Source organism: Triticum urartu, chromosome 3A (assembly GCF_056163025.1).
Source record: "Triticum urartu cultivar PI428250 chromosome 3A, HENAU_Tu73, whole genome shotgun sequence".
Lineage (NCBI taxonomy): Eukaryota > Viridiplantae > Streptophyta > Magnoliopsida > Poales > Poaceae > Triticum > Triticum urartu.
In genome coordinates this window covers 534595665-534667753 of record NC_141875.1, presented here as the reverse complement: position 1 = coordinate 534667753, position 72089 = coordinate 534595665, and the positions used below count along the sequence as shown (strand labels likewise).

General features: G+C 43.4%; 1 protein-coding gene, 1 non-coding gene and 1 pseudogene across 6 annotated transcripts; 2 read left to right on the top strand and 1 right to left on the bottom strand.

Annotated features, from left to right (window-relative positions):
• Positions 1-33373: 33373 nt before the first annotated feature.
• LOC125548666 (uncharacterized) lies at positions 33374-35764 on the top strand (annotated as a pseudogene). The gene is made up of 3 exons (XR_015599790.1): positions 33374-33617; positions 33711-33793; positions 34517-35764. The product of XR_015599790.1 is annotated as an uncharacterized LOC125548666 (transcript).
• Positions 35765-55431: 19667 nt separating this feature from the next.
• Positions 55432-65189, top strand: MEE22 (maternal effect embryo arrest 22). 4 transcript variants are annotated; one of them, XM_087547618.1, is made up of 9 exons: positions 55509-55659; positions 55761-55875; positions 56243-56302; positions 56540-57576; positions 58922-60501; positions 60622-60737; positions 61452-62245; positions 62665-62777; positions 64025-65189. In XM_087547618.1, coding segments are annotated over exons 3-9 (3927 nt in total). In that variant the 5' UTR covers positions 55509-55659; positions 55761-55875; positions 56243-56301; the 3' UTR covers positions 64311-65189. The 4 variants fall into 4 exon arrangements, with proteins under 4 accessions (XP_087403742.1, XP_087403741.1, XP_087403744.1 ...); XM_087547617.1 differs by having other exon boundaries at positions 55642-55659; positions 56246-56302; XM_087547616.1 differs by lacking the exon at positions 56243-56302 and having other exon boundaries at positions 55432-55659; positions 60622-60725.
• Positions 65190-70294: 5105 nt separating this feature from the next.
• Positions 70295-70367, bottom strand: TRNAR-CCG (transfer RNA arginine (anticodon CCG)). The gene has a single exon. It is a non-coding gene; the product is annotated as a tRNA-Arg (tRNA).
• Positions 70368-72089: the final 1722 nt, after the last annotated feature.

Genomic DNA, 72089 nt, shown 5'->3' with positions numbered 1-72089 from the left:
TGGAGACGTACGACTACATCAACCAAACGCTTCCGTTGTCGATCTACAAGGGTACGTAGATCATACTCTCCCCTCTCGTTGCTATGCATCACCATGATCTTGCGTGTGCGTAGGAAATTTTTTGAAATTACTACGAAACCCAACAGTGGCATCCGAGCCTAGGTTTTATATGTTGATGTTATATGCACGAGTAGAACACAAGTGAGTTGTGGGTGATATAAGTCATACTGCTTACCAGCATGTCATACTTTGGTTCGGCGGTATTGTTGGACGAAGCGGCCCGGACCGACATTACGCGTACGCTTACGCGAGACCGGTTCTCCCGACGTGCTTTGCACATAGGTGGCTTGCGGGTGACAGTTTCTCCAACTTTAGTTGAACCGAGTGTGGCTACGCCCGGTCCTTGCGAAGGTTAAAACAGCACCAACTTGACAAACTATCGTTGTGGTTTTGATGCGTAGGTAAGATTGGTTCTTGCTTAAGCCCGTAGCAGCCACGTAAAACTTGCAACAACAAAGTAGAGGACGTCTAACTTGTTTTTGCAGGGCATGTTGTGATGTGATATGGTCAAGACATGATGCTAAATTTTATTGTATGAGATGATCATGTTTTGTAACCGAGTTATCGGCAACTGGCAGGAGCCATATGGTTGTCGCTTTATTGAATGCAATGCAATCGCCCTGTAATGCTTTACTTTATCACTAAGCGGTAGCGATAGTCGTAGAAGCATAAGATTGGCGAGACGACAACGATGCTACGATGGAGATCAAGGTGTCACGCCGATGACGATGGTGATCACGACGGTGCTTCGAGGATGGAGATCACAAGCACAAGATGATGATGGCCATATCATATCACTTATATTGATTGCATGTGATGTTTATCTTTTATGCATCTTATCTTGCTTTGATTGACGGTAGCATTATAAGATGATCTCTCACTAAATTTCAAGATAAAAGTGTTCTCCCTGAGTATGCACCGTTGCCAAAGTTCGTCGTGCCCAGACACCACGTGATGATCGGGTGTGATAAGCTCTACGTCCATCTACAACGGGTGCAAGCCAGTTTTGCACACGCAGAATACTCAGGTTAAACTTGACGAGCCTAGCATATGCAGATATGGCCTCGGAACACTGAGATTGAAAGATCGAGCGTGAATCATATAGTAGATATGATCAACATAGCGATGTTCACCATTAAAAACTACTCCATTTCACGTGATGATCGGTTATGGTTTAGTTGATTTGGATCACGTAATCACTTAGAGGATTAGAGGGATGTCTATCTAAGTGGGAGTTCTTAAGTAATATGATTAAATTGAACTTAAATTTATCATGAACTTAGTCCTGGTAGTATTTTGCAAATTACGTTATAGATCAATAGCTCGCGTTGTTGCTTCCCTGTGTTTATTTTGATATGTTCCTAGAGAAAATTGTGTTGAAAGATGTTAGTAGCAATGATGCGGATTGGATCCGTGATCTGAGGTTTATCCTCATTGCTGCACAGAAGAATTATGTCCTTGATGCACCGCTAGGTGACAGACCTATTGCAAGAGCAGATGCAGACGTTATGAACGTTTGGCTAGCTCAATATGATGACTACTTGATAGTTTAGTGCACCATACTTAAATGGCTTAGAATTGGGACTTCAAAGACGTTTTGAACGTCATGGACCATATGAGATGTTCCAGGAGTTGAAGTTAATATTTCAAGCAAATACCCGAGTTGAGAGATATGAAGTCTCCAACGAGTTCTATAGCTAAAAGATGGAGGAGAATCGCTCAACTAGTGAGCATGTGCTCAGATTGTCTGGGTACTACAATCGCTTGAATCAAGTGGGAGTTAATCTTCCAGATAAGATAGTGATTGACAGAATTCTCTAGTCACCATCACCAAGTTAGTAGAACTTCGTGATGAACTATGATATGCAAGGGATAACGGAAACGATTCCCAAGCTCTTCGTAATGCGGAAATTGACGAAGGTAGAAATCGAGAAAAACATCAAGTGTTGATGGTAGACAAGACCACTAGTTTCAAGAAAAGGGCAGAGGGAAGAAGGGGAACTTCAAGAAGAACAGCAAGCAAGTTGCTGCTCAAGTGAAGAAGCCCAAGTCTGGTCCTAAGCCTGAGACTAAGTGTTTCTACTGCAAAGGGACTGGTCACTGGAAATGGAACTACCCCAAGTGATTGGCAGATAAGAAGGATGGCAAAGTGAACATAAGTATATTTGATATACATATTATTGATGTGTACTTTACTAGTGTTTATAGCAACCCCTCAGTATTTGATACTAGTTCAGTTGCTAAAATTAGTAACTCGAAACGGGAGTTGCAGAATAAACAGAGACTAGTTAAGGGTGAAGTGACGATGTGTGTTGGAAGTGGTTCCAAGATTGATATGATCATCATCGCACACTCCCTATACTTTCGAGATTAGTGTTGAACCTAAATAAGTGTTATTTGGTGTTTTCGTTGAGCATGAATATGATTTTATCATGTTTATTGCAATATGGTTATTCATTCAAGTTAGAGAACAATTGTTGTTCTGTTTACATGAATAAAACCTTCTATGGTCATACACACCAACGAAAATGGTTTGTTGGATCTCGATTGTAGTGATACACATATTCATAATATTGAAGCCAAAAGATGCAAAGTTAATAATGATAGTGCAACTTATTTGTAGCACTGCCGTTTCGGTCATATTGGTGTAAAGCGCATGAAGAAACTCCATCCTGATGGGATTTTGGAATCACTTGATTATGAATCACTTGATGCTTGCGAACCATGCCTCATGGGCAAGATGACTGAGACTCCGTTCTCCGGAGCGAGCAACTGACTTATTGGAAATAATACATACTGATGTATGCGGTTCGATGAGTCTTAAAGATCACGGCAAGTATCGTTATTTTTTGAACTTCACAGATGATTTGAGCAGATATGGGTATATCTACTTGATGAGACATAAGTCTGAAACATTTGAAAAGTTCAAAGAATTTCAGAGTGAAGTGGAAAATCATCATGACAAGAAAATAAAGTTTCTACGATCTGATCGCGGAGACAAATATTTGAGTTACGAGTTTGGTCTTCAATTAAAACAATGTGGAATAGTTTCACAAACTCATGCCACATGGAACACCTCAGCATAATGGTGTGTCCGAACGTCATAACCGTACTTTATTGGATATAGTGCAATCTATGATGTCTCTTACCGATCTACCACTATCGTTTTGGGGTTATGCATTAGAGACAGTTGCATTCACGTTAAAAGGGCACCATCTAAATCTGTTGAGACGACACCGTATGAACTGTGGTTTGGCAAGAAACCAAAGTTGTCGTTTCTTAAAGTTTGAGGTTGCAATGCTTATGTGAAAAAGTTTCAACCTGATAAGCTCAAACCCAAATCGGAGAAGTATGTCTTCATAGGATACCCAAAGGAGACTGTTGGGTACACCTTCTATCACAAATCCGAAGGCATGACTTTTTTTGCTAAATTCGGAGGTTTTCTAGAGAAGGAGTTTCTCTCGAAAGAAGTGAGTGGGAGGAAAGTAGAACTTGATGAGGTAACTGTACCTGCTCCCTTATTCGAAAGTAGTTCATTACAGAAATCTGTTCCTGTGACTACTACACCAATTAGTGAGGAAGCTAATGATGATGATCATGTAACTTCAGATCAAGTTACTACCAAATCTCGTAGGTAAACCAGAGTGAGATCCGCACCAGAGTGGTACGGAAATCCTGTTCTGGAAGTCATGTTACTAGACCATGACGAACTTGCGAACTATGAGGAAGCAATGATGAGCCCAGATTCCGCGAAATGGTTTGAGGCCATGAAATCTGAGATAGGATCCATGTATGAGAACAAAGTGTGGACTTTGGTGGACTTCCCTGATGATCGGCAAGCCATTGATAATAAATGGATCTTCAAGAGGAAGACGGACACTGATAGTAGTGTTACTATCTACAAAGCTAGAATTGTCGCAAAAGTTTTCGACAAGTTCAAGGTGTTGACTACGATGAGAGTTTCTCACTCGTATCTATGCTTAAGTCTGTCCGAATCATGTTAGCAATTGCCGCATTTTATGAAATCTGGCAAATGGATAAACAAAACTGCATTCCTTAATGGATTTATTAAAGAAGAGTTGTATGTGATGCAACAAGAAGGTTTTTTCAATCCTAAAAGTGCTAACAAAATATGCAAGCTCCAGCGATCCATTTATGGACTGGTGCAAGCATCTCGGAGTTGGAATATACGCTTTGATAAGTTGATCAAAGCATATAGTTTTATACATACTTGCGGTGAAGCCTGTATTTACTAGAAAGTGAGTGGGAGCACTACAACATTTCTGATAAGTATATGTGAATGACATATTGTTGATCAGAGATAATGTAGAATTATTCTGCAAAGCATAAAGGAGTGTTTGAAAGGAGTTTTTCAAAGAAAGACCTCAGTGAAGCTGCTTACATATTGAGCATCAAGATCTATAGAGATAGATCAAGACGCTTGATAAGTTTTTTCAATAAGTACAAACCTTGACAAGATTTTGAAGTAGTTCAAAATGGAACAGTCAAAGAAAGAGTTCTTGCCTGTGTTACGAGGTGTGAAATTGAGTAAGACTCAAAGCTCGACCACGGCAGAAGATAGAAATAGAATGAAAGTCATTCCCTATGCCTCAGCCATAGGTTCTATAAAGTATGCCATGCTATGTACCAGATCTATTGTATACCCTACACTATGTTAAGCAAGGGAGTACGATAGTGATCTAAGAGTAGATCACTGGACAGCGGTTAAAATTATCCTTAGTGGAATAAGGAAATATTTCTCAATTATGGAGGTGACAAAAAGGTTCATCGTAAAAGGTTACGTCGATGCAAGTTTTGACACAGATCTGGATGACTCTAAGTCTCGATCTAGATACATATTGAAAGTGGGAGCAATAAGCTAGAGTAGCTCCGTGCAGAGCATTGTAGACATAGAATTCGCAAAATACTTACGGATCTGTATGTGACAGACCAGTTGATTAAAATTATCTCACAAGCAAAACATGATCACACCTTAGTACTCTTTGGGTGTTAATCACATAAATAATGTGAACTAGATTATTGACTCTAGTAAACCCTTTGGGTATAGGTCACATGACGATGTGAACTATGGGTGTTAATCACATGGTGATGTGAACTCTTAGTGTTGAATCACATGGCGATGTGAACTAGATTATTGACTCTAGTGCAAGTGGGAGACTGAAGGAAATATGCCCTAGAGGCAATAATAAAGTTATTATTTATTTCCTTATATCATGATAAATGTTTATTATTCATGCTTGAATTGTATTAACCGGAAACATAATACATGTGTGAATACATAGACAAACAGAGTGTCACTAGTATGTCTCTACTTGACTAGCTCGTTAATCAAATATGGTTGTGTTTCCTGACCATGGACAAAGAGTTGTTATTTGAATAACGGGATCACATCATTAGGTGAATGATCTGATTGACATGACCCATTCCATTAGCTTAGCACCCGATCGTTTAGTATGTTGCTATTGCTTTCTTCATGACTTATACATGTTCCTATGACTATGAGATTATGCAACTCCCGTTTGCCGGAGGAACACTTTGTGTGCTACCAAACGTCACAACGTAACTGGGTGATTATAAAGGAGCTCTACAGGTGTCTCCAAAGGTACATGTTGGGTTGGCGTATTTCGAGATTAGGATTTGTCACTCCGATTGTCGGAGAGGTATCTCTGGGCCCTCTCGGTAATGCACATCACTTAAGCCTTGCAAGCATTGCAACTAATGAGTTAGTTGCGGGATGATGTATTACGGAACGAGTAAAGAGACTTGCCGGTAACGAGATTGAACTAGGTATGGGATACCGACGATCGAATCTCGGGCAAGTAACATACCGATGACAAAGGGAACAACGTATGTTGTTATGCGGTCTGACCGATAAAAGATCTTCGTAGAATATGTAGGAGCCAATATGAGCATCCAAGTTCCGCTATTGGTTATTGACCAGAGACGTGTCTCGGTCATGTCTACATTGTTCTCGAACCCGTAGGGTCTGCACGCTTAAGGTTACGATGACAGTTATATTATGAGTTTATGCATTTCGATGTACCGAAGGTTGTTCGGAGTCCCGGATGTGATCACGGACATGACGAGGAGTCTCGAAATGGTCAAGACATAAAGATTGATATATTGGAAGCCTATGTTTGGATATCGGAAGTGTTCCGGGTGAAATCGGGATTTTACCGAAGTACCGGGAGGTTACCGGAACCCCCCAGGAGGTATATGGGCCTTAGTGGGCCTTAGTGGAAGAGAGGAGAGGTGGCCAGAGATGGGCCGCGTGCCCCTCCCCCCCTTTGGTCCGAATAGGACAAGGAGAGGGGGCCGGCCCCCCTTCCTCCTCTCTCTCCTCTTTTCCCCCCTCCGCGAATCCTATTCCAACTAGGAAAGGGGGGGAGTCCTACTCCCGGAAGGAGTAGGACTCCTCCTGGCGCGCCACCTCTTGGCCGGCCAGCCCCCCCCCCCTTTGAGCCTTTATATACGGAGGCACGGGGCACCCCTAGAGACACAAGTTGATCCACGTGATCATATTCTTAGCCGTGTGTGGTGCCCCCTTCCATCATAGTCCTCGATAATATTGTAGCGGTGCTTAGGCGAAGCCCTGCGACGATAGTACATCAAGATCGTCACCACGCCGTCGTGCTGACGGAACTCTTCCCCGACACTTTGCTGGATCGGAGTCCGGGGATCGTCATCGAGTTGAACGTGTGCTAGAACTCGGAGGTGCAGTAGTTTCGGTGTTTGATCGGTCGGGCCGTGGAGACGTACGACTACATCAACCAAACGCTTCCGTTGTCGATCTACAAGGGTACGTAGATCATACTCTCCCCTCTCGTTGCTATGCATCACCATGATCTTGCGTGTGCGTAGGAAATTTTTTGAAATTACTACGAAACCCAACAGTCGCGAGTCGACTCGTCAGGACCTTGCACGCACAAGGAGAGCTGACGAGGCTTGAGAGGATGCTTGTACGTGCTGGTGAAGTTGCGGACGAACGCTTCAGTGAAGTCGACCCAGCTGTTCATGCTGCGGGGCTTTAGGCTGTTCAGCCACGTCCGGGCCGTGCCCTGGAGCATGAGCGGAACGTACTTTACGGCGACACGCTTGTTGCCGTTTGCTATGCTGACAGTCGTGGAGTGATCGACTAGCCAGTCTTCCGGCTTCACGGAGCCGGTATACTTGGGCGTGTCTCTTGGGAGCGTGAACCCTCTGGGAAAGGGCTCGTCCCGAATGCGGGGCCCGAAACAAGGCGGACCCAGCTCGTCTTCTTCTTCCAGCGCCAGGGACCGGTGAAGTCGGTCGATCCGGTGGCGGGTGTCATTCTCTCCAACTCCCTCTCGGCGGCCAAGGCGGTCACCGAGAGTCGGATGGTCAACAGGCGGCGGGGAGACTCGCCTCTCCTTGCGGGGAGGGGGAGGCGGACAGTCGTCCCGTCGTTCCACTGCTCTCGGGCGGCCATCTCGGTCGCGCTCTATGGTAATGCGAGTCCGACTATGGCTGACAACCGGCTCCTTGTCCTTTCTTCCTCGGGCGCCGCCAGTCCGCGTCCGAGACGTCGCGCCTTGATCTCGGTGCGGGTCGTCGTTTGGCCGCTGTGGCACCTCCGTGCGGCAGCCGGCCTCGTTCTACGCAGCGGCTGCGTCGAGGAGCCGCTGGACTCGCTCCATCATGAGGCGGCGTTCTTCGCCCTCGAAATTGTCCAGCTCATCCGCCGCAGCCTGGGCGGCTCGGATGTTCTCCGCCGGTGTAGCGTACACGGGGCGGCTAGCCCCAAACAGGCTGGCGATGGTTACGCCGCGCTGCTGGACCGCGCCAAGGCGGCTGGGCCCTGCCGGGGCCGGCGAGCTGCCAACGGCGCAATCCATCTCCCACCGGTAAGCTTCTGACAAGCGTCTCATGCTGGCCAGCTTCTTCGCGCCTTCAACGAGCTGAAGGCAGCGCGCTTCTAACGTCTCCGCGTCAGCGTCTTCCGGAATGGGCGCAGTCATGTCTTGCAGCGCTGCGCCGAGTGAGTCGGGCGCCCCTCCGCCAGGGAACTCGTCATGACTGATGACTAGCACCTCAGTGATGGTGCTTCCGTCGCTCTCTGCGTGGGGGAGAGGTTCGTCGTAGACCACCACGTTGGTGGGGAACGCGTCGATCGACGCGGTGTCGGAGTCGACCAGCATCGGGTCGGTGGAGCCTACAGACTCCAAGTCTACGGCAGGCTCGCCGGAAACGTGGAGTCGATCGAGGAGGCCCGCGAGGAGGTTTTCGGGGAGGCCCACGCCTGCGTCGGACGCAGGTTCATCGGAGAGGCGGACCTCGCCGACAAGCTCGGCCAAGGGGCTGGCTGCGCAGGCGATCTCAACGCCGCGCAGCGCGTCGATGCAAACTTCGCCTGGCGTGCCTGGCTGGCTGCGCTCGCCAGGGAGGAAAAGGGTTCTCGTCCAGAACAGATCTTCGAACGGCGGTGCACCAGGCCCCACGGTGGGCGCCAAATGTCGGGGGTTTGGTGCGACATATGCCAACGGATGGCTTATCGTGGTGGGGGCGAGTAGAACGTCGCTGGTGCCTGGAAACGGGATGAGGCGAAGGCATGCACGCCGGCGAATCTTACCCAGCTTCGGGGCTCTCCGGGGAGATAATACCCCTACTGCTGCTCTACGGGGTCTCCGCATGATCACTATGGCCAAGTGTTTACACGGTTGCTCCTTGAGCTGTTTCTGGTGGTAGAAGAGGGCAAGGCTAGCTCTCTCCTTCTATCTGGTATGGTCTAGAATTACTGGTATCCAACCCCCTTGCATGGGTGCCCTGGGGGTTTATATAGGCCTACCCCCCAGGGGTACAATGGTAATTCTGTTGGGTTTCATAGTAATTTCAAAAAAATTCCTACGCACACGCAAGATCATGTGATGCATAGCAACGAGAGGGGAGAGTGTTGTCTACGTACCCACGAGAGGGGAGAGCATTGACACAACGTAGAGGAAGTAGTCGTACGTCTTCACGATCCAACCGATCAAGCACCGAAACTACGGCACCTCTGAGTTCGAGCACACGTTCAGCTCGATGACGATCCCCGGACTCCGATCTAGCAAAGTGTCGGGGAAGAGTTCCGTCAGCACGACGGCGTGGTGACGATCTTGATGCACTACAGCAGCAGGGCTTCGCCTAAACTCCGCTACAGTATTATCGAGGAATATGGTGGCTGGGGGCACCGCACACGGCTAAGGAATAGATCACGTGGATCAACTTGTGTGTTCTAGGGTGCCTCTGCCTCAGTATATAAAGGACTAGAGGGGGGAGGCTGGCCGGCCAAGGTGTGGCGCGCCAGGAGAGTCCTACTCCCTCTGGGAGTAGGATTCCCCCCCCCCCCCCCCAATCCTAGTTGGAATAGGATTCGCGGAGGGGGAAAAGAGAGAGAGGGGGCCGGCCACCTTTCCTAGTCCTAATAGGACTAGGGGAAGGGGGAGGCGCGCAGCCCATGTAGGGCTGCCTCTTCTCTTTTCCACTAAGGCCCATCATGGCCCATTTAGCTCCCGGGGGGTTCCGGTAACCTTCCCGGTACTCCGGTAAAATCCCGATTTCACCCGGAACACTTCCGATATCCAAACATAGGCTTCCAATATATCAATCTTTACGTCTCGACCATTTCGAGACTCCTCGTCATGTCCGTGATCACATCCGAGACTCCGAAAAACCTTCGGTACATCAAAATGCATAAACTCATAATACAACTGTCATCGTAACCTTAAGCGTGCGGACCCTACGGGTTCGAGAACAATGTAGACATGACCGAGACACGTCTCCGGTCAATAACCAATAGCGGGACCTGGATGCCCATATTGGCTCCTACATATTCTACGAAGATCTTTATCGGTCAGACCGCATAACAACATACGTTGTTCCCTTTGTCATCGGTATGTTACTTGCCCGAGATTCGATCGTCGGTATCCAATACCTAGTTCAATCTCGTTACCGGCAAGTCTCTTTACTCGTTCTGTAATACATCATCCCGCAACTAACTCATTAGTTGCAATGCTTGCAAGGCTTATGTGATGTGCATTACCGAGAGGGCCCAGAGATACCTCTCCGACAATCGGAGTGAAAAAACCTAATCTCGAAATACGCCAACCCAACATGTACCTTTGGAGACACCTGTAGTACTCCTTTATAATCACCCAGTTATGTTGTGACGTTTGGTAGTACCCAAAGTGTTCCTCTGGTAAACGGGAGTTGCATAATCTCATAGTTACAGGAACATGTATAAGTCATGAAGAAAGCAATAGCAACATACTAAACGATCGGGTGCTAAGCTAATGGAATGGGTCATGTCAATCAGATCATTCTCTTAATGATGTGATCCCGTTAATCAAATAACAACTCATTGTTCATGGTTAGGAAACATAACCATCTTTGATTAACGAGCTAGTCAAGTAGAGGCATACTAGTGACACTTTGTTTGTCTATGTATTCACACATGTATTATGTTTCCGGTTAATACAATTCTAGCATGAATAATAAACCTTTTATCATGATTATAAGGAAATAAATAATAACTTTATTATTGCCTCTAGGGCATATTTCCTTCAGTCTCCCACTTGCACTAGAGTCAATAATCTAGATTACACCGTAATGATTCTAACACCCATGGAGCCTTGGTGCTGATCATGTTTTGCTCGTGGTAGAGGCTTAGTCAACGGGTCTGCAACATTCAGATCCATATGTATCTTGCAAATCTCTATGTCTCCCACCTGGACTAGATCTCGGATGGAATTGAAGCGTCTCTTGATGTGTTTGGTTCTCTTGTGAAATCTGGATTCCTTTGCCAAGGCAATTGCACCAGTATTGTCATAAAAGATTTTCATTGGACCCGATGCACTAGGTATGACACCTAGATCGGATATGAACTCCTTCATCCAGACTCCTTCGTTCGCTGCTTCCGAAGCAGCTATGTACTCCGCTTCACATGTAGATCCCGCTACGACGCTTTGTTTAGAACTGCACCAACTGACGGCTCCACCGTTTAATGTAAACACGTATCCGGTTTGCGATTTAGAATCGTCTGGATCAGTGTCAAAGCTTGCATCAACGTAACCATTTACGACGAGCTCTTTGTCACCTCCATATACGAGAAACATATCCTTAGTCCTTTTCAGGTATTTCAGGATGTTCTTGACCGCTGTCCAGTGATCCACTCCTGGATTACTTTGGTACCTCCCTGCTAGACTTATAGCAAGGCACACATCAGGTCTGGTACACAGCATTGCATACATGATAGATCATATTGCTGATGCATAGGGAACATCTTTCATATTCTTTCTATCTTCTGCAGTGGTCGGGCATTGAGTCTTACTCAATTTCACACCTTGTAACACAGGCAAGAATCCTTTCTTTGCTTGATCCATTTTGAACTTCTTCAAAATTTTGTCAAGGTATGTTGTTTGTGAAAGTCCAATTAAGCGTTTTGATCTATCTCTATAGATCTTAATGCCTAATATGTAAGCAGCTTCACCGAGGTCTTTCATTGAAAAACTCTTATTCAAGTATCCCTTTATGCTATCCAGAAATTCTATATCATTTCCAATCAGTAATATGTCATCCACATATAATATCAGAAATGCTACAGAGCGCCCACTCACTCTCTTGTAAATACAGGCTTCTCCAAAAGTCTGTATAAAACCAAATGCTTTGATCACACTATCAAAGCGTTTATTCCAACTCCGAGAGGCTTGCACCAGTCCATAAATGGATCGCTGGAGCTTGCACACTTTGTTAGCTCCCTTTGGATCGACAAAACCTTCTGGTTGCATCATATACAACTCTTCTTCCAGAAATCCATTCAGGAATGCAGTTTTGACATCCATTTGCCAAATTTCATAATCATAAAATGCGGCAATTGCTAACATGATTCGGACAGACTTAAGCATTGCTACGGGTGAGAAGGTCTCATCGTAGTCAACCCCTTGAACTTGTCGAAAACCTTTTGCGACAAGTCGAGCTTTGTAGACAGTAACATTACCGTCAGCGTCAGTCTTCTTCTTGAAGATCCATTTATTCTCAATTGCTTGCCGATCATCGGGCAAGTCAACCAAAGTCCATACTTTGTTCTCATACATGGATCCCATCTCAGATTTCATGGCTTCAAGCCATTTTGCGGAATCTGGGCTCACCATCGCTTCTTCATAGTTTGTAGGTTCATCATGATCTAGTAGCATGACTTCCAGAACAGGATTACCGTACCACTCTGGTGCGGATCTCACTCTGGTTGATCTACGAGGTTCAGTAGTATCTTGATCTGAAGTTTCATGATCATTATCATTAGCTTCCTCACTAACTGGTGTAGGTGTCACTGAAACAGTTTTCTGTGATGTACTACTTTCCAGTAAGGGAGCAGGTACAGTTACCTCGTCAAGTTCTACTTTCCTTCCACTCACTTCTTTCGAGAGAAACTCCTTCTCTAGAAAGTTTCCGAATTTAGCAACAAAAGTCTTGCCTTCGGATCTGTGATAGAAGGTGTATCCAATAGTTTCCTTTGGATATCCTATGAAGACACATTTCTCCGATTTGGGTTCGAGCTTATCAGGTTGAAGCTTTTTCACATAAGCATCGCAGCCCCAAACTTTCAGAAACGACAACTTTGGTTTCTTGCCAAACCACAGTTCATAAGGCGTCGTCTCAATGGATTTTGATGGTGCCCTATTTAACGTGAATGCGGCCGTCTCTAGAGCGTATCCCCAAAACGATAGCGGTAAATCAGTAAGAGACATCATAGATCGCACCATATCTAGTAAAGTACGATTACGACGTTCGGACACACCATTACGCTGTGGTGTTCCGGGTGGCGTGAGTTGCGAAACTATTCCACAATTTTTCAAATGTACATCAAACTCGTAACTCAAATATTCTCCTCCATGATCAGATCGTAGAAACTTTATTTTCTTGTTACGATGATTTTCAACTTCACTCTGAAATTCCTTGAACTTTTCAAATGTTTCAGACTTATGTTTCATTAAGTAGATATACCCATATCTGCTTAAATCATCTGTGAAGGTGAGAAAATAACAATATCCGCCACGAGCCTCAATATTCATCGGACCACATACATCTGTATGTATGATTTCCAACAAATCTGTTGCTCTCTCCATAGTACCGGAGAACGGTGTTTTGGTCATCTTGCCCATGAGGCACGGTTCGCAAGTACCAAGTGATTCATAATCAAGTGGTTCCAAAAGTCCATCAGAATGGAGTTTCTTCATGCGCTTTACACCGATATGACCTAAACGGCAGTGCCACAAATAAGTTGCACTCTCATTATCAACTCTGCATCTTTTGGCTTCAACATTATGAATATGTGTGTTACTACTATCGAGATTCAACAAGAATAGACCACTCTTCAAGGGTGCATGACCATAAAAGATATTACTCATATAAATAGAACAACCATTATTCTCTGATTTAAATGAATAACCGTCTCGCATCAAACAAGATCCAGATATAATGTTCATGCTTAACGCTGGCACCAAATAACAATTATTTAGGTCTAATACTAATCCCGAAGGTAGATGTAGAGGTAGCGTGCCGACTGCGATCACATCGACTTTGGAACCGTTTCCCACGCGCATCGTCACCTCGTCCTTAACCAATCTTCGCTTAATCTGTAGTCCCTGTTTCGAGTTGCAAATATTAGCAACAGAACCAGTATCAAATACCCAGGTGCTACTGCGAGCATTAGTAAGGTACACATCAATAACATGTATATCACATATACCTTTGTTCACCTTGCCATCCTTCTTATCCGCCAAATACTTGGGGCAGTTCCGCTTCCAGTGACCAGTCTGCTTGCAATAGAAGCACTCAGTTTCAGGCTTAGGTCCAGGTTTGGGTTTCTTCTCTTGAGTAGCAACTTGTTTGCCGTTCTTTTTGAAGTTCCCCTTCTTCTTCCCTTTGCCCTTTTTTCTTGAAACTAGTGGTCTTGTTGACCATCAACACTTGATGCTCCTTCTTGATTTCTACCTCCGCAGCTTTCAGCATCGCGAAGAGCTCGGGAATAGTCTTGTTCATCCCTTGCATATTATAGTTCATCACGAAGCTCTTGTAGCTTGGTGGCAGTGATTGAAGAATTCTGTCAATGACGCAATCATCTGGAAGATTAACTCCCAATTGAATCAAGTGATTATTATACCCAGACATTTTGAGTATATGCTCACTGACAGAACTGTTCTCCTCCATCTTGCAGCTATAGAACTTATTGGAGACTTCATATCTCTCAATCCGGGCATTTGCTTGAAATATTAACTTCAACTCCTGGAACATCTCTGTGACGCCCCCGATTTGACCGTACACTAATCATACACGCAAACGTGTACGATCAAGATCAGGGACTCACGGGAAGATATCACAACACAACTCTACAAATAAAATAAGTCATACAAGCATCATATTACAAGCCAGGGGCCTCGAGGGCTCGAATACAAGAGCTCGATCATAGACGAGTCAGCGGAAGCAACAATATCTGAGTACAGACATAAGTTAAACAAGTTTGCCTTAAGAAGGCTAGCACAAACTGGGATACAGATCGAAAGAGGCGCAGGCCTCCTGCCTGGGATCCTCCTAACTACTCCTGGTCGTCGTCAGCGGGCAGCACGTAGTAGTAGGCACCTCCGATGTAGTAGGAGTCGTCGTCGACGGTGGCGTCTGAATCCTGGGCTCCAACATCTGGTTGCGACAACCAGGTAGAAGGGATAGGGGGAAAAGAGGGAGAAAGCAACCGTGAGTACTCATCCAAAGTACTCGCAAGCAAGGAGCTACACTACATATGCATGGGTAAATGTGTAAAGGCCATATCAGTGGACTGAACTGCAGAATGCCAAAATAAGAGGGGGATAACTAATCCTGTCGAAGACTACACTTCTGGCAGCCTCCGTCTTGCAGCATGTAGAAGAGAGTAGACTGAAGTCCTCCAAGTAGCATCGCATAGCATAACCCTAACCGATGATCCTCCCATCGTCGCCCTGTGAGAGAGCGATCACCGGTTGTATCTGGCACTTGGAAGGGTGTGTTTTATTAAGTTTCCGGTTCTAGTTGTCATAAGGTCAAGGTACAACTCCAAGTCGTCCTGTTACCGAAGATCACGGCTATTCGAATAGATTAACTTCCCTGCAGGGGTGCACCACATACCCCAACACGCTCGATCCCATTTGGCCGGACACACTTTCCTGGGTCATGCCCGGCCTCGGAAGATCAACACGTCGCAGCCCCACCTAGGCACAACAGAGAGGTCAGCACGCCGGTCTAAACCTAAGCGCACAGGGGTCTGGGCCCATCGCCCTTAGCACACCTGCACGTTGCGAACGCGGCCGAAAGCAGACCTAGCCGAGTGGCCTTCCAGTCCAATCCGGCGCGCGCCACTCAGTCGCTGACGTCACGAAGGCTTCGGCTGATACCACGACGCCGGGATACCCATAACTACTCCCGCGTAGATGGTTAGTGCGTATAGACCAAATGGCCAGACTCAGATCAAATACCCAGATCTCGTTAAGCGTGTTAAGTATCCGCGAACGCCGACCAGGGCCAGGCCCACCTCTCTCCTAGGTGGTCGGAACCTGCCCTGCCGCTCCGCCTCAAAAATCCACTCGCGGGTGCTCCTACGAGCCGACTCGTCTTTAGTCACCACATGTATCATGTATAAAGTATATAGTATATACCCGTGATCAACTCCCGAGTGATCACGGCCCGATAGTATAGCATGGCAGACGGACAAGGATGTAGGGCCACTGATGATAAACTAGCATCCTATACTAAGCATTAGGATTGCAGGTAAAGGTAACAACAGTAGTAGCAAGGACAGGCTATGCATCAGTATAGGATTAACGGGAAGCAGTAACATGCTACACTACTCTAATGCAAGCAGTATAGAGAAGAGTAGGCGATATCTGGTGATCAAAGGGGGGGCTTGCCTGATTGCTCTGGCAAGAGAGAGGGGTCGTCAACTCCGTAGTCGTACTGGGTAGCAGCGGCGTCGGTCTCGGTGTCTAGCGAGAGAAGAGGGGGAAGAAACAATAAATATAATGCAAGCATATGCATAGTGATGCATGACATGACAAGTAACGGCGTTAGAGGTGCCCTAACGCGGTAGTAGGTGATACCGGTGAAGGGGGATGACATCCGGGAAAGTATCCCCGGTGTTTCGTGTTTTCGGACAGATGAAACGGAGGGGGAAAGTTGCGTGTTCGCTATGCTACGGATGCGTGGCGGATGAACGGGCTGCGTGTTCGAATTCGTCTCGTCGTTCTGAGCAACTTTCATGTACAAAGTATTTTCATCCGAGTTACGGATTAAAAGATATGATTTTCTAAAGATTTTATTAATTTCTGAAATTTAATTAATTATTTAATTAATTCAAAAATAGATTTATGACATCAGCATGATGTCATGCTGACATCAGCAGTCAACAGGGGGTTGACTGGGTCAAACTGACGCGTGGGTCCAGTGGGACCCACCTGTCATACTCTGTTAGGTTAAGTAGGGTTTAGTTAAACTAATTAATGTTTAATTAAGCTAACAGGTTAATTAGATTAATTAATTAAGGTTAATTAACTTAATTAATTTAGTTAATTAATTAATTAATTAAATTGTTTTTATTTTAATTATTGTTTTATTTATTTTTATATACTTTTTTTAACGTTCTGGGGGGCGGGCCCCACTGTCATAGGCCCGGGGGCAACCGGGCGAAGTGGGCGAGGGTTAACGGGCGGGCGCCCGAGGAGGTCGGACCTGGGCACGATCAGGGGGCTCGGGCTCCGCGGCCGGGCGCAGCCTCCAGCGAGGCCACCGGCCACCGCAGAATGGAGGGGGGCGCGGCCAACGGCAGGAGATCATGGTGGTCGCCGTCGAATGGCGCATGAGTGAGGCGACGAGCGGGATGGCGGGGCCGTTGTCCACGGCGGGCGAGGCAGGGGCAAGGCGAAGGGCGAGGGCGCGCGTGCGTGAGCGGGACGCCGATGAGAGCAAGGGAGCGGCGGGACGGCGCGGGCGTGCGCGGTCCACAGCAACCGCGGGCGGGGCGTAGCAGGGCCACGGTGAGCGCGGCCGCGGCGGTGAGCACGAGCGTGGGCATGCGCACGAGAGGAAGCCTGCGGGCGCACACACGGTGGAGCGGGCGACGCAGCGCTGCAGAGGGCGGCGCGGGGAGGTCGGACGCGACGCGGGGACAGGGGAAGGAGAGAAGGGGCGCGGCTCACGGTGGAAGTAGGGTTCGGGGCAGTGGGCTCGAGGTGGCTTGGGGTGGTCCGGCGACGGCGGGGCGGAGAGGACGCAGTCCGGCGGGGCGGCGGCGTCCATGCGGCGTCGAGGGCGCGGTCGCGATTGGCGCAGCGAGCGGCGCCGTCGGGGGAGAGGGGACGGGGCGCGAGGACGAGGACGAGGGAGACGGCGAGGTGGCTGTGGCGGAGGCGTTCCGCGCGGCGTCGAGGCGGCTGCGAAGGTCGACGGGGTCGGGCGCCGTGGGGAGGTTCGTCCCCTCGATCCCAATCCGTTCGTGGGGGGGGGGGGGGGGGGGAAGAGCGAGGGGAGTGGGGTTTCGTCCCCGATCCAGATTGGATCGGGAGGGGAAGAGGGAGTGGGGGTTAGGGTTTCTGGGGTGTGGGGCTGTGGCCTATAGGCCAGGGGGTGGCCGGTTGGGCCAAGTAGGCCGGTTGGGTGGGAAGGGCCGAGGCCCATGGGGAGCGGGGTGGTTTCTTTTGTTTTTTTTCTTTCCTTTTCTTATTTTTCTTTTCTGTTTTCTTTTAGCTCCTAATTATTTTAGTTTCTTTAAAATACCAAGTTAGCACCTAAATTAGTATCATCAAAATAGGCCACAGCCAAACCTAGTTGGACCCAAATAAATTAGTTTAATATATTTTTTTTATTTTTCAAAAGCAATTAAATTATTATTTTAGCCACTGTTTTTAAATAGTTTAGGGCATTTAAACACTTTGTAAAAGGTTGGTTCCACCACCAAAACTAGTTAGGGATTACTTGCCACATGATGAACATTTTAGTTTTGATATTTGAAAACTTTTATTGCTTGCTTGATTTTGACTTTGAATTTGAATCGGTTTCGAACTAACGCGGGATTAGCAACAGTAATCGTGGTGACATGGCATCATTACCAGAGGGTTACTGTAGCTTGATTAACCGGGCGTCACAATTCTCCTCCACTACAAGAAATCTCGTCCCGAGATTTAAGAGGTAGCGAAAGGGGGGAAGGTTTGGTAACGAATCTAGCGGGTCTTCTCATCCTGGCTTGCTCTTCTCACAGAGGTTGACCCCTTACATTGATGTCTTCATTTCTTTGCTTCAGGTCATCATGGTGAAGTCGTTCTTTTCTCGGAAACTCCAACGTACTTACGAATAGGTAAGGGGCAGCTCGGCTACGACAGAATGCTTATGAGGGAAACAATCTGGGGGTTAACCCATGAATGAGCATAAGATTATCTCTCGAGTTGAACATATCGAATACATCAAGAGTAAGGTACAAAGGTACAATAAGAGGTTCCAAGTGGATAGATAGTTGCTCGAAGTCTGAACCAGAGTGAGAAAGGGTTTCAGAGCAGCAAGAGTAAGTATTGCGTCTGATACCAGAATAGAGCACTAGGAAGGTGGCCCGTGAATTAAATACGAAGCCAAGCGCGAGGAATAACTTCGACAACAGGGTGTATAGGAGAGTCAGGTTTCGATCCTGTGGAACTGTGGGTTATGGGCCCACCATGTGGGATAAAAAGTAGGAGGGGTGACATCTTGCATGGTCACGATAGCAAGGCATGTCAGAGGCTAGTCTGTCAGTTATGTCGGCAACAACATCGGTATCAAGGGCGAGGGACGAAGAGAACCATTTTCCTGCTCGTTGAACGAGGCGGACCAATAGGCAAAGTTCTCGTCCATCGGTGGTTACCGGGATGCTATCAACAATGGTAACACGGTCTTACTGACAGAGTTGTACAACGAGGTGATTATCACTGCTCAGTTAAATCAGATTACAAGAAAGCTTAACAAGACAATGGAAGGGAAAATGTGATTATCAGGTTTAACAGAAGAATGGAAAGGAAAATGTGTTTTAAACACATAATTCAGGGATATATCCTTCCCAAGGACAAGCAGATCATGATAACCATGACATGATATAATGTAGAAAACTCTTTAGGTACGGGAGAGAATTTTCATGACATTATCCATACAGCGGTGTTTGGATAATTGAGCAGGAAACATTTAACATTGGGCTTCAATTGTTCCTGTTCAAAATCGGAGTACCACAGACATGCTTCGAGATAGCATTACATGGTCTTCAAGCAAGTTCAGACTTTGGAAACAAAAAGGGTCCATCAGGAAGAACTTATAGAATAAGTCTTACAATTTCCTCATGGAAGAAAGGATAGCCTGGCTGAAAAGGGAAACTATAACAATTGGGCCTCCGGCCAGGTGTGCTGGCATGACATCACCTTACTAGGTCATATGAGGATCAATGTTATAACTCTTAAAAGTATGTTCCAACCATCATATCTGACCGAGATTCAGATCTGATCGGTGTTAGGAAACCTCAGACTCAAGATGCCTGAGAAGAAAAGGTGCAAGACAAATTGACGAGACGACATTGTAAGATTCTCGGGAATTGAACTGTGGAAGCAAGTTCCGAATCATGAGTTCATTATTAAATCAAGAATAGAATGAGGAGGTGGCTGATGGAATCAGCGACAATTCATCGAGATTAACAAAAGATGGATTTCCACAATTAAGTGAACAAGGAGATAACATTTGTCAGATCAAATGATATAAGGAAGTATGCTCACGGAAAACATACACAATTAAACATTGGTTGAAAGGTGCGCCCAAAATATGGGTTGGGTTGCACGACCAATGTCAGAATGGTGATTCAATAATCAATAGTCTAAGAACGAACGGCCGACCATTAACTTCAAAGCCATAGGGTTGCTAGAAGTGCAGAATCCAAACAACACCGTTCACTTGTTGGTACCCCGGTTGGAATCAACACGAGGACCAAGAAAGAATGGTGATGGTGAGAAGTATCACGATACCAAGAATTCTTAAGAGGTGGTGAAATTCTCACAACATTCTTGACATAAAAGATGGTAATACTCCAAGGTAAAGGAGAACAAATGCTGGATAGCAAGGATCTCAAGGTATAACACAAAACACAAACAAGTTTGTGTTGAACGGGAGGCAATCGAGTGGTCGATGATAACACAAATCATCGAGGGCAAGGATGGTATTTCTCATCAGGAATTCAATTGATATCCTTGAGGAGCTCGAAATGTTGATGATGATCATGACAATTTCTGTCGAGAGGTTTCATGGAGATGTAATCGGTCGGCGATGACATCAAGTCAAACGAATGATGAAGCGAAAGGTTATTGGAACCATGGGTGCGACACAAACTTGAAATCAAGTTTGTTGTTTGAGGTGAAACGATAAGACAAGGAAGATCGACGTAAGCTTAGCCCATCGTCGAAATTGTGCTCCGGAAAGAAGGACCAGGTAGCACAATTAAAATTTGGCACGATAATGATATAGCCGAGTAGGCTCGGAATGACGTGGTCGAGTTCAGACTCGTAAGTAATGAAGGTTACCAAGAGTTGTTGAATCATAGTGCGGACTCAATTCAGTTGTCGGTGTCCTTGAGGGGTTCTAACAACTGAGAACCCGTTGGAAAAATGGAATCGGCAAGAATATTAGTTGATGAAGAACTCCTAAGAAGTTATGTATCCCGTGGTATCCTCGAGATACCAGGGGGTAATACTTGGCGACAGATCAAAGTAGAGGTTGGACTGGGGTATTGCTCTGCAGAAGACAAGTGCTTAAGCTTGCACGAGAAACGGTACCTAAAAGAGAACATGGTCGAAACCACGATTGCAAAAGGCCAGATCCCTGATATAATATGAACTTATACCAAGGGGGTAATTAATTTAAGAGAAGCTTTAATAATAAGATCTACATCGTGTCCATGGGCATGAACACAAAGTTCAAGGTCGACTCCCACTTCTTCAATGCATAACCTTACAGTTACCTCCTCTTTTCGAAGTTGTAGTGTTGAAAAGTTATCTGACGAAGCGTCAGCAGGGTATAACCCGCATAACTTTCGAGGTCACACAAATTAAGGAAGGCATAGGTTCAACCCGTCAGGGTATCGTGGAAACATATACCACAAGCTTTGAGAGTAAATATTACCAGCTCGAAAGCAGAGCCTGGTTGGCAAAAGGAGAGGATACAAATTACCAAAGGCATTATGTATCGGAGAAAGAACTCACAAGGTGATTAATTATGAAGGACATTGTCGGATAATAATCCAACAGTGGATATGGTGATCCACAATGGAGCTGATGTGAGTATCGATACCCAATCAGAGGAAGAAAGAATGCAAATGCATCCTTTTACAGAACATCTGAATAATTCAACGTTTAAATAACAAAGGAATTATGATTTTCAAATCAAGGGATCAGGAGCAAACGCTCTGATCAAGGACGGACAAGTTGCATAGACTTAGGGGTACAATCAATGGCAATCCGACTGGCCGAGGACCAGCTCACGTTTTAAATGACATCTGAGCTGGAAGGATGAATTCTATGATCTGAGTGAGGATTGCGAGAATTCGCAACATATTGAGTCAATGGACTCAAAATGATATTGACAAAGGTTGCCAATAAGATTACTATACTTAATTATGGGATTAACCATAATGCAAGCAAGCAAGAATTTCAGGAGCAATAGGTTGCTCAGGATTTTCGGAAGACCGAATGGTATTTCGAAGAATTTTTGTGAACTGCATGAATATCTGGGGATGAGCGGATACTCGATGAGTGCGAGAATTATCCGTAGGGGTATTCAGGTGACAAGGGACAGCAAGGCAGTAAGCTCAAAGGATTCTCGAAAATACGACGAGTATTTCGGGGTATCTTGTAATAACAAGACCAACTAGGGATGTATGCAAGCATAACAACTGCAAGTATTTATCCATAGGGACAATTCGGTGGTAGGGAATTGCAAAGGCGGCGGGCACAAAGTCTCAAGAGAACATTGGAGAGTATCTTCGGAATCTTCTGGTGCAGTATGCGATCATCTGTGATAAGGGGCTCTCCGGGAGAAAGTAATTACGAGAACCTAGAGTCAGGTTTAGTAAAATCACTTAACCCGAGTAGGAGAGAGTCAGAATCCCAGAGTAAGGATCGAGGAGTAAAAGATTCTAATACCACCCAATGGCGACGTGGGCCCATGGGCCGCACAGCCATGTTAGTAAAAGTTTGTAAAGTCTAGACTCGACTTCGGCCAAGGAGTGTGGAAGGGGGATTCCTACAGGCAGTCGGCTCTGATACCAACTTGTGACGCCCCCGATTTGACCGTACACTAATCATACACGCAAACGTGTACGATCAAGATCAGGGACTCACGGGAAGATATCACAACACAACTCTACAAATAAAATAAGTCATACAAGCATCATATTACAAGCCAGGGGCCTCGAGGGCTCGAATACAAGAGCTCGATCATAGACGAGTCAGCGAAAGCAACAATATCTGAGTACAGACATAAGTTAAACAAGTTTGCCTTAAGAAGGCTAGCACAAACTGGGATACAGATCGAAAGAGGCGCAGGCCTCCTGCCTGGGATCCTCCTAACTACTCCTGGTCGTCGTCAGCGGGCAGCACATAGTAGTAGGCACCTCCGATGTAGTAGGAGTCGTCGTCGACGGTGGCGTCTGAATCCTGGGCTCCAACATCTGGTTGCGACAACCAGGTAGAAGGGATAGGGGGAAAAGAGGGAGAAAGCAACCGTGAGTACTCATCCAAAGTACTCGTAAGCAAGGAGCTACACTACATATGCATGGGTAAATGTGTAAAGGCCATATCAGTGGACTGAACTGCAGAATGCCAGAATAAGAGGGGGATAACTAATCCTGTCAAAGACTACACTTCTGGCAGCCTCCGTCTTGCAGCATGTAGAAGAGAGTAGACTGAAGTCCTCCAAGTAGCATCGCATAGCATAACCCTAACCGATGATCCTCCCATCGTCGCCCTGTGAGAGAGCGATCACCGGTTGTATCTGGCACTTGGAAGGGTGTGTTTTATTAAGTTTCCGGTTCTAGTTGTCATAAGGTCAAGGTACAACTCCAAGTCGTCCTGTTACCGAAGATCACGGCTATTCGAATAGATTAACTTCCCTGCAGGGGTGCACCACATACCCCAACACGCTCGATCCCATTTGGCCGGACACACTTTCCTGGGTCATGCCCGGCCTCGGAAGATCAACACATCGCAGCCCCACCTAGGCACAACAGAGAGGTCAGCACGCCGGTCTAAACCTAAGCGCACAGGGGTCTGGGCCCATCGCCCTTAGCACACCTGCACGTTGCGAACGCGGCCGAAAGCAGACCTAGCCTAGTGGCCTTCCAGTCCAATCCGGCGCGCGCCACTCAGTCGCTGACGTCACGAAGGCTTCGGCTGATACCACGACGCCGGGATACCCATAACTACTCCCGCGTAGATGGTTAGTGCGTATAGACCAAATGGCCAGACTCAGATCAAATACCCAGATCTCGTTAAGCATGTTAAGTATCCGCGAACGCCGACCAGGGCCAGGCCCACCTCTCTCCTAGGTGGTCGGAACCTGCCCTGCCGCTCCGCCTCAAAAATCCACTCGCGGGTGCTCCTACGAGCGGACCCGTCTTTAGTCACCACATGTATCATGTATAAAGTATATAGTATATACCCGTGATCAACTCCCGAGTGATCACGGCCCGATAGTATAGCATGGCAGACGGACAAGGATGTAGGGCCACTGATGATAAACTAGCATCCTATACTAAGCATTAGGATTGCAGGTAAAGGTAACAACAGTAGTAGCAAGGACAGGCTATGCATCAGTATAGGATTAACGGGAAGCAGTAACATGCTACACTACTCTAATGCAAGCAGTATAGAGAAGAGTAGGCGATATCTGGTGATCAAAGGGGGGGCTTGCCTGATTGCTCTGGCAAGAGAGAGGGGTCGTCAACTCCGTAGTCGTACTGGGTAGCAGCGGCGTCGGTCTCGGTGTCTAGCGAGAGAAGAGGGGGAAGAAACAATAAATATAATGCAAGCATATGCATAGTGATGCATGACATGACAAGTAACGGCGTTAGAGGTGCCCTAACGCGGTAGTAGGTGATACCGGTGAAGGGGGATGACATCCGGGAAAGTATCCCCGGTGTTTCGTGTTTTCGGACAGATGAAACGGAGGGGGAAAGTTGCGTGTTCGCTATGCTACGGATGCGTGGCGGATGAACGGGCTGCGTATTCGAATTCGTCTCGTCGTTCTGAGCAACTTTCATGTACAAAGTATTTTCATCCGAGTTACGGATTAAAAGATATGATTTTCTAAAGATTTTATTAATTTCTGAAATTTAATTAATTATTTAATTAATTCAAAAATAGATTTATGACATCAGCATGATGTCATGCTGACATCAGCAGTCAACAGGGGGTTGACTGGGTCAAACTGACGCGTGGGTCCAGTGGGACCCACCTGTCATACTCTGTTAGGTTAAGTAGGGTTTAGTTAAACTAATTAATGTTTAATTAAGCTAACAGGTTAATTAGATTAACTAATTAAGGTTAATTAACTTAATTAATTTAGTTAATTAATTAATTAATTAAATTGTTTTTATTTTAATTATTGTTTTATTTATTTTTATATACTTTTTTTAACGTTCTGGGGGGGCGGGCCCCACTGTCATAGGCCCAGGGGGCAACCAGGCGAAGTGGGCGAGGGTTAACGGGCGGGCGCCCGAGGAGGTCGGACCTGGGCACGACCAGGGGGCTCGGGCTCCGCGGCCGGGCGCAGCCTCCAGCGAGGCCACCGGCCACCGCAGAATGGAGGGGGGCGCGGCCAACGGCAGGAGATCATGGTGGTCGCCGTCGAACGGCGCATGAGTGAGGCGACGAGCGGGATGGCGGGGCCGTTGTCCACGGCGGGCGAGGCAGGGGCAAGGCGAAGGGCGAGGGCGCGCGTGCGTGAGCGGGACGCCGATGAGAGCAAGGGAGCGGCGGGACGGCGCGGGCGTGCGCGGTCCACAGCAACCGAGGGCGGGGCGTAGCAGGGCCGCGGTGAGCGCGGCCGCGGCGGTGAGCACGAGCGTGGGCATGCATACGAGAGGAAGCCTGCGGGCGCACACACGGTAGAGCGGGCGACGCAGCGCTGCAGAGGGCGGCGCGGGGAGGTCGGACGCGACGCGGGGACAGGGGAAGGAGAGAAGGGGCGCGGATCACGGTGGAAGTAGGGTTCGGGGCAGTGGGCTCGAGGTGGCTTGGGGTGGTCCGGCGACGGCGGGGCGGAGAGGACGCAGTCCGGCGGGGCGGCGGCGTCCATGCGGCGTCGAGGGCGCGGTCGCGATTGGCGCAGCGAGCGGCGCCGTCGGGGGAGAGGGGACGGGGCGCGAGGACGAGGGAGACGGCGAGGTGGCTGTGGCAGAGGCGTTCCGCGCGGCGTCGAGGCGGCTGCGAAGGTCGACGGGGTCGGGGCGCCGTGGGGAGGTTCGTCCCCTCGATCCCAATCCGTTCGTGGGGGGGGGGGGAAGGAGCGAGGGGAGTGGGGTTTCGTCCCCGATCCAGATTGGATCGGGAGGGGAAGAGGGAGTGGGGGTTAGGGTTTCTGGGGTGTGGAGCTGTGGCCTATAGGCCAGGGGGTGGCCGGTTGGGCCAAGTAGGCCGGTTGGGTGGGAAGGGCCGAGGCCCATGGGGAGCGGGGTGGTTTCTTTTGTTTTTTTCTTTCCTTTTCTTATTTTTCTTTTCTGTTTTCTTTTAGCTCCTAATTATTTTAGTTTCTTTAAAATACCAAGTTAGCACCTAAATTAGTATCATCAAAATAGGCCACAGCCAAACCTAGTTGGACCCAAATAAATTAGTTTAATATATTTTTTTTATTTTTCAAAAGCAATTAAATTATTATTTTAGTCACTGTTTTTAAATAGTTTAGGGCATTTAAACACTTTGTAAAAGGTTGGTTCCACCACCAAAACTAGTTAGGGATTACTTGCCACATGATGAACATTTTAGTTTTGATATTTGAAAACTTTTATTGTTTGCTTGATTTTGACTTTGAATTTGAATCGGTTTCGAACTAACGCGGGATTAGCAACAGTAATCGTGGTGACATGGCATCATTACCAGAGGGTTACTGTAGCTTGATTAACCGGGCGTCACAATCTCATATGCTCCATGACGTTCAAAACGTCGTTGAGGTCCCGATTCTAAGCCGTAAAGCATGGCACACTGAACTATCGAGTAGTCATCAGCTTTGCTCTGCCAGACGTTCATAACATCCGGTGTTGCTCCTGCAGCAGGCCTGGCACCCAGCGGTGCTTCCAGAACGTAATTCTTCTATGCAGCAATGAGGATAATCCTCAAGTTATGGACCCAGTCCGTGTAATTGCTACCATCATCTTTCAACTTTGCTTTCTCAAGGAACGCATTAAAATTCAACGGAACAACAGCACGAGCCATCTATCTACAATCAAACATAAACAAGCAAGATACTAATCAGGTACTAAGTTTCATGATAAATTTAAGTTCAATTAATCAAATTAATTAAAGAACTCCCACTTAGATAGACATCCCTCTAATCCTCTAAGTGATTACGTGATCCAAATCAACTAAACCATAACTGATCATCACGTGAGATGGAGTAGTTTTCAATGGTGAACATCGTTATGTTGATCATATCTACTATATGATTCACGCTCGACCTTTCGGTCTCCGTGTTCCGAGGCCATATCTGTATGTGCTTGGCTCGTCAAGTATAACCTAAGTATTCCGCTTGTGCAACTGTTTTGCACCCGTTGTATTTGAACGTAGAACCTATCACACCCGATCATCACGTGGTGTCTCAGCACGAAGAACTTTCGCAACGGTGCATACTCAGGGAGAACACTTCTTGATAATTTAGTGAGAGATCATCTTATAATGCTACCGTCAATCAAAGCAAGATAAGATGCATAAAAGGATAAACATCACATGCAATCAATATAAGTGATATGATATGGCCATCATCATCTTGTGCTTGTGATCTCCATCTCCGAAGCACCGTCGTGATCACCATCGTCACCGGCGTGACACCTTGATCTCCATCGTAGCATCTTTGTCGTCTCGCCAAGCTTATGCTTCTACGACTATCACTACCGCTTAGTAATAAGGTAAAGCATTACATCGCGATTGCATTGCATACAATAAAGCGACAACCATATGGCTCCTGCCAGTTGCCGATAACTCGGTTACAAAACATGATCATCTCATACAATAAAATTCAGCATCATGTCTTGACCATATCACATCACAACATGCCCTGCAAAAACAAGTTAGACGTCCTCTACTTTGTTGTTGCAAGTTTTACGTGGCTGCTACGGGCTTAAGCAAGAACCAATCTCACCTATGCATCAAAACCACAACGATAGTTTGTCAAATAGACTCCGTTTTAACCTTCGCAAGGACCGGGCGTAGCCACACTTGGTTCAACTAAAGTTGGAGAGACAGTCGCCCGCAAGCCACCTATGTGCAAAGCACGTCGGGGGAACCGGTCTCGCGTAAGCGTACGCGTAATGTTGGTCCGGGTCGTCTCGTCCAACAATGCCGCCGAACCAAAGTATGACATGCTGGTAGGTAGTATGACTTATATCGCCCACAACTCACTTGTGTTCTACTCGTGCATATAACATCAACATAAATAACCTAGGCTCGGATGCCACTGTTGGGTTTTGTAGTAATTTCAAAAAAATTCCTATGCACACGCAAGATCATGTGATGCATAGCAACGAGAGGGGAGAGTGTTGTCTACGTACCCACGCAGACCGACTGCGGAAGCGTTGACACAACGTAGAGGAAGTAGTCGTACGTCTTCACGATCCAACCGATCAAGCACCGAAACTACGGCACCTCCGAGTTCGAGCACACGTTCAGCTCGATGACGATCCCCGGACTCCGATCCAGCAAAGTGTCGGGAAAGAGTTCCGTTAGCACGACGGCGTGGTGACGATCTTGATGCACTACAGCAGCAGGGCTTCGCCTAAACTCCGCTACAGTATTATCGAGGAATATGGTGGCTGGGGGCACCGCACACGGCTAAGGAATAGATCACGTCGATCAACTTGTGTATTCTAGGGTGCCTCTGCCTCAGTATATAAAGGACTAGAGTGGGGGAGGCTGGCCGGCCAAGGTATGGCGCGCCAGGAGAGTCCTACTCCCTCTGGGAGTAGGATTCCCCCCCCCCAATCCTAGTTGGAATAGGATTCGCGGAGGGGGAAAAGAGAGAGAGGGGGCCGGCCACCTTTCCTAGTCCTAATAGGACTAGGGGAAGGGGGAGGCGCGCAGCCCATGTAGGGCTGCCTCTTCTATTTTCCACTAAGGCCCATCATGGCCCATTTAGCTCCCGGGGGGTTCCGGTAACCTTCCCGGTACTCCGGTAAAATCCCGATTTCACCCGGAACACTTCCGATATCCAAACATAGGCTTCCAATATATCAATCTTTACGTCTCGACCATTTCAAGACTCCTCGTCATGTCCGTGATCACATCCGGGACTCCGAACAACCTTCGGTATATCAAAATGCATAAACTCATAATACAACTGTCATCGTAACCTTAAGCGTGCGGACCCTACGGGTTCGAGAACAATGTAGACATGACCGAGACACGTCTCCGGTCAATAACCAATAGCGGGACCTGGATGCCCATATTGGCTCCTACATATTCTACGAAGATCTTTATCGGTCAAACCGCATAGCAACATACGTTGTTCCCTTTGTCATCGGTATGTTACTTGCCCGAGATTCGATCGTCGGTATCCAATACCTAGTTCAATCTCGTTACCGGCAAGTCTCTTTACTCGTTCTGTAATACATCATCCCGCAACTAACTCATTAGTTGCAATGCTTGCAAGGCTTATGTGATGTGCATTACCGAGAGGGCCCAGAGATACCTCTCCGACAATCGGAGTGACAAAACCTAATCTCGAAATACGCCAACCCAACATGTATCTTTGGAGACACCTGTAGTACTCCTTTATAATCACCCAGTTACGTTGTGACGTTTGGTAGTACCCAAAGTGTTCCTCCGGTAAACGGGAGTTGCATAATCTCATAGTTACAGGAACATGTATAAGTCATGAAGAAAGCAATAGCAACATACTAAACGATCGGGTGCTAAGCTAATGGAATGGGTCATGTCAATCAGATCATTCTCTTAATGATGTGATCCCGTTAATCAAATAACAACTCATTGTTCATGGTTAGGAAACATAACCATCTTTGATTAACGAGCTAGTCAAGTAGAGGCATACTAGTGACACTTTGTTTATCTATGTATTCACACATGTATTATGTTTCCGGTTAATACAATTCTAGCATGAATAATAAAACTTTTATCATGATTATAAGGAAATAAATAATAACTTTATTATTGCCTCTAGGGCATATTTCCTTCAAATTCGGCTGGGCGCGGGCTAGCCGTTAGTGCCTCCGTCCTCCGACTTCTCCGCCGACTGCTGGGGCCCGCCGACTGGTGGGCCCCGCCGACTGGTCTGGTACGGAGCCGACAGGCCGCGTCCGCCGCGGGCGGGTCTTGTCGGCCGCTGATTACTGTAGTCATGCTTCTGATGACGCAGGCTTGGTCATGGGGTCGTGGCAACAGCCCCGCCGCCTGGCGGGCGATCACTGTGGCCACTCCCCATCTCATCTTGATTAATGGCGCGTGGGCCCCGGGGGAGGGCTCGGCCGACTCCCCCGGGCCGACTCCTGATGGGTCTGACTGGCGGTTCTCCCGCCGTCTCCCGAGGTCTCGCTGACTGGTGGGCCCCGCTGCCTCCAGGCCGTACAGACAAGCCGTCGTGGGCACAGGACTTAGTACTGTGGTGCTGATGTCAGGGCCGGCCGGGCAACAGTGCCACGCCGCACGGAGATCTTCCCGGGTACGGCGTGCTGTGGCCATGCCTGCCCTTGGTAAGGGGCGGGAGTGGGCTTCACTATAGCCACGCCTCTGCCCCGTCCCCTTTGATGAGGTCATGGGTTTGCTGGAGTCGCCGACCGACTCCCCAAAGCCGGCTTCTCTGGAAATCGTCCTTGGAACTCGGCCGTGAGCGGACAGTCGGCCGCCCTGCCGTCGACTTCTCAGGAGACGGCTCTTCGCCCTGGGGTCTTGAGGGGCGCAGCCTGCCCCGATGTCTTGAAAGGTTATGGGACTCGGGTTGGCCTACCCGTGGCCCATTACTCTGACGGTTTGATATTTCTTTTCTGCAAAACACTGAAATAGGCAAAAAAAAAACAGCAATTTGGGCTGGGCCTCCGGTTAATAGGTTAGTCCCAAAAATAATATAAAAGTGTAAAATAAAGCTCATTAACATCCAAAACAGATAGTATAATAGCATGGAGTAATAAAAAATTATTGATATGTTGGAGACGTATCAGCACGTTATAGCGCCTCCTCTGTTTTCCCCTGGCTAGGTCACGCGTGGTTCATTACACTTCCTCGCTCGACTGTGTTCTGGCTCCGCTTCTCGCCACGCCTCCGCCGACTAACATCAGCCTTCTGGTGTGTACATGTCGTTGCCTCTTCCTGACTCGGCTTCTAAGTGAAGGTACAGTCGCCCTTACATGTACGGACCATCTTAGTTCTTTCTCTCGTTCCCTCGATCCTTTCATTTGCCTAAACTTCAAGATCCATCGATTGCACTTTCAAGTTTCTATGTCAACCCAGGAGCTCCAGGATCATGGCTCTTCGAGCTTGGCTGCCTCCACCAACAACAATCTACGGCTGCTTGCCCAGGTTAGCCTAGAATCCTCTTTCCTTTGTTTGGTTTGCACGGCAGAGAAAAAATATTTTCTCTTTGCTAAGTATATACACAATGATATATATCCTGGACACAGAGTGAAACAGACGAAAAAGATACTTAACTAAAAATGTTTGTGTGTATCTACAAACGGCTTAATTAAACCATAAACCATGTATTTTCATTGATCAGACTAGATAGGTTAGCAGTTTGATGTGTTCCCTCTAAAAGGTTGCATAAAATTCAGTACGCCTGCTCTGTCCTCAACTTCTCAGCTCATTAGATGTCGTATCATTTTTTTGATTACATTGATCAGAACATCTATGAACTGCCAATCGTTTTAGCCTCGCTTTTTGACCTCCATATTATTGTAAAAAATGATCCTATACATTTAGTACTGTTTATATTACTTATAAAGGATATATCTCTCAACCTCTGATTATTCATCTGTTGCTAATTCACCCTTTGTCTTACTACAGGATGTTCCAAGGATATTCAAAATTCCACACAGGGTGATCCTTGACATGCTCCTTGCCAACCTTGGCATGAACCCAGCCCACTACGATCATGCTATCCATGAGGACAAGAGGGTTCAGGTTACTGTTAACTTCAACACTGCTGCCTTGAATCTTGGAGGTTCGATTATTGACATATCTGTGCCTGGAGAGTATTGCTTAGACAATGATACCGCCGAAGATAGTGCTGCCATCAAAGTTGTCAGATACATAGAGACCATGACCAACACGGTTGTCAGGGACATAAACTATGCAAAAAACAAAGCGTCAGTAAAATCGGATTGGCTTCCTTGAAAATCAGCTCAAAGAATCAGACATCAGGGGCAAGAATCTTGCCAGAGGTTGGCTCCTATCTACCAGATATATGTACTACTTTTCTGAACAAATGCAAAATGCGGCTACGATGAACCTCCCTTTTGGAGACCTCCCAGATATAATTGAATACAGGAGCGCGCGTCTCGCCAGGGCGCTGCAGAGAAGAATGTGATTCGCATATCGTTTGGTCCGGGATATAACCAGTTGCATTATCCATCGAAGTGTCTTTTGGTTTTGTGTACAGCATGTGCCTACTTTTGTTTATCTGTTTTTACCATCTATGTTGAGCTAGACCCTGTCAAACATGTTTGTTATCATTCGGTATTATGAAGGCAACATTTCCCTTTCTTTTTGCGTGCTCCTGCACCTTTATTTATATGCTTTCTCTTGTTACTAATCTCTGCAATGCTTCCCGCACTTTAGACTATTCACTTATACATATTCTTTCTCTATGAGTACTATCATCACTTCACACTCATGAGCTAGTCTTCTTTTTTTCATAGACGATGATATGGAGATCGTCGAGGTTTCAGGCACATTTCTGCTCGAAGGTATATTAGATAAACTCGATCTTCCAAAACCACGCTATGACTCTTGGACACACCGAAGAAGCCAGTTTGTGACTGATGTTACACTCTATCCATCAAAAGAACATCTGCTACACCCTCCTACACCTGTCAAACTGTCAAGCTCTCCCCTACACAACTTACAGAGCACAATAGATGTGGTTTCTCAAAAGGCAATACATTATATGGAAGATCATCAGAAGAAGGTCCTGCAAGACTACAACTATATTGAATTGAAAAGACCGGAGGAGGCCAAGAATGATGAAAGGATCAAAGGGTAGCAGAAACCACTGGTAGGTACATAGGTACTGTGTTATCAGCCTGTGATCAGATTTGTCGCTTGGTTGTATCTGAATCACCTACAGTTGGGTCCACACCAAGTGGTGAGATGGCCAAGAAACACTCAGAAATTCAACGTATTGTTGCCCGGCTAAGCAAACTTTCGCAGGATGTTGTTCAATTCCTCAAGGTTTCATTTGGTTATCCAGAAGAACATGATGATGACGATTTGGATGCCAATATGCCTAGCCTTTAGTATTGGCTGACCCAACTGTTAAATGGAGACCGCTAAGCTACAGTCCAAGTCTTTGTTATTTTACCTGCTTCTCTTTTGGTTCGCGTACTGTAACCCCAGCACTCTGCTATCAAACATAATTAGTGCATGCAAACATATAATTACCTTGTTTTGTTTTAAGTGTGGTGTATGAAATTCCCCTGTTTAATTCGATTATTAACCGCTATACAAGATCCTTAGCTTTATTCCCCAGGATCAAAAAACATTATCTTCTTTTTTTAGACACATAAAACAATCCTTACCCTTATCTTATGATTTACCATCGGTTTTCACCAGGCCTGCCCAAAAGCGTGTCGACTCATAGGAATAAGTGCGGCCCATTCTCAATGGTTGTGTCTCCTTTTTCCTACACGGTCCCTCGCAACTGTCTTGTGTCGCTCTCACTGTCCGGTGGGCTCGTCTCAGTTGGCCCCATGGTATGCCAACGTGTGGGTAGCGATTCTGGTTTAAGAGCACCAGGAAAAAGCTAGGTTGCTGGTTAGATCACCGTCGCCCGAGAGGAACACGTACTGCCTCCCTACTTGCCCAGAGCGGCGGCTCCTACTGTTTAGTAGCAGTGAGCGAGGTGATTCTACCCCCTCACCGTTCCACACACGCATCCACCCACTCAGCCTCACCCCTTTTTCCACTTCACTCTCCTTCTTCACTCCTCTCACTTCTCCTCAAACGTGTACCTAGATCCGTGCTGCTGCTCAAATCGCAGGGCGATTCGGGATGGAGAAGGCCGCGTCTAACTACGACTGATCTTTACGGCAGGTATTCCTCCTCCTGGCACTGCATTTCGATTTGTTTGATCTATCCACATGGGTTTCCTAACTTTGCAAAACATTGTTCTTCCCCATCTTGCAGCCCAAGTTTTTCCCCTCGATCCACCCTCTGTGACTGTTGTAGGCACGCTGAATCATTCACTCGTGTTCGGTTCTTCTCAAAAGGTAATTTCTCAGGTCTAGCCCTGCTTGCACAGCCAGGGCTTGCTGCGAACAGTAAAATGCAACTAAATGAAACATCTCTGCTATAAAGAAAACAAAGTTTTTTTCTTGGAGTCGCCCTCATCTCTCTATAGTGATAAAATAATGTGGTTTGTCATGTCATATGCATACTGACATTTAACTATTATGGCTTTATCCCCAGTCTTTTGGTTATTGCTAAAATGATTCGATTTATAGCATCGAGACACTCATGGTGCTGTCTATATATTATACCAATCCATTCTGTTTCCATGAATAATCTTTGGTCCTTATCAAGTCCAATGTAATTTCTACTAGATGAAACCCTAACTTTGAGCATATTTATACATTCAAAATCATAGAAATTACATTCTCGGTCCACTGTGCTTCCAGAGAAGGGGTTGCGGCTATCTTTCTTGATTTATTTATGTTCTCCTACCAAAGCGGACCTTGAATTTAGCTACATTCTATAAATTACGTCTTTGTTATCTTACTGCATCCACCACATGTACTGATTTGCTCCCCAGTGAAAAACAAGCATCATGTGTCATGGCCTGAACCACATTAAAGCTACGATGTATGAGATCACATGGAGAGTTGTTTATTTATAGAAGTTTATAGGTTGACATCGAATGCCATGTACCTTACTCCCTGCCTTTACGATAATCCATTCACTCCATTCTTACTGTGTCATGATTTCTGAACCAGGTTTCGCCATGCCTCCTATGGACCTTCCATCCAAGATCATCTTGGATGTTATGTTTGAGAAAGTTGGCCATCCATCGGCTGCCTAATCTACACGTGCCATTCATCGCGGCTGCCTTGAAGTCACGGTTGATTTCCATCCAATTGCCAGTGAACTGGAGCGTCCTGTTAGTCAGACCTACATTTCAACCTCCGCTTTTACTGATCTGGAAGAAGCACAGAATCATGTTGCGCATAAAGCCATGGAATTCATGGAGCAGGAACACAATGTGGTCCCATGTGATTATAACTATGCTAAGCTTCAGTCTGCTAGGCTTAACAACGAGGCTCTGCGTCAGCGCCTGAAAGAAAGAGATCAAAGTATCGAAGCACTCAAAAAGGTTAATACATCTCTTGTGCAGCAGCTAGCCGAGAAGAGCAGCACTCTTGAGTCTACCATGAAGAAAAACAGAGATCTAATGGAGAAGCTTGCTGAAAAGGATAGTGTCATTGAAGCCATCAACAAGGACAATAAAACTCTGCACAAGCAGCTTGATGAAAAAATGGAGATCATAAAAAGCCTCAGCAAAGGATGGGACAACTCACTGGATACTGGGTTTTCAGCGACCACCCAGCTTCAGCGTCTGATTGATGAGACCATGTCCCCTGGCTCAACAGACGCAGAAATTGAGCTAAATGCAACTCTCCTTAGTGCTCAGAAGATCTACGAGTATCTTGAGCAGAACACAATCCTTGCTGTTGAGTACCTGCAATCCATTGGGACATATCCATATGAACCAAAGTCTGGTTGTACTGATGATGAGGATAACTGCTTGGTGAACCCTGAATCCGTGCCACCAGAACATCAATCCTACATGAGAAGCATTCTGGATGACGAGGAGATCTTTGATAGTGAAGGGAATTGCTCTGCGGACTTCGACACTATACCCGAGGAGCACTACTGATCCAACATCAACGACAGGTCAACATGGTTATCTTAACAATCGTTTCATGGTACCAGCTTGTTGTCTTCTGCTATCTAGCCTGTGCATCTCACATCTATGCTGCGACCGATGATTTACTATGCACTGCCCTGCCCTACTAAACTTATTATCTATGTAAATTATGTGGCATCTGCTGATGCGTGACTCTACTCTTTTATGCCCTACCCCGGTCTACTGAACTTATTTATGTAAATTATATGGTGTGTACCAGGGCTCTGCCCCACTATCTAACGCCCTGTCAAATTTAATTTATGTAAATTATAGTTTCCACTAATGCCATTCTGGGCTACGCAATCCCTCGTTTAAACTGACTTTGTTGTATACTTTGCATCAATGCCAGGCTGTGGCATGTGTCCCAGTGAATACCATGAATATCAACAACGATTGGCAGCTTATATTTCCCATCTCATTTAACTTATAAACACTGTCATTTTGGTTGACTAATGGCACGTAAATTCGGTTCTTTTACAGGACACTTATTATGCGGCACAAAAAAAGGCTCCTAATCAATGTAGAGCCGGGTCGCAAATCACAAAGAGAAGTACATGGGCCATCAAAAGAGGCCCATCCAATTAGGTTAGATATATACCAGCTCCCTTGCATACAGTGTTTTCAGATCCGTTCCCCTCTTCCTTTCATCGGGCTCTTCTTCCAGTTCAGGCGACGCCATGGATGACAGATCCTCTGCAATGGCATCCTCGTCTGTGTACGTCCAGACAAATGATGGACTGCTGGTCAAGGGCCTTCCTCCAGTTAGTTCCAAGCTCTTATCCTATCGTTCTTCTCTTTGTTCCTCAATTTCATGGCTCATGGCGTACTGATATAGAAATTTGACCTCTCGTACAATCAAAGCTATCTCCAATTCGTGTCACCATCAGCAAGCAATTCATTCTTGAATGAGCAATTGAAACAATTGGTGGCATACTCCATCCATTCACTTTTACCGGCACGGGCAGCAATGATGTCGATGTCTCTGTCTCCATTGACCTACCTCCCCACAGCAAAAGCGTCTCAAACACAAGAAAGGAATTTCATGCCCCATACATTGAATTTGCATGTGTTGCCGTCCTCGTGTACCTACACAGAACAGGTATAGTCACAATCGATGATGCAAACTTTGCAGAGCTGAAAATGTGCAAAAGAAAACTTCAGACTGAGGAGTTCTGGTCCTCGGCTCTCTATGATAAGGCCAGCGCCCTGCGTGGCCAGCCCTCTTTACTGACTGTCGTCAACCAAAAACCCTAGCCTGAGGCTAAACAAGGAGCTACTATGTTGCCTCCTAAGCATCAGAGTACTGCATAGACCAGCCAGATAGTGCTCTCCAAGGTAAACTCGCACGACACGATACTTTTGTCCCTGTGTATTATCCTCCAGTGCTTAATGCTCGTTTCTCTTGATCATTTCTTATCCACAGGATGCCACTGGAGGAGAAACCACATCAACCCTGATACGTCTCCAACGTATCTATAATTTTTGATTGCTCCATGCTATAATATCTACTGTTTTGGACATTATTAGGCTTTATTATCCATTTTTATATTATTTTTGGAACTAACCTATTAACCTGAGGCCCAGCCCAGAATTGCTGTTTTTTGCCTGTTTTAGGGTTTCGAAGAAAAGAAATATCAAACGGAGTCCAAATGAAATAAAACCTTCGGGAACGTGATTTTCTCAACGAATAAGACCAGAAAGATTTGGACCCTACGCCAAGAAATAAAACAGGAGGCCATGAGGTAGGGGGGCGCGCCCACGCCCACCAGGCGCGCCCTCCACCCTCGTGGGCCCCTTGTTGCTCCACCGACGTACTCCTTCCTCCTATATATATCCACGTACCCCCAAACGATCAGAACAGGAGCCAAAACCCTAATTCCACCGCCGTAACTTTCTGTATCCACGAGATCCCATCTTGGGGCTTGTTCCGGAGCTCCGCCGGAGGGGGCATCGATCACGGAGGGCTTCTACATCAACATCATAGCCCTTCCGATGAAGTGTGAGTAGTTTACCTCAGACCTACGGGTCCATAGTTAGTAGCTAGATGGCTTCTTCTCTCTTTTTGGATCTCAATACCATGTTCTCCCCCTCTCTTGTGGAGATCTATTCGATGTAATCTTCTTTTTTGCGATGTGTTTGTTGAGACCGATGAATTGTGGGTTTATGATCAAGTCTATCTATGAATAATATTTGAATCTTCTCTGAATTCTTTTATGTATGATTGGTTATCTTTGCAAGTCTCTTCGAATTATCAGTTTGGTTTGGCCTATCAGATTGATCTTTCTTGCAATGGGAAAAGTACTTAGCTTTGGGTTCAATCTTGCGGTGTCCTTTCCCGGTGACAGTAAAGGCAGCAAGGCACGTATTGTATTGTTGCCATCGAGGATAACAAGATGGGGTTTTCTTCATATTGCATGAGTTTATCCCTCTACATCATGTCATCTTGCTTAAGGCGTTACTTTGTTTTTAACTTAATACTCTAGATGCATGCTGGATAGCGGTCAATGAGTGGAGTAATAGTAGTAGATGCAGAATCGTTTCGATCTACTTGTCTCGGACGTGATGCCTATATACATGATCATACCTAGATATTCTCATAACTATGCTCAATTCTGTCAATTGCTCAACAGTAATTTGTTCACCCATCGTAGAATACTTATGCTCTTGAGAGAAGTCACTAGTGAAACCTATGGCCCCCGGGTCTATCTTTATCATATTGATCTCCTACTACTTAGTTATTTACTTTGCTATTTACTTTGCCTTTATTTTACTTTGCATCTTTATCATAAAAACACCAAAAATATTATCTTATCATATCTATCAGATCTCACTCTCGTAAGTGTCCCTATAGGGATTGACAACCCCTATTTGCGTTGGTTGCGAGGATTTATTTGTTTTGTGTAGGTACGAGGGACTCGCATGTAGCCTCCTACTGGATTGATACCTTGGTTCTCAAGAACTGAGGGAAATACTTACACTACTTTGTTGCATCGTCCTTTCCTCTTCGGGGAAAACCAACGCAGTGCTCAAGAGGTAGCAAGAAGGATTTCTGGTGCCGTTGCCGGGGAGGTCTACGCAAAAGTCAACATACCAAGTACCCATCACATACCCTTATCTCCCGCGTTACATTATTTGCCATTTGCCTCTCGTTTTCCTCTCCCCCACTTTACCCTTGTCGTTTTATTCGCCCTCTCTCTCTATCCTCCCTCTCCCTCTCTATTTGCCTCTTTTTGCCCGCTTGCTTTTTGTTTGCTTGTGTGTTAGTTTGTTTGCTTGTCGTTATGGCTAGTTCCTTATCTTCTCCATTGTCTCCCGAGAATGAAATTCTAGATTTTAAGCAAAGGGAGGGTGAAAATCTAAAACATGCTTGGTATAGAATTTGCAATGCTCAAAATAGATCTACTAGGAAGCAATCTACTACCATTCTCTTTCACAATTTTTATGTAGGCATTACTCCTTGGCACCGTTATGTTCTTGATACTATTACCGGAGGGAACTTTTTGGGTAGCCATACTTTGATTCTTATAATGCTATGTTAGATTTATTTGGCTCACCCCCTCTCTTGGTTAATGGAACTATATTAACTTTGGAGCATGTAATGCAAAGGCTTGACATTATTCAAAATAAGGTTGCTACTGTAGAGTTAATTGAAAATTTGGATAAAAGATCCACAGCCGAATCTCTCAATATGGATCTAAAGTAGGAGTTACTTTGAAAGATATTAAAGAAAAGGAACCCATAGTTAATGAGAAAATAAATTACGATTCCGTTAGGATCGATAAACTTGAGAATATTATTACCAACTTGGGAACCGCTTTTTCTTCCGTAAAGAATACTCCAAGTCCTTCCACTAAAGTTGCCAAGCTTATGTACGTTCCTAAAAATAAGGGTGAATCATCTAGTAAGGAAAATGCGGATCTCAAATCTATAAGTGTTCATCCCAATCTTTTTGCTATCATTAAGGAACCATTTGTTACAAATGAATTTTTCGATCTTGTGCCTAAAAGTTTGATAATAAATAAAAAGAAAGAAATTCCTAAAGATGGTAGATGCCTAATTAAAGAATTGTCTACCAAAGATGGCAATACCTAGATCTATTCTTGCTTGTTATGCCTAGTTAGGGGCGTTAAACGATAGCGCTTGTTGGGAGGCAACCCAATTTTATTTTTATTCCTTGCTTTTTGCTCCTGTTTAGTAATAAATAATTTTTCTAGCCTCTGTTTTGGTTGTGTTTTTTGTGTTTAATTAGTGCTTGTGCCAAGTAGAACCGTTGGGAAGACTTGGGGAAAGTCTTGTTGAACTTGCTGTAAAAAACAGAAACTTTAGCGCTCACGAGAACTGCTGTAATTTTTATTTGGAGAGTGCTATTTAGTTAATTATTTTTTCAAATGATTACTAGATAAATTCCTCACGTCCAGCAATTTATTTTAGAATTTTTGGGGTTCCAGATCTTGCGCTAGATACATATTACTACAGACTATTCTATTTTTGACAGATTCTGTTTTTCGTGTGTTGTTTGCTTATTTTGATGAATCTATGGCTAGTAAAATAGTTTATAAACCATAGAGAAGTTGTAATACAGTAGGTATAACACCAATATAAATAAAAAATGAGTTAATTACAGTACCTTGAAGTGATCTTTTATTTTCTTTCGCTAACGGAGCTCACGAGATTTTCTACTTTAAATTTTGTGTTGTGATGTTTTCAAGTTTTGGGTAAAGATTTGAATGATTATGGAACAAGGAGTGGCAAGAGCCTAAACTTGGGGATGCCCATGGCATCCCCAAGATAATCTAAGGACACCTAAAATCCAAAGCTTGGGGATGCCCCAGAAGGCATCCCCTCTTTCGTCTACTTCTATCGGTAACTTTACTTGGAGCTATATTTTTATTCGCCACATGATATGTGTTTTTCTTGGAGCGTCCTGTATGATTTGAGTCTTTGCTTGTTAGTTTACCACAATCATCCTTGCTGTACACACCTTTTGAGAGAGCCATACATGATTTGGAATTTGTTAGAATACTCTATGTGCTTCGCTTATATCCTTTGAGTTATATGGTTTGCTCTAGTACTTCACTTATATCTTTTAGAGCACGGTGGTGGATTTGTTTTATAGAAACTATTGATCTCTCATGCTTCACTTAGATTATTTTGAGAGTCTTAATAGCATGGTAATTTGCGTAAAATCCTAATATGCTAGGTATTCAAGATTAGTAAAATTTTCTTAAGAGTGTTTTGAATATCAAGAGAAGTTTGATGCTTGATGATTGTTTTGAGATATGGAGGTAATAATATCAAAGTCGTGCTAGTTGAGTAGTTGTGAAATTGAGAAATACTTGTGTTGAAGTTTGCAAGTCCCGTAGCATGCACGTATGGTAAACGTTATACAACAAATTTGAAACATGAGGTGTTATTTGATTGTCTTCCTTATGAGTGGCGGTCGGGGACGAGCGATGGTCTTTTCCTACCAATCTATCCCCCTAGAAGCATGCGCGTAGTACCGAGGTTTTTGATGACTTGTAGATTTTTGCAATAAGTATGTGAGTTCTTTATGACTAATGTTGAGTCCATGGATTATACGCACTCTCACCCTTCCATCCTTGCTAGCCTCTTCGGTACCGTGCATTGCCCTTTCTCATATTGAGAGTTGGCGCAAACTTCGCCGGTGCATCCAAAACCCGTGATATGATATGCTCTTTCACACATAAACCTCCTTATATCTTCCTCAAAATAGCCACCATACCTACCTATTATGGCATTTCCATAGCCATTCCGAGATATATTGCCATGCAACTTTTCATCATTCCGTTCATCATGACACATTCATCATTGTCATATTGCTTAGCATGATCATGTAGTTAACATAGTATTTGTGGCAAAGCCACCGTTCATAATTTTTTTATACATGTCACTCTTGGTCCATTGCATATCCCGGTACACCGCCGGAGGCATTCATATAGAGTCATCTTTGTTCTAGTATCGGATTGTAATCATTGAGTTGTAAATAAATAGAAGTGTGATGATCATCATTTTCTAGAGCATTGTCCCAAGTGAGGAATAAATAAATAAATAAATAAAAGAGAAAGGCCATAAAAAGAAAAGGCCCAAAAAAAGAGAAAGGCCATAAAAAAGGAAAGGCCAAAGAAAAAATGAGAGAAAAAAAGAGATGGGACAATGTTACTATCCTTTGCCACACTTGTGCTTCAAAGTAGCACCATAATCTTCATGTTAGAGAGTCTCTTGTTTTGTCACTTTCATATACTAGTGGGAATTTTCATTATAGAACTTGGCTTGTATATTCCAACAATGGGCCTCCTCAAGTGCCCTAGGTCTTCATGAGCAAGCAAGTTGGATGCACACCCACTAGTTTCTTTTGTTGAGCTTTCATACATTTATAGCTCTAGTGCATCCGTTGCATGGCAATCCCTACTCCTTGCATTAACATCAATCGGTGGGCATCTCCATAGCCCATTGATTAGCCTCGTTGATGTGAGACTTTCTCCTCTTTTGTCTTCTCCACATAACCCCCCTCATTATATTCTATTCCACCCATAGTGCTATGTCCATGGCTCGCGCTCATATACTGCGTGAAAGTTTATAGGTTTGAGATTACTAAAGTATGAAACAATTGCTTGGCTTGTCATCGGGGTTGTGCATGATGAGAGCATTCTTGTGTGACGAAAATGAAACATGACTAAACCATATGATTTTGTAGGGATGAACTTACTTTGGCCATGTTATTCTGAGAAGACATAATTACTTAGTTAGTATGCTTGAAGTATTATTATTTTTATGTCAATATGAACTTTTGTCTTGAATCTTTCGGATCTGAATATTCATACCACAATTAAGAAGAATTACATTAAAATTATGCCAAGTAGCACTCGGCATCAAAAATTCTGTTTTTATCATTTACCTACTCGAGGACGGGCAGGAATTAGGCTTGGGGATGCTTGATATGTCTCCAACGTATCTATAATTTTTGATTGCTCCATGCTATATTATCTACTGTTTTGGACATTATTTGGTTTTATTATCCATTTTTATATTATTTTTGGGGCTAACCTATTAACCGGAGGCCCAGCCTAGAATTGCTGTTTTTTGACTGTTTTAGGGTTTCGAAGAAAAGGAATATCAAACGGAGTCTAAATGGAATGAAACCTTCGGGAACGTGATTTTCTCAACGAATAAGACCAGAGAGACTTGGACCCTACGTCAAGAAATAAAACAGGAGGCCACGAGGTAGGGGGGCGCGCCCACTCCCACCAGGCGCGCCCTCCACCCTCGTGGGCCCCCTGTTGCTCCACCGACATACTCCTTCCTCCTATATATATCCACGTACCCCCAAACGATCAGAACAGGAGACAAAACCCTAATTCCACCGCCATAACTTTTTGTATCCACGAGATCCCATCTTGGGGCCTGTTCCGGAGCTCCGTCGGAGGGGGCATCGATCACGGAGGGCTTCTACATCAACACCATAGCCCCTCCGATGAAGTGTGAGTAGTTTACCTCAGACCCACGGGTCCATAGTTAGTAGCTAGATGGCTTATTCTCTCTTTTTGGATCTCAATACAATGTTCTCCCCCTCTCTTGTGGAGATCTATTCGATGTTCTTTTTGCGGTGTGTTTGTTGAGACCGATGAATTGTGGGTTTATGATTAAGTCTATCTATGAATAATATTTGAATCTTCTCTGAATTCTTTTATGTATGATTGGTTATCTTTGCAAGTCTCTTCGAATTATCAGTTTGGTTTGGCCTACTAGATTGATCTTTCTTGCAATGGGAGAAGTGCTTAGCTTTGGGTTCCATCTTGCGGTGTCCTTTCCCGGTGACAGTAAGGGCAGCAAGGCACGTATTGTATTGTTGCCATCGAGGATAACAAGATGGGGTTTTCTTCATATTGCATGAGTCTATCCTTCTACATCATGTCATCTTGCTTAAGGCGTTACTCTGTTTTTAATTTAATACTCTAGATGCATGCTGGATAGCGGTCGATGAGTGGAGTAATAGTAGTAGATGCAGAATCGTTTCGGTCTACTTGTCTCGGACGTGATGCCTATATACATGATCATACCTAGATATTCTCATAACTATGCTCAATTCTGTCAATTGCTCAACAGTAATTTGTTCACCCACCATAGAATACTTATGCTCTTGAGAGAGGCCACTAGTGAAACCTATGGCCCCAGGTCTATCTTTATCATATTGATCTCCTACTACTTAGTTATTTACTTTGCCTTTATTTTACTTTGCATCTTTATCATAAAAACACCAAAAATATTATCTTATCATATCTATCAGATCTCACTCTCGTAAGTGGCCCTATAGGGATTGACAACTCCTATTTGCGTTGGTTGCGAGAATTTATTTGTTTTGTGCAGGTATGAGGGACTCGCGCGTAGCCTCCTACTGGATTGATACCTTGGTTCTCAAAAACTGAGGGAAATACTTACACTACTTTGCTGCATCATCCCTTCCTCTTCGGGGAAAACCAACGCAGTGCTCAAGAGGTAGCAAACCCCTGTCACAGAAAAAAAAAACAATAGGTGCTCTCCATTCCATTTTTACCATTACATTGCCGCACAATGCCACTGCAAGTTCTATGTTCTAACCACCGATCACTCATTGCCAGCATCCATCATGTGCTTTCTAAAGACGGCAAAAAGAGGAGGACCACCCGCAAGGTGCTATTCCCTGGAAAATAAGGTAGACATGAATTATCTTGCAAACCCGTCTCAAAAGACTTTACCCATCATCATTCACAAGCTCATATGTTTTTTCAGCTTCCCACCATTACGACAGACCAATGGAGGGAACCGTTTTGCTACACAGCGCTGTCTCGAACCTTCACAAGTTCAGGATCAATCACTTTTGAGGTAAATACACCGATGGTCATAGAACTTGCATCGGACGGTCAGTTTGATGCATAAACTTGTAAAATACGTGTTTGAAATCATCTAACTTGAGCCGGCATGCAAATACGGTCACAAATTCCGTATCCAGACGTATCTCACGCTTGTGTGACATGCTAGTGTGGCTATGGCCCATTGGCAGTGACTAAAACAGGCCAGAGTGATGCGCACATGTTATTTTTGGCAGAAACACCCACACTTTCAATTTAGTTATGTATAAAAGCCTGCGTTGCCTATTTTTCAGCGCGTGTTGGGACGGGAGAAATTGAGGAAGATAAAATAGCATTAAGACGCAGAGCCTGCCACTACACCACATGCACGTACCAATATGCAGACAAACCGAACTATTTACTTTGGCAACAATTCCGATTAGTGTACAACGAAGATATGTTGGTTTTGTTCCTGCCGTCATGAAATTTATTTCCTCCAACCCAAGATTTAGAGATCGGCACGACGCAATTCAATTCAAATATCCTCTAGAATGAGCGGCGTGACATCCCTGTTAAAAAAAATGTCCATGACCTGCGCACTAAAGATGATGCCAAAATTTCACTCACCCACAAAATGGTCAAATTTTCGTAATTATTTAAAGACAAATCAACAAATATTTTTTTGAATCCTAATAAATTTAAATTTTTATTATATAGATAAAAATAAATAGTGTTGAGTTAATGTACGTAAATTCTTCCAGACAAATCACTGAATGTTTTTCTTTTGCGGCTCACTGAATGTTTTGTTTGAATTCAAATAATTTTAAATCTACAAAATCTAGATAAAAGTAAAAAGTTCAGAATGATGGACGTAAATTCTTTCAGACAAATCAACTAAGTTTTTGTTTGAATTCGAATAATTATAAATTTATAAATGTAGATAAAAATAAAAGGTTTGAATCAATGTACGTAAATTTTTTCGGACAACTGAACGGATTTTTTGTTTGAATATGGATATTTAAAATTTTAAAATATAGATAAAAATATATGTACATTCTTTAAAAAATGATTTTTTGTTTGAATTCAAAGAATTTTCAGTGTAAAAATCTAAATGCAAAAATAGGTTTGAATTAGTGAACATAAATTCTTTCGGACAAATCAACCAATTTGTTGTTTGAATTTGAATAATTTAAAGTTGAAATATCTAGATAAAAATATATGTGCATTCTTTTAGACAAATCAAAGTTTTTTTGGAATTCAGTTAACTTTAAATTCAAAAATCTAGATGAAAAAATAGATTTGAATGAACGTAAATTCTTCCGGACAAATCAACATATTTTTTGTTTGAATTGGAATAAGTAAAAAAAATTATATAAAAATAAATAGTTCAGAATGAATGTAAGTAAATTATTTCGGACAAGTCAACGAATTTTTTGTTTGAATTTGATTAATTTAAAATTTGAAGTGTAGGTAAAAGTAAATAGTTTTGAATGTAACATAATTTTTTGAGTGAAATGAAAAAAATTCACTCACCCTTGAATTTATTTGTCAGCTTTGACAATAGAATAGCATCTGCGTCTATTTACCTAGCAGCAATGATTGTCCAGTCTGATGGTTAGCTTGCGCAATGGAAATGGAGCGGCTGTGGGTTCGAATCAGCACATGGTGCATTATTTTAACTCTTTTGCGCCCCACTGGCAGGTGGATCCCACAAACCTAGAGACGTAATTACCAAAAACACCTGGGAGGCGGGGGGTTCTGCAAATAAAACGCCACATGCACTAAGACCAAGCGCCTGTGCCACGCTGGCGAGCGATGGGCGACATGATACGTATGGAAGCACCGTATATGAACGTCTGCGCAAGTTTGATGACTACAATCACGTATTTTATAAATTTGTGCACTAAACTAAACATCACATGCAAGTTCTAGGACTCCCGATGTATTTATCTCAAATGAAAAGATGTAGAGTCCTGAGCTTTGAGCTTGAGCCAATTCTTTGTCCTTAGAGGCGTCTCGATCTATCTCTATAGATCTTGATGCCTAATATATAAGCAGCTTCTCCAAGGTCCTTCATTGAAAAACACTTATTCAAGTAGGCCTTTATGCTTTCCAAGAATTCTATATCATTTCCCATCAATAGTATGTCATCCACATATAATATGAGAAATGCTACAGAGCTCCCACTCACTTTCTTGTAAACACAAGCTTCTCCATAAGTCTGCGTAAACCCAAACGCTTTGATCATATCATCAAATCGAATGTTCCAACTCCGAGATGCTTGCACCAGCCCATAGATTGAGCGTTGGAGCTTGCACACCTTGTCAGCATTCTTAGGATCGAAAAAATCTTCTGGCTGCATCATATACAATTCTTCCTTAAGGAAACCATTAAGGAATGTCGTTTTGACGTCCATTTGCCATATCTCATAATCATAGAATGCGACAATTGCTAACATGATTCGGACGGACTTCAGCTTCGCTACGGGTGAGAAAGTCTCATCGTAGTCAACCCCTTGAACTTGTTGATAACCCTTAACGACAAGCCGAGCCTTATAGATGGTCACATTACCATCCGCGTGTGTCTTCTTCTTAAAAATCCATTTATTTTCTATGGCTCGCCGATCATCAGGCAGGTCAGTCAAAGTCCATACTTCGTTTTCATACATGGATCCTATCTCGGATTTCATGGCTTCAAGCCATTTGTCGGAATCTGGGCCCGCCATCGCTTCTTCATAGTTCGAAGGTTCATCATTGTCCAACAACATGATTTCTAGGACAGGGTTACCGTACCACACTGGTGCAGAACGTGTCCTTGTGGACCTACGAAGTTTAGTAGTAACTTGATCCGAAGTTCCTTGATCATCATCATTAACTTCCTCTCTAGTTGGTGCAGGCACCGCAGAAACATTTTCCTGCGCTACTCTCCGGTTCGAGAGGCGGTACTTCATCAAGTTCCACTTTCCTCCTACTTACTTCTTTCGAGAGAAACTCTTTCTCTAGAAAGGATCCATTCTTAGCAACAAAGACCTTGCCTTCGGATCTGAGGTAGAAGGTATACCCAATAGTTTTCTTAGGGTATCCTATGAAGACCCATTTTTCCGACTTGGGTTCGAGCTTTTCAGGTTGAAATTTCTTGACATAAGCATCGCATCCCCAAACTTTCAGAAATGACAGCTTAGGTTTCTTTCCAAACCATAATTCATATGGTGTCGTCTCAACGGATTTCGATGGAGCCCTATTTAAAGTGAATGCGACAGTCCCTAAAGCATAACCCCAAAATGACAGCGGTAGATCGGTAAGAGACATCATAGATCGCACCATATCCAGTAGAGTGCAATTACGACGTTCGGACACGCCATTACGCTGAGGTGTTCCAGGCGGCATGATTTGTGAAACAATTCCACATTTCCTTAAGTGCGTGCCAAATTCGTGACTCAAATATTCTCCCCCGCGATCTGATCGTAAGAACTTTATTTTCCTGTCACGTTGATTCTCTACCTCATTCTGAAATTCCTTGAACTTTTCAAAGGTCTCAGACTTGTGTTTCATTAAGTAGACATAACCATATCTACTTAAGTCATCAGTGAGGGTGAGAACATAATGATAACCACCGCGAGCCTCAACGCTCATTGGACCGCACACATCAGTATGTATGATTTCCAATAAGTTGGTTGCTCGCTCCATTGTTCCGGAGAACGGAGTCTTGGTCATTTTGCCCATGAGGCATGGGTCGCACGTGTCAAATGATTCATAATCAAGAGACTCCAAAAGTCCATCTGCATGGAGTTTCTTCATGTGTTTGACACCAATGTGACCAAGGCGGCAGTGCCACAAGTATGTGGGACTATCATTACCAACCTTACATCTTTTGGCATTCACACTATGAATATGTGTACCATCACGTTCGAGATTAAATAAGAATAAACCATTGACCAGCGGGGCATGACCATAAAACATATCTCTCATATAAATAGAACAACCATTATTCTCATATTTAAATGAGTAGCCATCTCGCATTAAACGAGATCCAGATACAATGTTCATGCTCAAAGCTAGCACTAAATAACAATTATTGAGGTTTAAAACTAATCCCGTAGGTAAATGTGGAGGTAGCGTGCCAACGGCGATCACATCGACCTTGGAACCATTCCCGACGCGCATCGTCACCTCGTCCTTCGCCAGTCTCCACTTATTCCACAACTCCTGTTTTGAGTTACAAATATGAGCAACCGCACCGGTATCAAATACCCAGGAGCTACTACGAGTGCTGGTTAGGTACACATCAATAACATGTATATCACATATACCTTTGGTATTGCTGGCCTTCTTATTCGCTAAGTACTTGGGGCAGTTCCGCTTCCAGTGATCGTTTCCCTTGCAATAAAAGCACTCAGTCTCAGGCTTGGGTCCATTCTTTGGCTTCTTCCCGGCAGCTTGCTTACCAGGCGCGGCAACTCCCTTGCCGTCCTTCTTGAAGTTCTTTTTACCCTTGCCTTTCTTGAACTTAGTGGTTTTATTCACCATCAACACTTGATGTTCCTTTTTGATCTCCACCTCCGCTGATTTCAGCATTGAATATACCTCGGGAATGGTCTTTTCCATCCCCTGCATATTGAAGTTCATCACAAAGCTCTTGTAGCTAGGTGGAAGCGACTAAAGGATTCTGTCAACGACCGCGTCATCCGGGAGATTGACTCCCAGATGAGACAAGCGGTTGTGCAACCCAGACATTTTGAGTATGTGCTCGCTGACAGAACTGTTCTCCTCCATTTTACAACTGTAGAACTTGTCGAAGACTTCATATCTCTCGACTCGGGCATGAGCTTGGAAAACCATTTTCAGCTCTTGGAACATCTCATGTGCTCCATGTTGCTCAAAACGCTTTTGGAGCCCCGGTTCTAAGCTGTAAAGCATGCCGCACTAAACCAGGGAGTAATCATCACTACGCGACTGCCAGGCGTTCATAACGTCTTGAGTTGCTAGGAAAACAGGTGCGTCACCTAGCGGTGCTTCAAGGACATATGCTTTCTTGGCAGCTATGAGGATAATTCTCAGGTTACGGACCTAGTCCGTGTAGTTGTTGCCATCGTCTTTCAGCTTGGTTTTCTCTAGGAATGCGTTGAAGTTGAGGGCAAAATTAGCGTGGGTCATTTGATCTACAAGACATATTGCAAAGTTTTAGACTATGTTCATGATGATTAAGTTCATCTAATCAAATTATTTAATGAACTCCCACTTAGATTGACATCCCTATAGTCATCTAAGTGATACATGATCCGAGTCAACTAGGCCGTGTTCGATCATCACATGAGACGGATTAGTCATCATCGGTGAACATCTTCATGTTGATCGTATCTTCTATACGACTCATGTTCGACCTTTTGGTCTTCCGTGTTCCGAGGCCATGTCTGTACATGCTAGTCTCGTCAAGTCAACCTAAGTGTATTGCGTGTGTAAATCTGGCTTACACCCGTTGTATGCGAACGTTAGAACCTATCACACCCGATCATCACGTGGTGCTTCGGAACAACGGACTTTAGCAACGGTGCACAGTTAGGGGGAACACAATTCTTGAAATTTTAGTGAGAGATCATCTTATTTTAAGCTACCGTCGTTCTAAGCGAATAAGATGTAAAACATGATAAACATCACATGCAATCAAATAGTGACATGATATGGCCTATATCATTTTGCTCCTTTTGATCTCCATCTTCGGGGCGCCATGATCATCATCGTCACCGGCATGACACCATGATCTCCATCATCGTGTCTTCATGAAGTTGTCTCGCCAACTATTACTTCTACTACTATGGCTAACAGTTAGCAATAAAGTAAAGTAATTACAAGGCGTTTTCAGTGACACGCAGGTCATAAATAATTAAGACAACTCCTATGGCTCCTGCCGGTTGTCATACTCATCGACATGCAAGTCGTGATTTCTATTACAAGAACATGATCAATCTCATACATCACATATATCATTCATCACATTCTTTTGTCCATATCACATCACATAGCATACCCTGCAAAAACAAGTTAGACGTCCTCTAATTGTTGCTGCATGTTTTTACGTGGCTGCTATGGGTTTCTAGCAAGAACGTTTCTTAGCTACGCAAAAACCACAACGTGATATGCCAATTTCTATTTACCCTTCATAAGGACCCTTTTCATCGAATCCGATCTGACTAAAGTGGGAGAGACAGACACCCGCTAGCCACCTTATGCAACTAGTGCATGTCAGTCGGTGGAACCTATCTCACGTAAGCGTACGTGTAAGGTTGGTCCGGGCCGCTTCATCCCACGATGCCGCCGAATCAAGATAAGACTAGTAACGACAAGTAAATTGACAAAATCAACGCCCACAACAACTTGTGTTCTACTCGTGCATATAAACTACACATAGACCTAGCTCATGATGCCACTGTTGGGGATCGTTGCAGAAATTAAAAAAATTCTACGCATCACCAAGATCAATCTATGAAGAAACTAGCAACGAGAGAGAGGGGAATGCATCTTCATACCCTTGAAGATCGCGATGCGGAAGCATTGCAAGAACGCGGTCGGTGGAGTCGTACACGAAGCGATTCAGATCACAGCCGAATCCGATCTAAGCACCGAACAACGGCGCCTCCGCGTTCAACACATGTGCAGCCCGGTGACGTCTCCCGCGCCTTGATCCAGCAAGGAGAGAGGGAGAGGTTGGGGAAGACTCCGTCTAGAAGCAGCACGATGGCGTGGTGGTGGTGGAGGAGCGTGGCATTCCAGCAGGGCTTCGCCAAGTACTGCGAGAGACGAGGAGGGAGAGGGGTAGGGCTATGCCAAGAGAGAGGGAGACTCGTGTCTCTGGCAGCCCCAAAACCCCCACTATATATAGGGCGAGGGGAGGGGCTACGCCCCCATCTAGGGTTCCCCCCTAGGGGTGGTGGCCAGCCCTAGATGCATCTAGGGGGGCGGCCAGAGGGGGAGAGGGGGGGCACCCTAGGTGGGCCTTAGGCCCATCTGAGCCTAGGGTTTCCCCTTCTCCCCTTTCCTGTGCCTTGTGCCTCTTGTGGGAGGCGCACCAGCCCATCTAGGGGCTGGTCCCTTCCCACACTTGGCCCACGCAGGCCTCCGGGGCTGGTGGCCCCTCCCGATGGACCCCGAACCCTTTCGGTGGACCCGGTACGTTACCGATAACGCCCAGAACACTTCCGGTGTCCAAAACGGGACTTCCCATATATAAATCTTTACCTCCGGACCATTCCGGAACTCCTCGTGGCGCCCGGGATCTCATCCGGGACTCCGAACAACATTCGGTAACCACGTACATCTATTCCCTATAACCCTAGCGTCATCGAACCTTAAGCATGTAGACCCTACGGGTTCGGGAGGCATGCAGACATGACCGAGACATCTCTCCGGCCAATAACCAATAGCGGGATCTGGATACCCATGTTGGCTCCCACATGCTCCACGATGATCTTATCGGATGAACCACGATGTCGGGGATTCAATCAATCCCGTACACAATTTCCTTTGTCTACCGGTATGATGCTTGCCCGAGATTAGATCGTTGGTATCCCTATACCTTGTTCAATCTCGTTTCTGGCAAGTCTCTTTACTCGTTCGTAACACATCATCCCGTGATCAACTCCTTGGTCACATTGAGCTCTTTATGATGATGTCCTACCGAGTGGGCCCAGAGATACCCCTCCGTCACATGGAGTGACAAATCCTAGTCTCGATTCGTGCCAACTCAACAGACACTTCCAGAGATACCCATAGTGCACCTTTATAGCCACCCAGTTACGTTGTGACGTTTGGCACACCCAAAGCATTCCTACGGTATTCGGGAGTTGCACAATCTCATGGTCTAAGGAAATGATACTTGACATTAGAAAAGCTTTAGCAGACGAACTACACGATCTTGTGCTATGCTTAGGATTGGGTCTTGTCCATCACATCATTCTCCTAATGATGTGATCCTGTTATCAATGACATCCAATGTCCATGGTTAGGAAACCGTAACCATCTATTGATCAACGAGCTAGTCAACTAGAGGCTCACTAGGGACATGTTGTGGTCTATGTATTCACACATGTATTACGATTTTCAGATAACACAATTATAGCATGAACAATAGACAATTATCATGAACAAGGAAATATAATAATAACCATTTTATTATTGCCTCTAGGGCATATTTCCAACATGTAGGACCTTGACTTGGAACTTCTTTCCTTACTTCTACTCTTGTAGAACTTGTTGAAGTTCTTCAGCATTAGACTCAATTCTTCATTGAAGGTTTGCTTCTCACTTGATGATGTGGGAGCATCACACGAGGCTTTGTAAGCACCACTTGACTTGTTGTGAAGCTCTTCCTTATCCTTGAGTGACATCTCATGAGCAACAATTCTTCCAATAACTTTCGTTGGCTTGAGATCTTTGTAATTGGGCATCATTTGGATCAATGTGCACACGGTATCATATTTTCCATCCAAGTCTCTTAGGATCTTATTGATGATGAATCTATCGGTCATCTCTTCACTTCCTAAGCCGGCAATCTCATTTGTGATGAGAGCAAGCCTAGAGTACATTTCAGCGACGCCTTCACCATCCTTCATTTTGAACTTGTCAAGCTGACTTTGAAGCACATCCAATTTGGATACCTTGACAGATTCGGTACCTTCATGCATATCAATCAAAGTATCCCAAATTTCCTTTGCATTCTCAAGACGCCTGATTTTGTTGAATTCTTCGGGGCATAATCCGTTGAAGAGAATATCACAAGATTGAGCATTGTATTGTAGCATCTTCAACTCTTCCGCGGTACCTTCACGGTTTGGTTCTCTTCCATCAAAGAATTCACCTTGCAAGCCAATACACTCAATAGCCCAAACGGCAGGGTTATGTCCAAGAATATGCATTTTCATCTTATGTTTCCAACTAGCAAAATTTGTACCATCAAAGTAAGGACCTCTACGGTGGTAATTTCCCTCGCTAGACGCCATACTCTCCTAGGTTATGAAACCAAGGCTATGACCATCAAAAACTCTGGAAATAAAAGCAAATGGAGACTAATGCTCTGATACCACTTGTAGGCTCGAAAGTATGTCTAGAGGGGGGTGATTAGACTACCTGACTAAATAAAAGATCTAGCCTTTTCCCAATTTCAGTTCTAGGCAGATTTTAACAACTTAGCACAAGTCAAGCAATCAACCTACACATGCAATTCTAAGAGTATAGCAGCGGAAAGTAAAACAATTGCATATGAAGGTAAAGGGAGGAGTTTGGAGTGTGCAAACGCAATTGAGACACGGAGATTTTTGGCGTGGTTCCGATAGGTGGTGCTATCGTACATCCATGTTGATGGAGACTTCAACCCACGAAAGGTAACGGTTGCACGAGTCCACGGAGGGCTCCACCCACGAAGGATCCACGAAGAAGCAACCTTGTCTATCCCACCATGGCCGTCGCCCACGAAGGACTTGCCTCACTCGGGTAGATCTTCACGAAGTAGGCGATCTCCTTGCCCTTACAAACTCATTGGTTCAACTCCACAATCTTGACGGAGGCTCCCAAGTGACACCTAACCAATCTAAGAGACACCACTCTCCAAGAGGTAACAAATGGTGTGTTGATGATGAACTCCTTGCCCTTGTGCTTCAAATGATAGTCTCCCCAACACTCAACTCTCTCTCATAGGATTTGGATTTGGTGGAAAGATGATTTGAGTGGAAAGCAACTTGGGGAAGGCTAGAGATCAAGATTTATGTGGTTGGAGTGGAATATCTTGACCTCAACACAAATGTAAGTGGTTCTCTCTCAGAAAATGTATGTTGGAAGTGTAGGCATGTTCTGATGGCTCTCTCCATGAATGAAGAGTGGGTGGAGGGGTATAAATAGCCTCCACATAAAATCTAACCGTTACACACAAATCATCAAACTCGGTGGGACCGAATCATGAAACTCGATCAGACCGATTTAGTTCAAAATGTGAACGTTAGGATTCTCAGTGGGACCGACATGTCAACTCGGTGGGACCGATTTCATTAGGGTTAGGGCATAACGTAATCTCGGTGAGACCGATTACACAAACTCGATGAGACTGATTTTGGTAATTGACTAACAGAGAGTTGGTCAGGCAAACTCGGTGGGACCGATTCGCTCATCTCGGTTAGACCGAAACGTTATGAAAGGGAAATCGAGAGTTTGCATTGCAATCTCGGTGGGACCGATCACTCATCTCGGTTGGACCGAAACATTACGAAGGGAAACAGAGAGATTACAATCCCATCTTGGTGAGACCGAGATCCCTATCGGTGAGACCGAAAAGACTAGGGTTTCTGGCAGTGGCTATGTCAACTGAACTCAGTGGCGCCGGATAGAAAGTTTCGATGGGGCCGAGTTTGATTTTTGGTTTGGGACATATGTGGATGTGAGAAAGTAGTTGAGGGTTTTGGAGCATATCACTAAGCACTTTGAGCAAGCAAGTCATTAAGCAACATCTCATCCCCTCTTAATAGTATTGACTTTTCCTATAGACTCAATGTGATCTTGGGTCACTTAAAATAAAAAGATGTAGAGTCCTGAGCTTTGAGCTTGAGTCAATTCTTTGTCCTTAGAATTTTGAGGGGTCCACTTTTCTCATCCATGCCATGCCAATCATTGAGCTTTCCTGAAATGTTTATCTTGAAATAACATGAGCTCAATAAACTATATGTTGTTAGGAATTATCAAAACCACCCAGAGATAGTTGCACTTTCAGAGTTGCAGAATATGTAAAACGCGGTAATAGATAAAATACAGAAATTAAATGGCATGTCATTTTCATCAATATTATAGGATCAATATGGCTGTTTGATTGTGCGCAAGAGAAACACAGGATTCTTCACATAAGGTTAGAGTGGATATAAAATTTTCTATTGAACCTAGTACATATGAATCATAAGAAAAGAGTCATACGAATTATATAATCCTAAGAATCAAACAACTTAAAATCCTCCCAAATTCCTTTTGAATCCTTTTATTTTGAACCAAAAGGCCTAAAAAGGAATCCTCTCTCTCTCAAAAAAAAAAACCACCGCCTCGTCTCTTGTCGCTCCCGCACGTGCCGCGCACGAGGCAGTCGATTCCCGTTCCGGATTCCGATTCCCATCGCCGGCCCTCTCTGGGCACAGGAAGGTGGAAGCCCTCGGCGCGCCGCACAAACCCTAAACCCCACCATCCCCACAAATCACGCCGGAATGGCGGCGGAGACGGCGGAGAACGACTCATCGCAGGAAACCCCGCCCCTCGCTGCCACCGCCGGTGCCGCCGGCGGCCCCAATCCCTGCTGCGCCAAGGTAACCGGACCCCCTTCTCCTCGACTCTTTGCGACGCGTTCTCTTTTCGGTCTGTTCGCTTTCTTGATGGACCCCCTTTTTTTGTTTCTCTGGTTCCGTAGCTATGGAAGAAGTACCAGCAAATTGAGAAGGGCCGGGCGGTTCTGCGGGAGGCGGTGAAGCTCCTGAACAGCGAGATTGACAAGGTGCGGAATGAGAAATCAGCTCTGGCCGAAGGTACGGAGTTCTCTAACTCGTTCATGCTGTGCTGATCTGGTTGATTCCTTCCGCATTATGATTCTAGCTAGCTGGAGTGTGTTGGAACGCTCACTTTGCAAGATGAACAAGAACAAAACTAAATTTTGGCGTGTCACACTTTAGCTTGCTACTCCCTCCGTTTCAAAATAGATGACTCAACTATATACTAACTTTAGTACAAAATTGGGTCATCTATTTTACAACGGAGGGAGTATATGTTAAGCCACTAATTGACCTTATAATAAAATCCTCTTCTTCATCTAGAGAAAACAAAAGCCTTTGTGTATTAAAAGATTGTTGTTCTGAAGTATCTAATGCTCTAAATTCTAATCTAATGGCATGCTAGTAGCATGCTACCAGGAATTTAACAGAAGGTGTCTATCCCACAGAAGATGAGCCTTTCAAAGTATGTTTATTTTCTCCTAATGCTTTTTTATACTCTTTGATAACATCCACTATTTCATCTGTAATATAGACCTTGTCCATGTTGCATGTAGCTAGAAATTTAAATACTTGAGGCTTCTGTTATGATCAATCCATAAGGCGTTCTGGTTTCTACATATCTTTACCACTTCATCTTTGAACCTTTTGGTATGTACATCATGCACTAATAGGTTGTTCTTTCTGCTTTCTGGATGATCAGTGTGCAAGGAGGAGCGTCTCCGAGCTGATTCAGCAGAAGCAGCTAGGGAAACCGAATCTGATGCCAGAGATATATTAGAGAAAGAGGTAATTGAACTGAAGGCAGAGAACTCAGCCCTGCATCAAAAACAAAATTTCAGCAAAAACAGTGACGAGCTCTTACGCATCTCTGAGTTGGAGGAAGAAAATAGAAGGCTCAAACAGGTTTTAGGAGAAGAAAAACTGAAAAGGGATTCTGAGAAGAAAAAGGTCGAAGAAGCAAAGAGCAAGGCTTTAGAAGCGCAAAAATTATTGAAGTCTGAAACACATAAGTCTGAAGAGTACAAAAGGCTTGCTGACACAGAAAGAAAAATAGCCAGTGATTTGAAGGCATCATGTGAAAAATTGAGGACTGAAGTAAATGAAACCAGGGCGCAGTTGTCTGCTCAGATTCAGAAAACAGGGGAGGCACATAAAAAGGCCGAAGCAGAGAAGCAGAAGGCTGCTAGAGAAAAGAAATGTGCTGATTCTGAAAAAATGTTAGCAGAGAAGAACAAAAAACTAATTGAAGTTGAGAGGAAAAAGGCAATGGAAGAGAAGAGCCATTCTAACCATTTGTTTGCACAGTTAGAGGAACAGAAGAAGCTGAATGAAAGCTTACAAGTTAGCATTGAGGCTCAAAGAAAGAATGCTATGTCTGAGAAAAACCGTGCAGACCACTTGTTACAGAAGGTGGAACAGGAGAGAAAACGTAGTGAATGTTTACAGAAGAAGTCTGATGATTTGAGTGCCACTAGGGATATGGTTTCTCTTGGCAAACATGGAATACAACATATTGATGTAGCTACTGAAAGTGCTAACATAAAACTTCTCAAAGAGAAGCTGAAGCGAAAGAAAGATCAACTAAAGCATGTGAAAAGGGAATCAAAGTTGGAGAAATCATTGATAAGAAAAGAAATTGAGCTCCTAAAACAGGACTGGATGAAGCCGCTGAATCGGTTTAACATGCTTGATGACTATCTTGCTAGTGGTGTTGAAGGTATTCATGCAATGAAAAAGGTATGTATCCTGATAGCTACTTACCAGTATCATGAGTTCCATGAAGGAAGGTAGTTAAGTAGAATTTGATGCTCAAAGGTATCAGGGTAGTGTATAATTTCAAATTCAACGTACAATAGCTCACTATTGCAAACACAGAATTTCTTCACATGGATATGTAAATATTTTTGCAAAATTGTCTACATGGTGGGTTTTTTTTTTCTGCTAGTCTGCTCAGATTGTAGAAGGACTTAACGAAAAATCTAGTAATATCATTTCGATGTTTTGGATGCCAGTAGTTTTTTACCATTATAGATGGTCAAGCTTAGATTTTTTTACTGTTCCAAATGCTAAAAGGACCTGCATTCTGTTTTCAAATGGAGACATCGCAGTACTGCTTTTGTCAATCTTCATGTGTTCACATCGAAGAATTGACGGAATTTAACAGTGGAGGGGTTCGTAGTACGGCAAGAAAAATGTTAGGTCCTCTATTCTCGAATTTGATATCATTTTGGATGCTCGCTCTACCAGTTCTAACTTTTGCCATTCCTATATTAACATGTTAAAGGAGTATTAAAAAAAATCTTATTTTATGATAGTTTTAACAATATTGAATATTGTTATCATTTTGTGCCAGTTTAATACTTAAATGTAAATCTTATTTTATGATAGTTTTAATAACAATAGAAAAATCTATTAAATATTACTGCAGTTTATGTTGCCAATTCCACACTGCAGTGCATAGTTAAGAGAATTTGAATCATAATGTAGACACTCAGTACTTGTTACCATGCTTCCCTGTGGTTATTTCATGATAAAAATTTATCTATCATATATACCTCTATACCATTATAAAAAGCATGAGTTGGATGCGATACTTTTCATCTGAGCTGTCCAAAATCTATAATCCAATTTCATAATTATGGATCCAATTGTTTGGAGAAATGTTATATACCCTCCCGTAATCACTCATACTTACATCCTCCCAGTTGTATCCATTGCATCTTATTTACTCTTTAATCTCATTCGGCTTACATGAGAATTGTTGTTTTCTCTTGCTCACAAAATGTGTTGCTCCCATGATATTTGTTTTAAACTTTCTGCAAACGCAAGTCCAAAGCACATTTTGATATAACGACTAAAGTGGAGTTCATTTTTTATGTCGCAAGAGGTGCAAATGATATATTTAGACAAAACGATATGCACTTGCCAGTGTTTTTACATGTAGATGCCACTAATATTCTGTTCACCAGCTGCTGTTTTTTATTACTACTATGCACCTACTTTTAAGTTTTAACATTCGCTTAGAACTTTCTCTTGCACCTACTTTTATATGAACTAACGTTACCATTGATCATCTTGGCAGCTGAAGCGTCAACCGGAGGTACATGACCTGGAACGTGCTCTTCGTCCTCATAATCCAGTTGCTGCCCCATATTTCGGGTTACAAGCTGGGATTATTCCTTTTACTTCTGCCCCAAGAGAATACACTTCATATCAGTTGCCTAGAGAAAGCTGCACAAGACCAATCTCAGGTACTAGTTCTGAATTGGAGCCTCCCATTGGTTGTGCTCTCAGAACTGAGTCCAAAAATCACCAAAGATCATCACGTCCCACATCCATATCTGATAAAAAGTTCATGGGCTCCCAGGGTAAGGAAAGCCTATTTGTCTCATCAACAGGTACCAGAAAGAACCAGAACCCAACAGGTTCAGAGTTACCCCCTAAAGACGGCAGTACAAGGAAACAAGATAGAGCGCTGCTGGAGATTTCTGGTCATTCATCTCGACGGAAGGCATTGAAGTCATCACTGCCTAGTGGTACAGAAGTTGCAAATCAAATGCCTAATGGTGGTAGGAAGAGAAAAAGGACAAAAAATTCTGTAGAATCACTTTCCCATAAGGCCGTTACAAATGATTATTTGGCAGTCAGTGATGTTCGTTCATGTCCGCAGCAACAAAATATCATCATCCCATGTATAACCAAAGAGGGCTCGCAAAATGATAGCAGGAAATGTCATGTGGCCGTTGATAAATCCTTGAGTGGCTGTGCTAAAGTATTGTCTCCTGGAGCAGCAAATGCTTGCACAGGCAGCAAATTTGCTTCATTGCTCTCTTTTGAGAAATTGGTTGAAGGGGACTGCTTGAAGTTGCTCAATTTAGACAATGATGCTGACGAGGAGAAATACAGAAAGGCAATGGAGAGACCTCTTTCACCAGATGTGCCCATTATTCTACCCACTATAGCTGGAAGGCCTATGTCTCCGCATTTGGTTGATGGCGATGATATTGAATATGATAGAGATTGTTCTGCACCAAGGTCTGATGGCAGTTTGTCGGAAGTTCAGGAATTATCTCAGAATGCTAAGTTTCAATCATCCTATAATAGAACTGAACATGGTGGCAGTGTTAAGGAGCTGTGTGCAAACAATAAATCTAATACAGCAGATAATGATCCTTACAACACCAAATCCGTTGATGCGTCAGTTACAGCTAAATCGGTCAATGTTTCATGTGGGAATGTGGCCTCAAATTCGTTGGTTTCCGTTGCTGTGGATTCGGAAAATACCATGGGACCACAGTTCTTAGAAAGTAGCTGCAGAGGCCATGCAAATGCCAGTTTGCATTTGGCACCTAATAAAAGCAGGCTAAATCAAATGTTTGATACATCATCAGATCCTGAACTGCAAAGTAATGTTGGAACAAGCAAAGCACAAGTAGCTGGGCCAGTCAGTTTGACCTCAAATAGTGTGATTGGTCGTTGTCATGAAGCCGGAAACAACACTATTGACTTTGTTGGAGTTTCTAGTTTGAAAAGAAGCAGCCTAATAAAGATACTTCGCTATTGGCATGCCCTGACTTCTGAAGCTAGTAAACTTTCTGAGGATATTTATGTTGATGGTCCATTGCTAGAAAGAGTATCAACCGAACCATTGCTGCTTCCAGAGTAAGTCTGCTTGCATTGAGCTGACTGCTTTTCTATTCATTTTGGCAGTTGCATGCTCTTCTATTACTACCACGAGCATTCATATTGCGAAAAAAGTAACACTTCTGTTTTCTTATGCAGAGAGAGGGTTCCCCTCATTTTTTCCCTTTTGTTGTGGGATGTTCGTAAATTAACAGCAGAACCTGTTGATCAATACGTTGCTTTGTCGGCTTTTTCCATGACTGGTATGATGGCGGGTAGGCTTTCAATATTTCAGTTTTTTCATCACTTATTATTCCCCTTTCCCCCTTTTGTGCGTAATAAATAACTGGGTTTGCAACTTGATGTGGTTATGCTATGCAAGAACTTTGTGCAAACATTTTGTTCCTTTATCGGATGGGAGAGTTTAGAAGCAGTTAAGAGTAAAATCAACTAAAGTACCACAAAAAAAGGATTCCATCGAAATCTGTACTTTTTGACTTTGATGCTGTTCCACTAGGTAGAAACTTCTTAAATGCTACAGTTTGATATACAATTGGTAGCCTTTTAGATACTGCTCCTATTTGACTATCATCTCTCATAAAGTTACACAGTGTTACTTCCTACTTCTACCAATAACATTTTATATTCTCACGTGTTAATTGAAATTCCTTGATGGAAGTATTTGAGATTATTCATCAAGTTTAGATTGTGATATGACAAGTAGTTTTCTTCTGAAGTGCTTGTAGGTTATTTGTCAAGTTCAGTTTGTGAGTATTTTTCATCTGGCGAAGTGATTTAACTTTCCTTTTCTATGAGAAACTAGTCCATGCCTTGGTTGTCTTCATCATTCATTGTTATTAACTTATTTTATACTTGAGCCACACCACATGCAATTATGGCTGTACCAAGCTAGTCATTGTATGTTGTACAATAGCTTCTGAATCGTGTTTTCAGACATTATTTTGAAATTTCCATTATTTTCCTTGCAGTGAAACCGTACATGGAAACGAGATTGGGCTTCCTAAAAAGCAATCATCTGGATGTCCTTGTCTCCTTAATTGAGGATTTTCTCGTGAACAAAGAAGTTATGGTTTGTGATAAAATGGGAGTTAAGAATTCTGATGCAATCAAGCATTGCCACCTAGATGATGAAACTGGTATACAAGTATCCACTAAGCCTGCGACTGTTAATCAGTTTATCTCTGCGTGCATCCTTTTGGCTTCAATATGTGTTAAAGTAGAGAGGCTGGATGTTGCTTTAGAGGTTTCGTACAGAGTTCTTCAGATGGGCAAATTAAACCTTTCTTGGACCATGTTGGCTCTCCATGTCTTTGGTTCTGTATGTGGTGATAAGTTGCGCTTTCTGAAGAGCTGTAACCTTCTCATGACAACTATACGGTTGGTTGTCCTGCTTCTTGAGAGCACAGACACTTCTTCGTGCCTTGTGTCGTCTTATATTCAGTCCAATAGACCAACAGCTTTCCCATCCTGTACACATTGTGTGTTTGATGTGGATACAGTGTCTATAGATGTTTTTATCTCTTCTCTGCTCGATGAGCTAGATTTATGTGTTCTGTCATGGAGCAATCATGCCAATTCAAATGAAGCTATTACAAGGCACGGTTCTCATTCGGGATCAAATGGACTGGAGATCAGTTGTGGTGAATCTTGCAATATCTCCAAGCAAGCAAAACTTACTGAGGATACCAATTATCCTGCAGGGAGAGACCTGTGCTATTTTGCAGAGATAATATCTCTGCTTGAGCTGTTTGGGAACTACATGGTATGGTCAACTTTGTGATCTTATTTGATTTCAGTTTATCTTGATAGTTTATTATTTGATATTATCCAACATGTGAACAATATTGACTGCCAGACAACACATTTTCATGTACCAGGGGGATTTATTTCATAGTTAGATAGTATTAGTTTAATGCTACCTCTGCAAAGTAATATAAGATGTTTTAGGCACTTGACTTATATTACTTTACAGAGGGAGTAGTTTTACTTTTAGCTCCCCTGTCAAATCAGAGTCATTTCAAAAGAACTAAACATCGTCGTTTCTAGCATGATGGCTCTTTTGATGAACTTTGCTTAAGTTAAATCTATTCTTCTTATTATTAGCAGTGATCTAATATCTGCTGTGCAATCGTACACATCATCTGTTTCATTATAGGCTGACTATTCATGTTTGTGTTTTAGAGCTGCGAGTGGACATACAAAAATGTTGTTGTTCGTCTTCTGAAGATTTTGGAAACATGCACATGTGAGGAGTATTCAGCTGCTCTCTTGGTACTTGTCAGCCAGCTTGGAAGGTTTGTGCCATTTCCCTTCCTGCTTTGCTTTGAAATTACTTTCACAGTTGTTAAATATGTACTGCCTTCGTTTTTTCTTTATTTCATGTTCTTTACGGGACATGTGTTCTTTCTATTTGATGTTACGAGATTTTAGTAAGAGATACTAGTCATGTACCTACGTATTCCTGTAGTTCCTCCGATCCATATTAATTATCGCTGATTTTGTCTACCCTTTCCTGCATTTAATCTCTTTATTTGTTAGCCACAAAGGGTAAAGACACTCAACATAATATGTGGTTTACCCTTTGCCTTTTAGGAATAGTAAGTATACAGAAGTCTAAAACATCAAATAAAAAGCACTGGGGGTGGGGGGGTGGGTTATTGAATTGTTTCTTCTCCTTCTCTCATGATGGGTGACTGATCAAGTGATCAGTTTTTCATCACTAGAAGACCCCAGGTGCACATGTTGTGTGACATCTTGTGTATATTGTGCAGATTTATGCTTGCTAATCTAAGTATACAACAAAACATGTTGGAAACAATTTGGTACTCCCTCCGATCCATATTAATTATCGCTGATTTTGTACAACTTTGTACTGTACAAAGTTGTACTAAATGAGCGACAATTGATATGGATCGGGGGGGGGGGGGGGGGGGGCTACATCTTGATCTCATGTATCTTGATTATTGAGCTGGTGTTTTTTCTTAAGGTACCAGCAGCTTTGAATAACCGGTGTTGTGCCACTGTAGCAGTCATTCCAATGTATGTGTTGGTGTAAAGATTAGAATCTAATGTCATAGTGGTATCCTTGGGAACTTTCTCTCATGCGATTAGATTGAGACGCACTGTCCAGTGTTGTGCCACTGTAGCAGTTATTCTGATATATGTGATGGTGTAAAGATTAGAATCTAATGTCACAATGGCATCCTTGGGAACTTTCTCTCACGTGATTACGGTCTTCGTTATCCAAGCTCAGCTCTTTTGATATGGCTGGTAGTCTGCCATGATTATATGTTCTTTTAAATGAGTCTATTAGTGGTGAATAATCTCTTAGCGTTAGACATGTTTTTTAGCTTTGGGCCTTCTATTTAAGGGTGATAATCTCTTTCCCCCTCTTCTTTCAATTCTGAATATGCTTTTGTGCATGTTCATTGCATACATATTGTTCCAACTTCTGTTAATAGATTTAGTCCTAGTATATCTTCTGGAGTTGTTTTCACTTTTCAGTGACATATTTTACAATTGCTTGATTACTGTTTTGCAGGTTCTTCATTGATGATGTTGGTTATGAGACAGAATCAGTAGTTGAGCTGAGGAACAAGTTGGCAGTGCTAATAGGAACGAGTTTTACAAGATCAAGTAGCATACTTGTTCAGTTTTCTGCCATTGGTGCACTGCTCAGTCTCTTTCCGTTGACATTTGATAAAATAGTTTCTACCCAGACTGGACCATTATCAGGTCCATGTGTTCTGCAAGCGAGACAGATTTCTGAATGGTTTGGTCAGTTAAGCAAGGAGAATCAATCTTTTGCTTGTTCCTTCTTTAGCTGAGTCAGTAGGTATCGCAGCATTCAGGCTATCTGCTTGGACTCTGGCTTGGTGTTCTGGTGGACTGAGGAACCAAGATAAGAAAGTGTGCCCTTGATATTTTGGGTTCAGCACAGGTACACTCACGATCTTACAGGATGGCATTATGATTAATCTTTGGCCCAGAGAGCATATGGAGGAGGATGAACTTGACTTCTCTGCAGACCTTTTGGGCCAGTTGTGAGATTCAAATGCAGAACCACAAGCTGTAGACTAAGTATTGTGCTTCTTCATGCATAATTCTTTCGGCAGAAATCTGAATATGAAAGGATCACTAGAAAGATTTGTCAACAAGGCTAAATTTGAAAGTAGTAAGGTACTTTAAATTTGGTAGAGGTGACCTGGTTAAACTCAACATCGAATATCTTCAACGTCGCAGAGGGGGTCTGTGGTCTAAAGGCGCTGCATGGATCACAGGCCACGAATGGATGTAGGCAGCTCAAATCCGACGCTGGCGAACAAATACGTTTCTCTTTTGTGGTTAAGCGTCAGCTGCTTGATCCGCAAAACAGCAGTTGCACAGGGTATGTTTGTCTGAGCTATTTTTTTCTGGGGGTGATTCTGAATTTTGTGGTATCACCTTCGGAGTACCTTTTGAAACTTGTCGACTAGATGTACAGCAGCAAAATCCAAGAGCCCCCCCCCCCCCCCCCCCCCCCCCCCCCCCAGCGCGGGTGTAACTTGTCCCTTGTGATGTATGAATGCAAGTTTAGCTTCAGCGCCTTTTCAAATCCCATTCTAGCGGTACCTAGTCTGAATGCTGGTTTTTGTAATGCCAGGGATGAAGTTTCATCATATAACATAATGAAATAAGCTTCTAGCGCTCTTGTCAATTTTGAATGATTCTCGTCTCAACTTTTTGGGCACTGACTGATGTGTATACTACCCACGCTCACTCTCGGCATTTATTTTTGTAATTTGCAAAATTGAAAACTTGGTTACCATCCTACACTGATGTGTCGAATCTTGATTTGTCAAGTCTCATCGTTGTATCATGGTATACTTTTTGGCTCGATCTTTTTAGGAAGAGTAAAAGATTGAGCTGAATAACTGACTGATGTGTATACTACCCACGCTCTCACTCTCGGCAATTTTTTTTTTGTAATTTGCAAAATTAAAAACTTGGTTACCATCCTATACTGCTGTGCCGAATCTTGATTTGTCAAGTCTCATCATTGTATCATGATATATTTTTTGGCTCGATCTTTTTAGGAAGAGTAAAAGATTGAGCTGAATAATTTACGGTAATGCCAAAAAAAGGAAGATTTGTAGTGAAGTCCATAATGTAAATTATAAAAGAACAAAGAAAATGACTGCATTTCGTGTATGCCAAGCCCGTAATAAAAGTAAAATAAACAACAGAATGTGTATACTACCCACGCTCACTCTCGGCATTTATTTTTGTAATTTGCAAAATTGAAAACTTGGTTACCATCCTATACTGATGTGTCGAATCTTGATTTGTCAAGTCTCATCGTTGTATCATGGTATATTTTTTGGCTCGATCTTTTTAGGAAGAGTAAAAGATTGAGCTGAATAATTGACTGATGTGTATACTACCCATGCTCTCACTCTCGGCAATTTTTTTTTTGTAATTTGCAAAATTAAAAACTTGGTTACCATCCTATACTGCTGTGCCGAATCTTGATTTGTCAAGTCTCATCATTGTATCATGATATATTTTTTGGCTCGATCTTTTTAGGAAGAGTAAAAGATTGAGCTGAATAATTTACGGTAATGCCAAAAAAAGAAAGATTTGTAGTGAAGTCCATAATGTAAATTATAAAAGAACAAAGAAAATGACTGCATTTCGTGTATGCCAAGCCCGTAATAAAAGTAAAATAAACAACAGAATGTGTATACTACCCACGCTCACTCTCGGCATTTATTTTTGTAATTTGCAAAATTGAAAACTTGGTTACCATCCTATACTGATGTGTCGAATCTTGATTTGTCAAGTCTCATTGTTGTATCATGGTATATTTTTTGGCTCGATCTTTTTAGGAAGAGTAAAAGATTGAGCTGAATAATTGACTGATGCGTATACTACCCACGCTCTCACTCTCGGCAATTTTTTTTTGTAATTTGCAAAATTAAAAACTTGGTTACCATCCTATACTGCTGTGCCGAATCTTGATTTGTCAAGTCTCATCATTGTATCATGATATATTTTTTGGCTCGATCTTTTTAGGAAGAGTAAAAGATTGAGCTGAATAATTTACGGTAATGCCAAAAAAAGAAAGATTTGTAGTGAAGTCCATAATGTAAATTATAAAAGAACAAAGAAAATGACTGCATTTCGTGTATGCCAAGCCCGTAATAAAAAGTAAAATCAACAACAGAATGTAAAAAAGAAAGATTTGTCGAGTCTCATCATTGTATCATGATATATTTTTTGGCTCGATCTTTTTAGGAAAAGTAAAAGATTGAGCTGAATAATTTACGGTAATGCCAAAAAAAGAAAGATTTGTAGTGAAGTCCATAATGTAAATTATAAAAAGAACAAAGAAAATGACTGCATTTCGTGTACGCCAAGCCCGTAATAAAAAGTAAAATCAACAACAGAATGTAAAAAAAAAAGATTTGTCGAGTCTCATCATTGTATCATGATATATTTTTTGGCTCGATCTTTTTAGGAAGAGTAAAAGATTGAGCTGAATAATTTACGGTAATGCCAAAAAAAGAAAGATTTGTAGTGAAGTCCATAATGTAAATTATAAAAAGAACAAAGAAAATGACTGCATTTCGTGTACGCCAAGCCCGTAATAAAAAGTAAAATCAACAACAGAATGTAAAAAAGAAAGATTTGTCGAGTCTCATCATTGTATCATGATATATTTTTTGGCTCGATCTTTTTAGGAAGAGTAAAAGATTGAGCTGAATAATTTACGGTAATGCCAAAAGAAGAAAGATTTGTAGTGAAGTCCATGATGTAAATTATAAAAAGAACAAAGAAAATGACTGCATTTCGTGTACGCCAAGCCCGTAATAAAAAGTAAAATCAACAACAGAATGTAAAAAAGAAAGATTTGTCGAGTCTCATCATTGTATCATGATATATTTTTTGGCTCGATCTTTTTAGGAAGAGTAAAAGATTGAGCTGAATAATTTACGGTAATGCCAAAAAAAGAAAGATTTGTAGTGAAGTCCATAATGTAAATTATAAAAGAACAAAGAAAATGACTGCATTTCGTGTATGCCAAGCCCGTAATAAAAAGTAAAATCAACAACAGAATGTAAAAAAGAAGCGAAGCCCGTAATAAAAAGTAAAATCAACAACAGAATGTAAAAAATGACTGCATTTTTTGGCTCGATCTTTTTAGGAAGAGTAAAAGATTGAGCTGAATAATTTACGGTAATGCCAAAAAAAGAAAGATTTGTAGTGAAGTCCATAATGTAAATTATAAAAGAACAAAGAAAATGACTGCATTTCATGTATGCCAAGCCCGTAATAAAAAGTAAAATCAACAACAGAATGTAAAAAAGAAGCGAAGCCCGTAATAAAAAGTAAAATCAACAACAGAATGTAAAAAATGACTGCATTTTTTGGCTCGATCTTTTTAGGAAGAGTAAAAGATTGAGCTGAATAATTTACGGTAATGCCAAAAAAAGAAAGATTTGTAGTGAAGTCCATAATGTAAATTATAAAAGAACAAAGAAAATGACTGCATTTCATGTATGCCAAGCCCGTAATAAAAAGTAAAATCAACAACAGAATGTAAAAAAGAAGCGAAGCCTGTAATAAAAAGTAAAATCAACAACAGAATGTAAAAAATGACTGCATTTTTTGGCTCGATCTTTTTAGGAAGAGTAAAAGATTGAGCTGAATAATTTACGGTAATGCCAAAAAAAGAAAGATTTGTAGTGAAGTCCATAATGTAAATTATAAAAGAACAAAGAAAATGACTGCATTTCATGTATGCCAAGCCCGTAATAAAAAGTAAAATCAACAACAGAATGTAAAAAAGAAGCGAAGCCCGTAATAAAAAGTAAAATCAACAACAGAATGTAAAAAATGACTGCATTTTTTGGCTCGATCTTTTTAGGAAGAGTAAAAGATTGAGCTGAATAATTTACGGTAATGCCAAAAAAAGAAAGATTTGTAGTGAAGTCCATAATGTAAATTATAAAAGAACAAAGAAAATGACTGCATTTCATGTATGCCAAGCCCGTAATAAAAAGTAAAATCAACAACAGAATGTAAAAAAGAAGCGAAGCCCGTAATAAAAAGTAAAATCAACAACAGAATGTAAAAAATGACTGCATTTTTTGGCTCGATCTTTTTAGGAAGAGTAAAAGATTGAGCTGAATAATTTACGGTAATGCCAAAAAAAGAAAGATTTGTAGTGAAGTCCATAATGTAAATTATAAAAGAACAAAGAAAATGACTGCATTTCATGTATGCCAAGCCCGTAATAAAAAGTAAAATCAACAACAGAATGTAAAAAAGAAGCGAAGCCCGTAATAAAAAGTAAAATCAACAACAGAATGTAAAAAATGACTGCATTTTTTGGCTCGATCTTTTTAGGAAGAGTAAAAGATTGAGCTGAATAATTTACGGTAATGCCAAAAAAAGAAAGATTTGTAGTGAAGTCCATAATGTAAATTATAAAAGAACAAAGAAAATGACTGCATTTCGTGTATGCCAAGCCCGTAATAAAAAGTAAAATCAACAACAGAATGTAAAAAAGAAGCGAAGCCCGTAATAAAAAGTAAAATCAACAACAGAATGTAAAAAATGACTGCATTTTTTGGCTCGATCTTTTTAGGAAGAGTAAAAGATTGAGCTGAATAATTTACGGTAATGCCAAAAAAAGAAAGATTTGTAGTGAAGTCCATAATGTAAATTATAAAAGAACAAAGAAAATGACTGCATTTCATATATGCCAAGCCCGTAATAAAAAGTAAAATCAACAACAGAATGTAAAAAAGAAGCGAAGCCCGTAATAAAAAGTAAAATCAACAACAGAATGTAAAAAATGACTGCATTTTTTGGCTCGATCTTTTTAGGAAGAGTAAAAGATTGAGCTGAATAATTTACGGTAATGCCAAAAAAAGAAAGATTTGTAGTGAAGTCCATAATGTAAATTATAAAAGAACAAAGAAAATGACTGCATTTCATGTATGCCAAGCCCGTAATAAAAAGTAAAATCAACAACAGAATGTAAAAAAGAAGCGAAGGCCGTAATAAAAAGTAAAATCAACAACAGAATGTAAAAAATGACTGCATTTTTTGGCTCGATCTTTTTAGGAAGAGTAAAAGATTGAGCTGAATAATTTACGGTAATGCCAAAAAAAGAAAGATTTGTAGTGAAGTCCATAATGTAAATTATAAAAGAACAAAGAAAATGACTGCATTTCATGTATGCCAAGCCCGTAATAAAAAGTAAAATCAACAACAGAATGTAAAAAAGAAGCGAAGCCCGTAATAAAAAGTAAAATCAACAACAGAATGTAAAAAATGACTGCATTTTTTGGCTCGATCTTTTTAGGAAGAGTAAAAGATTGAGCTGAATAATTTACGGTAATGCCAAAAAAAGAAAGATTTGTAGTGAAGTCCATAATGTAAATTATAAAAGAACAAAGAAAATGACTGCATTTCGTGCATGCCAAGCCCGTAATAAAAAGTAAAATCAACAACAAAATGTAAAAAAGAAGCGAAGCCCGTAATAAAAAGTAAAATCAACAACAGAATGTAAAAAATGACTGCATTTTTTGGCTCGATCTTTTTAGGAAGAGTAAAAGATTGAGCTGAATAATTTACGGTAATGCCAAAAAAAGAAAGATTTGTAGTGAAGTCCATAATGTAAATTATAAAAGAACAAAGAAAATGACTGCATTTCGTGCATGCCAAGCCCGTAATAAAAAGTAAAATCAACAACAGAATGTAAAAAAGAAGCGAAGCCCGTAATAAAAAGTAAAATCAACAACAGAATGTAAAAAAGAAGCGACCACGCTGGGACTCGAACCCAGAATCTCCCGCTCCGGAGGCGAGCGCCTTATCCATTAGGCCACGCGGTCAACTTGTTAACGACCGACTAGAAGTGTATATGACACAACCAGACAGTAGACTCTGTTCGTCCAAGGAGAAACCAAATAATACCGGTGCTCCAAAGTAATTATGGCGTCTTCTAATATGAGAATAGGGTGTCTTAATTTGTTATTTATTGTAGAAAACTATGTTGTTCTTTATTTTTTATGTTTTATGACAAGTCTTCAAGAGATTAGTTGATTGGGTTTGGACCAAATTGTCACATTGTGTGCAAGTTTTGGAGTGATGGGGTCCACTTCTGCAAGTTTCTGGACTAAAACATCACGGGATGGACAAGTTTTTGGGTCTATGGTGCTTTTACCTTTTCGTCTAGCTCCTCCTTTACTCCTTCTGTCTGATGAAGAGTGTACGCTTTGGCTTTAAAATTTGTTCACAAAAGAATGTACATCTATCTTTTAAATGCACATTAAAATAGAAAAAAACGTTTCTCTCCCATCACACGGTAATCAAGACCAATAGCATATTACACATGGTCTCCTTAATTTTTACATGCACTTAGGTCATTGGAGGTTGGGTAATTAAAGAGAAGAGATGATGACTTGCACCTTTCGAATGCATTTTTTACTTCATTTCATAATTTGTCCTAAAAATTTTATATGTACATTTTTCATCGGATGGAGGGAGTACATGACAAAAGTGTTTATTTTCCGTTATTAACAGGATCGCGTACCTTCTCTATCAGGGGAAGGCACGGTTCAGATGGTTTTTATAGGCAACGCAGGTTAGAAGGTGGCCGGGGACGGCGGGGAGTAAAGTGTGGGCCGCAGGTTAGAAGGTTGCTCGTCCTTGATATCGAACGGGCCAAACAGCACGAAGTCGATTACCGCATCCACGCTGGCCCATCTGTGGCCCTCACGAAACCTCAAGGCCGCAACCTAAACAAAAACAAAAACAAAAACGGACCCGGCAAACGTGGCGGCGAAAGCGATTCCGAACCACGCCACCGCCCGTCCACCCGCGTCCATCCATCGGGAGCACGACTGCACGAGGCCGGCGCGGACGCGATCTAGTACCCATCCATCCCTCGCTCCCTCCCCCGCCGCCCGCCGCACGCACTCCCCCTATCCCCGGCCCCCACGTGCCGCCGACCGGCGCGCGGCGCACCACGCGGCGCTCGTGCCCCCCGTCCCGTTTCGCTGTCCGCCGCGCGCCCACGCCGAGGCCGACACACCACGTGCGACGGCGGGGAGGCGACGCGTGCCGAGCCGAGCGGCGTTTACTTTTCCTTTCCCTTCCTTTCCCCCGGTTTTCCTGGTCGATTCACCGGCACGGCGGCCCGTTGACGCACGACCGACCAGACCCGGTCGCGGGTAGGTAGTGCAGGTGCACCGTACCGCACGCCCGCAGCTCCGTCCGTCCACGCCGCGACCGGGGAGAGAGCCCAGCTCACTGGACGGCCGGCGACCGTCGGCCCTGAGCGTGACCGCTGGCGTCGCGTGCCATGCGTGACGCAACCGGCGCGGACGCCGGCACGCCACCGCTGGCGTCCCTTGGGGCGGGGAGGACGCACGCGTCGCGTCCTTTTTCTCGCCGCGCGTTTCGCTTCCGTTCCGCGTGAAGCAACGTACTACGCCCAGGCCCAGTGGGGCGGCGGATTAGTATAAGCGGTTAGACTGACTAGAACTGGATAGAGGATCGATCGTGGGTCACGATGAGTGGGGGTCGGCCGGGCACGCACCATGCACGCCGAG

Coding starts and splice junctions, on each gene's coding strand:
- MEE22 (XM_087547615.1), top strand. CDS start 55,561: ATGGCGGCGGAGACGGCGGAGAACGACTCATCGCAGGAAACCCCGCCC. Junction 60,502..60,621: donor GAACCATTGCTGCTTCCAGA/GTAAGTCTGCTT, acceptor TTTCTTATGCAG/AGAGAGGGTTCCCCTCATTT. Junction 62,246..62,664: donor AGCTGTTTGGGAACTACATG/GTATGGTCAACT, acceptor TTTGTGTTTTAG/AGCTGCGAGTGGACATACAA.